Raw genomic sequence first — 68,623 nt, 5'->3', positions numbered from 1 at the left:
CACCCAGGCCATCAAGGTCTAGTGCTTGGACCTGGAGGAGCTCCTGGTACGGGGTGGATGCACCGGCAGGGGTGGGGGTGCAGAACGGCCCCTTGGGTCCTCCGTGCTCCCCGCCCAGAGCTTTGAGGCCCTCGCCGTGTTCCTTTCTGCCGGGCTTAGTCTCCAAGGACTGACTCCCTGAGCGTCGGTAAATCTATTCCTCTGTTTTCTTTAAGATTTATCTGTGTATTTGAGAGCACAAGAGTGCACAAGCGGGAGGGACAGAGGGAGAGAGAACACCAGGCAGACGCCCCGCTGAGCGTCGAGCATGGTGTGGGGCTGGGTCTACAACACGGAGATCACGACCTGAGCCAAAAGGAGTCGGGTCCCCGACCAACTGCACCCAACAAATTTATCGTTCCAGACACCCTTGGCTTTAGCGGCCCCAGATTGCACGGTTATAGGATTCCAGGGGTATTTAATCAGGACTCCTTCAGTTACAAGCGACAGAAAAGCTGTTCCACTCCACCGCATGGCTGAGAAGTCGCCAACGAGGACGTGGGCATAGCCCGACCGCGGAGCTTAAGTCGAGCCTCTCTTCGCCCGTCAGTCGGGTGAGGCCGGCACACCTCATTCTGGTGTCAGTGGGCGCCATGATGGCTGCTAGAGACACAAAGCCTGGAGCCTCTCAGATCCAAGTCCTGCAGGACAAACGGGGTCTCTTCCCGGCTTCCTCTAACTCTTCACGTCATGCCCAGAAGTTTGACAAAAGCCTGAATTCTCATTGACCTGGATTTGCCTTGTGTCTGTCCCTGATTCAACCTCTGCAGCCCAGGAGACAATGGGATGCTCTGCTTGGCTTCGGCCGGGGTCCTATGTGCAGGCCGCCCGCCGCATCACATGGCCTACGGGGGACACGGTGGTTCTCCATTGGAATCTGGTGGGCTGCTATCAAATAATGGTCAACTGATGAAGATAGATAAAGATTGCTAAAAAAGTGTCCCCACATCAAGGTTCTGAAGCCCTGGAGGTGGGAGGTCCTACGAGAACTTGACCGAGAGCTTTGAGGGGTCCCCAGAGCTCACCACTCAGAGTCGGGACAATGGGTAGTGCTGGAAGATGGGGTGAAGCTCGGCCTCTCCCACTCTCCACCCTTCCAAAATGACACGATCGTGTGCCTCCTTCCTCTTCCTCTACCTGCAACCCTTCGGCCTGAATGTTCTCTTCACATTTCTTTGCCGTCGTCACTTTGCCATCGGCATGGCTAGGTTTCAGATGGGGAAGGTGGAGAGTCAGCTGCAAGCTCTGCGGGTAAGTGGCTGCAGGGGAGGAAGCTGAAGAGACCCATGGAGCGGCTTGGGGTGTCAGCGACCAATCGGATCTGTAAGAGGGAAGGCGGAGGCATAAACGTGGCACAGAAGCCTGAATTATTGGTCTTAATTCTGCAGCCTCCCAGCACAGCCTGGCCGTGGCTGCATGTGGGCTGGGTCTCCTTCGTCACCACGCGACTTTGGCTTCGCTGGGGGGTAGCTCTCCTCAATGGGGTTGTAGCAACGCAACGAGAGAAGAGCCTTGAGATGTGTTTACGCGGCTGCCCTTGGGTTCTTGTGTTTCTGCCACAAAAGGAACCTAATGAGGGGTTCCTCATGGGACGCGTGGAGCAGACATGAGCTGGGCCACGGCCTGAAGTAGGGTTCTCCAGTCAGGTTTGGACCTGTGGGCAAAATACACGTGTTAGGGACGCCCGGGGGGCTCAGCAGCTGGGCATCTCACATACCCCGGGGTCCTGGGATCGAGTCCTGCATCGGGCTCCCTGCATGGAGCCTGCTTCTCCCTCTGCCTGTGTCTCTGCCTCTCTCCCTCTCTCTGTGTCTTATGAATAAATAAAAATCTTTAAAAAAACACACACGTTAACGTTAAATGCTGCTGAGACTCTGAAGTGCTTGTTACACAGCACTAGTAGGGCGATAGCTGACTAATAAAGGTAGCAAGGCGGATTGGAGGCTCTGGGTGACAGAGAGTGCGTGTGTGCATCAGCCCAGCTGTACAACTGGGAGTTTGGGGGGCCCCACGGGATCGGGAGTAGGGCGCCCCAGTTCTGTAGCTCTCCCATGAAGTGCCACGTGACCATGGGAGGGTAACACCTGAGCCCGACGCTCGGCCTCCGTAACCAGGGCCTCAGGAGCTCCGGGCTCTGCTCCTGCTTAGGATCCGCCCGTCTGTGCCCCCAGCCTCTGCCCGGGAAGTGCCCCCACCCCCGCAGAGACGTCGTGCACCCTCACACCTTGTGTGCCCTCACGCAACAGACTCCATATAGAAAACAAGTCAGACTGTGACGAATGCAGAAATAGATGTGTGAAATTGTTCCGGGAGCAAAGAAGAGAGAGCTGACGACTCTGGGGGAAGAGTGGGTGGAGGGTTGGGGGGAGGCTCCACCGTGGAAGGGATGCAGGGCCTCCGGGATGAGTAATACTTGAGCTGGTGGAGAAGAAACTAAAGAAGCTCCCGGGCAGATGGAGTGACGCGAGAAGGCTGGGAGGCGCGTCTGAGCGACACGGGCTCTCGGGACGGGAGCGGAGTCGGGGCTACGGGGGCGCGGAGGGGCCGCGGTGACAGGGTCGGCCGTGCTGGGTCGGGCGGTGTCCTGGGGCAGCGGGGAGGGCGGCGCCACGGAGCACCTGGGGCAGCAGAGCCCCCAGCGGGGAACAGAAGGGGTCCTGGGGGGCTCTCCTGGCTTCCCCGCCCACGGGGGGCAGACAAGGCTGGATTCAGGGCCCCGGCAGGCTCAGCGGGCTGGGGAGGACGGGCAGCCCGGGAATCCGCCCCTTAAACAGGAGCCTCTGAGATAAATGGGAACGACCAGAGGAAGCAAGAGGGCGGCAGGTCAGCTCATCGGGGTCACGGCGTCGGAGGCTGACCGAGCCTCAAGGCCCCGTCTCCTCTTCCCTCCCAGATGTGCAGCTGCAGCGAAACCCAGAAGGCTGGGAATCATCCAGAGCTGAGTTCAAATCCTGCTCTGCCGCTGACTAGTTATATGACCTCGGGCCAGGGACTGAACCTCTGCCGGTTGCTCCTTTTGTAAAACGAGGACAGCAACGTCTACCCTCCGAGGTTGCTGTGGACGTGACATATTCACGGTGAGCACCCATCGAGGCTCAGCCCGACCGCGGCGCTTCCTCCTCGCCTCTTACAGATGAGGACGGTGAAGCGCAGGGGGGTCAGCTGAGTCCCCCCCGGGGCACACAGCCAGCAAGTGCCAGAGCCGGGGTGTGAACACAGGCTCCAGGACGCCTGCTCAGAACCCACACGTTCCATACAAGATGACGCGAGCGACTCACACATCGCACGCGACACGCAGAGCAACGCCAGCTGTGACCGTCCTGCCTGAATCTTACCAACGAGATACTTGGGAGAACGATTCCGGGGCACGAGCACCGGGGGGGCCGCCCCGGACGAGAGGGAGCATGTTCTCTGATTCCCTTGACCCACCGTGAGAGGGGGAGGGCCCCGGTCCGCGGGCTGCGGGGCGCACAGCTACGTGCACTGCCTCGCTGTTGCTCTCGGCCGCGCCTCCAGAGCGCCGTCTCCGGCGTGCGGGGAGGAGGCCGAGGCTCCGAGAACTCGGGCAGCGTCCCCCCTCACCTGGCACGGCTGTGAGCGGACTCAGGACTCTGACCGCAGCCCCCACGCTCCGCACGCCCTAGGTATCCGCGGATCGAAGTGGCCGGGGTCACGGGCACCTGGGCGGCTCAGCAGGTGAAGCGTCTGACTTTCGATCTCAGCTCGGGTCATGACCCCGAGGTGGTGGGATCGAGCTCCACGCTGGGCTCACACGCTGGGCATGGGGGCTGCTTGGGGTTCTCTCTCTCTCTAAAAAAAAAAAAAAAAAAAAGCTTTGGAATGACCGTGATCACAGACCCAGCAGAACGACGGACGGGACAGGGTGAGCCTTGCATCCTGACGTCCCTGAGCCACGTTGTCCTTATCTGTAGCAGAGAGAGGGTTTTTCTCCAAGGGCCTGTGGCGAAGGTTGAAGAGGAGGGTGCAGAAGAAATGCCTGGTACGGGGCTTGTCACACAGCGAGTGCTCAGCAAACATCGACTGTGCTCATTATCAGGGGAGGAGTAAGTGTAAAGGAGGGACGATGAGGAGGTGGAGGCGGTGGGCGGTGGGGGTAGGGGGGGAGGACGGGAGGGAAGAGAGGAGGGAAGAGAGGTGGGGGAGGAGGAGCAGTGGGGGGCCGGCAGGGCGAGGGGGACAGGTGCAGCCCGGCTCCCCAGGCTCAGCCCACCAGGCTACCCGCCCAGGCTGCGCCCCCAGGGCCATCAGATGGTTCACGCCTTCCTGCTGCAGCCTGAGGCACCCCCTGCCCCAGCCCCACGGGGCCCTGGGTGCGGGCGAGAACGGCTGTCCCCGACGCGCCCAGCTGCAGAACGAGGACTCAGGGGGCCAGGAAGGACACGGACACGGAAGCCTCGGAGCCACGGCCCCAGCGACTGTGCTGTCGGGAGGCAGCCACCGCTGTGGTCGCCAGCCCCGCGCCTTAACCTCCCGGGTGAGAGCGCGGAGTCGGCTGCGTCGGGTGTCGGGGGATGGCAGTCGTGCAGCCAGTGGCCCCTGCGTCCAGGCCTGGGGCCCAGGGGTGACCCCGCCTGCCGGGGCCCGGGGACTGTCCTGCCACGTCGCAGGATGGCCCTGCTCGTCTCCGCGGGGGAATGGCACCAGACATGGCCACTCTCAGATCGGAACGGGGACCGCCTTGGCCTGCGCCCTTGGAGGGTGGGGGGCTCCGAGGGAGGCGGTGACTCCCCCAGGGGGGAGCGCGGAGCTTGGCTTGGTTGTGTTTGCGACCCGGGAAGAGACCCAGGCGGCACCGTGGAGGGCTCGGGGTGGGCGCCCCTCGGGGACCTAGCTCGTGCCGGGCAGCAGAGTGCGACACATTAATGTGCCACCTCTGACGCCAGGCACATCTCCGTCACGGACTCTTCTGTGACCTCAACCACGTCCCTCACCTCTCCAACCCTCAGTTTCTCCGTCTGAAAAATGGGAATGATTAACGTGGTAACGAATCCCACTGCCGGGAGCCGAGCCTCAATCTCCTCACCTGGGAATGAGGATGGTGCAGGCCCGTCCCCGGGCGGCTGTGAGTTAGAGGAAGTACCGCGTCCGCGGGGCCTGGCACCGACACACGCAGCCACTCCTTACTGCTGACGCCAATGCTGCCTGCAAGGTGCCCTAAGGCCCGAGCGCTGCTGGTCTCTCCGCAGCCCCTCGTTCCAGCCCAAGGCCCCGACCACGGGCCTTCTGGACGGGCCTCGGCCCCCGCCCACGCCGGGTGTGCCGGACAGGGGCTGGCGCTGGGGCCGCCCCGCAGGGCCGCGCGCTTCTCCAGCTGGGGGGAAGCCCGAGGAGCTCCTTCCTGCCGTCACGGCTGCGGCCCAGACGGAGGCTGGCGGGCAGGGTTAACGCTGGCTCGGCTCCCGGCGCCAGTGGGCCAGCCAGGCCGACCGAGGCAAAGGAGGCGCCGGCCAACTCGTGCCAGGAAGCTGAGGCCAGCGGGACATGGGGTCAGGGTGGGGCAGCGGGTGGGGGACTGGAGCTGGGATGCCACGCCGAGGCATGGACGCTGTCGCGCGGACAGGTGCAGCGGGAGCCGAACGTGCTCCCAGAAGAGGCTCGAGGCAGGCCCTCCGCGTGGCTTCCCTCCGACTCTCCCGCGGGCCCGCTGCGCACTCAGAGCCCCGCCGCCCCCACCCCCGAGGGTGACGGAGCTTTTCTTGAACGGCAGCATCGTCGCACCGTCTCTGAGGACCCAGAGGCCACGTCGGTGTCCCCCCTCCCTCTGCCCTCACCTCCGCCACAGGCCAGGAGCTCGGAGGCTGGCATCTGCCGCCGTTCGTGGTCCTGAGACGCCCCACGGGGGAGGGCCGAGCTGGGGCCTCGGACCCGGCGTTCCCCGAGTCCGTCTGCCCCAGGTGACGACCTTCATGCCCCGTCCTGATAAAAGCGAGCTGCTTTCTTTTACTGATGCGGAACCAACAGATGTGCGCGTCCAGGCTTAACTATTTACGTAACCGGCTTCACGTTGTCCTGGCAGTTCCAGTACATTCCCCGCGGCTGCCGTGCGCCCCTGAGTAATCGCGGAGTCTCCCCACGACCCCCAACCCATCCTGCACCCAGGCCCTCTGCTCACACTCTCCTAAAAGATGGGTTAGAGGGACCCTCGGGCTCAGCAGCCCCGTGCCCCTAGTAGGCGGGTCAGAGCAAGAGGCCGGAGCGCCAGGGGCACCGGGACCGCGGTGTGAGGCACAGCAAGGCTCGCTCAGCATCCAGGTCCCCAGAGTCCCCGTGTGCCTCATTCCCGTCGCCTCCCACTTCTCGCCTGCCGGGGGTCGGGCGCCTGCGGGCAGGCTCTGTCCATATAGAACAAAACAGCTGCCGTTTACTTGCAGCTCACCCCGTGCCACCACCCCCCCCCCCCCCCGCCCCGGGTTGCCTCGTGCCCCTGCACGGCCTTTCCCTGAACCTCCCTCCACGGACGCGTGCGACCACCGCGCCCCGTCTGCAGATAAGGACTTGAGCTCAGAGTCATGAAAGGGTTTTCCCAAAGCCACGGAGCTAGTCTGTGACTGAACAGATTCAAACCGGAACTTCGGGGACGTTCCCCACTTCCCCATCTCTCCCTTGCGGTACGGACAGCAGGACCCTCGGGGAGCCTATTTAAAACCTTCAGCCTGGAGGGTGAGCGCTCTCCTGTGCAGGGGGCTAGTCTTCGGCCAAGGCCACCCTGTCCAGACCTTGGGCGGGTCTTGCTCCTCCCTGGCAGTGCTTTGGCCCCTTAGGGTCCAGCCCTTGAGTGACTTCCGCTCTTGAAGACCCCAGGAAAAACCTGGTCCTCTCCAGACGCTGGAGCCAGAGCAAAGGCCCCTGGAAACACGAACGGGGAGTAGGGTGGCCCGTGCTGCTGGGGGAGGATTACGCAGCAAAGCGAATATTGATAAAACTGTAATTGGCTTTTCTTTTTCTTTCTTTCTTTTTTTTTTTCTTCTGAGCCTGGGTGTCTGCAGGCCAGGCACTGGGGCTAATTGTTGCAGGCAATTAATAACTTGGATTGTATTCACTCTGGCGCAGGCTGCTTGTTTCCTTGGAGGAGGCAGGCAAGGCTGGGCGAGGATGCTAGGGCCGGCTGCTTGCAGCATTCTGGAGGCAAGAGGAAGGTTTGCCATCTGCCAGCCTCCCCCAGGCCCTGTCTTGCAGCGCCCTTTCCCCAGTCTGGCCCTATCGCCCTTCTCCAGACCTTTTTCTCTTCTCTTGAATTACTGGCCCTTCCACCCTGTGCCCCTGACCTCCTCAGCGGAGCTCCAGGGAGAACAAGGCAAGATGGTGCCTTGGGAGAAGTTCAGGGCTGGGTCCAACCCAACTCTTCACGGACTTCCTACGTGACCTTCAGCCGGAAATCCATTCGCCATGAACCCGGGCAAGTTTCCTGAGCATCTTTGCATCCGTTATATCAAATGAAGTGCAGTCAACCCTGAGAGTCACGGAAAGAGGGATTGATCATTCGACCGATCTCTGTGATCGTCCGATTGTTGCCTATAAATCTGTGCTCCGCCTCAGCCGGAAAGATCACGGCAGGCATCTTATAGGCACAGTTCATTATACTCTCATTTTGCAGACGAGGAAACTGAGTCTCGGAGAAATAGCGACTTACCCCAGGTCACGCGGTTGGTAAAAGACGCCTGCATCTAGAGCGCCAGGGGTTTCCTGGAGACGTGGGGGCCAAGAGTCCCGAAGCCAGTGTGTTAGCAGATTGAAGACACAATCACCTTTAAATGTAGTTATTCTGTTCCCCGAGGCTGGAACAATGGCTGGAACAATGGAGCAACTGTCTTAATCTACCATGTTTTTCAGGAAAAACACCTCCAAGCCTCCCCACGTGCCCTTCCCCTGAGCTGCTCAACCATCTGGCGGGAGGACTTGGTTTGCACACAGTTCATCTCAGCAGGGGTGGGGCAAAGAAGTGAGAAGTGTCACGGTGGCCTCCAGCAACACACCTCCAGGCCACCTCTTGCTCAGCAGCTCGTCCTCATCCTCATCACCGTCATCATCATCTTCACTACCACCTGGTGTTTATTTAGAGCTTCGTTTATGCTGTCCACCGTGCTGAATGCTGTTTGTGCACTGAGATTTGCTCACTTAACAAACTCCTCGTTTATAGCCGCCCCCCCCCCCAGAGACGCACTTCTTCCATCCCCATTTTATAGACCAAATAACTGAGCTCAGCAAGGTGAAGTGACTTCCCCAAGGTCACACAGTCAGTAAGGGGTGGAACAGAAATACGGCTTTACAGCGAGTGATGGGCTCAGAGGCCCTGCCTCAGACACGGTTGAAGGGAAATCAAAACAGAAATAAAGGGATGGGAACGAAGGACAAAGCAGCCTTTATAGCGCAAACCCCTTACAAGAGAAGCTTTTCAATTAGTCGTGCAGACAGAGTATAAGGGAAGCCGCGTATCGTCGCCAAGAGGCATTTAAATCAGACCCAGGAAGAACTTCCAGCAGACAGCGCTGGAGCAGGGGCTGCGGGGAGCAGCATCCGTTCGCCGCCGCCTTCCTGTTGGCAGATCTCGGGCTAAGGAGGCTTCGGGAGGTGCCCCGAGGTTGGGCAGGGGTCTCTGAGCCCAGCGTCCCGCCCCGTAAACGCACATCCTGCAGGCGGAGTGGGGACTGGAGGGCAGGAAGCCTGAGGATGAGGCCTGCAGGAGGCTGCCGGGACTTCCGCACCCGCCGGCTCCACTTTATGGCGGGCGTATTTCAAAGGCCCGGGTCCATTTGCATTTTTAAAACTCTGCTGATGGCCTGGGAAAATTGCTTCCTTTCAGTGCTCTTGGGCTCCGCGCTGCCTACCTCCTCCCCCACTCTGCGGGCCCCTGCCTCTGCGGCCCCCCAGTACCCAGAAGGCCCCCGACAGGGGCACGGCAAGCCCATCCCCCACTAGGGATCATCTGGAGACCCCACGGCAGGGAGGCCTTGGAGAGCTGTGGCTCGCTACGCGACATGGGGCTAGGACCCCAATCCGCTAGTAATAGTTCCCGGGGGAGTGGGGGCCGTGTCCTCAGGACGGCCCAGCACCATGGCAAGTGCCAACGGCATCCCCTGCGGATCGGTCAGACTGAAAGGAACAGTGTGGGAAGCTTGTAGAACTTTGAGGAGGCTTCTGGAAGCAGCCATCGCACCAGCTGAGAAGAGGAAGCCGTTCACCCAGCAAAGGAAACCCTTTGCTCTCAGCTGGGCCTGGGAACACATTTTGTATCTTCTCCCCTATTGCTCCCTTAAAAGCAATCTTTTCCCTGTTCCCTAACCCACCCCCCCGCCCCCCCCCACACACCCCGCCCCCTGTGGCTCCCTGTTTTCTGGCTTCCCTCTGGGATGTGGCAGGAGAGACCAGAAGCATGCAGGGTGGTGCTGGGTCTGTCCCTTTGCATTCCTCTGTCAGATTCGGCCACTGCTGTTGGGGACAGCAATGCACATACCCCCCTGCCAAGGCTCAGGAGAGGCCTCTGGTCTCTGTCTGTCTCCTCTTGCAGCTCAGGGTGGCATCCTTCTAGTTAGGAGCTGCCTCCAGCCCTAAAGGTCGTCAAGGCCCCATGAAGCCACTAGGAGTCTCCTAACAGGCTTGGCCTGCCTGCCAACAGCTCTGCTGAGGGTCCTGAGCACACAGGGTGCGGGTGCCTGGGCAGGTTCTTCTGCATAGATGAGCCCTCAAGGCATCCTGGGTGACACACGGATGTGTCTGGTGGGCAGCGGGTGGGCGGCTACAGCTTCCAGGGACTGCCGGCTGCAGAGCAGGAACGGCAGGTGGGCCACCTAGTGGGAGCTCCACTTAGAGGTGCCCTCGCCTCAGTTTCCCTGTGTTAAAGAGAAGGACTGGGAAGCTGGCCTGGCTGCGTAGCCCCTGGTTCTTCATCCAAGCCCTCTGGGGCTGAGTCTTTGCGCAGGCTCGGAACCTGCTGCAGGTCACCTGTGGGCCCCTTCCCCCTTCCTTGCTCTCCCCTGCATGTGCTCCAGATGCGGGGAAGCTCTTGCCACCCAGCAGTGGCCTGGGCCCCACTGTGCGCCGTGGCCTTGCAGCTGGCGCGGCCTCTGGGGCGGCCCTTGGGTTCTCCCCCTGCTGGGGCTGCTGAGGCCAGTGTGCTGCAGCCCTGGTGGGGAGGGGTGGCCCAGGCCTGGGCTCCGTGTCCTCGTGGCCTTGGGGGTGGGGGTCTGGTGGGTGGCATGTGCGGCTGGAGGGCTGGGGGGCTGGGGGCTGGAGGGCTGGGGGGATGGAGGGCTGGAGGGCTGGGGGGATGGAGGGATGGAGGACTGGGGGGCTGGAGGGCTGGGGGGCTGGGGGGTGGGGGCCTGGGGGGATGGAGGGCTGGGGGGCTGGGGGGCTGGAGAGCTGGGGGGCTGGAGAGCTGGGGGGATGGAGGGCTGGAGGGCTGGAGGGCTGGAGGGCTGGAGGGCTGGGGGGTGGAGGGATGGAGGGCTGGGGGGATGGAGGGATGGAGGGCTGGGGGGATGGAGGGACGGAGGATTGGGGGGCTGGAGGGCTGGGGGGTGGGGGCCTGGAGGGATGGAGGGCTGGGGGGCTGGGGGGCTGGAGAGCTGGGGGGATGGAGGGCTGGGGGATGGAGGGCTGGAGGGCTGGGGGGATGGAGGGCTGGAGGGCTGGGGGGATGGAGGGATGGAGGGCTGGGGGGATGGAGGGATGGAGGGATGGAGGGATGGAGGGATGGAGGGCTGGGGGGGTGGAGGGCTGGGGGGCTGGAGAGCTGGGGGGATGGAGGGCTGGGGGGATGGAGAGCCGGGGGGATGGAGAGCTGGGGGGATGGAGGGACGGACGGAGGGCTGGGGGGTGGAGGGACGGAGGGATGGAGGGATGGAGGGCTGGGGGGCTGGAGAGCTGGGGGGATGGAGGGCTGGGGGGATGGAGGGATGGAGGGCTGGAGGGCTGGAGGGCTGGAGGGCTGGGGGGATGGAGGGACGGAGGACTGGGGGGCTGGAAGGCTGGGGGGTGGGGGCCTGGGGGGATGGAGGGCTGGGGGGCTGGGGGGCTGGGGCCTGGGGGGCTGGGGGGCTGGGGGGTGGAGGGATGGAGGGCTGAGGGATGGAGGGCTCGGGGGTGGAGGGCTGGAGGGCTGAGGGACGGAGGGATGGAGGGCTGAGGGACGGAGGGATGGAGGGCTGGGGGGATGGAGGGATGGAGGGCTGGGGGGGTGGAGGCCTGGGGCGAGGACGCGGCGGGGCAGGAGCGCGGGCGGCCGACCGGGCTCCCGGGCGCGGCGGGGCCGGCGGGTGCAGGGCGCGCGCCCGCCCGCAGGGGGCGCTGGTTCCCGCCGGCTCCGGGCCGGGCTGTACCACTGCGGCTCCGCGGGGGGGGGCGGCGGCGGCGGCGGCGCGGGGCGGCGGGGCCCGGGGGCGGCGGGGCGCGGGCGGGGCGCGGGCGTCGTCGGCCTGGGGCGGGCGGCCGGGCGGCGCGGGGGCGGGGGCGGCGGGCGCGGGGGGCGGCGGCGCGGCTCGGAGGCCTGCCCGGGCCCCCCCGGCCCCCGTGGTAGCGCCGGGACCCAAACAAAGGCGGCGGCGGATAAAAGGCGGCGGCGGCGGGCGCTCGGGCTGCGCTGGGACCCGGACCCGCTCGGGCCGCGCCGCGCTCGGGGTCGGCGGCGCCGCCTCCTGCCGCCGCGGGGCGAGGGCGCGGGCGCGGGCGAGGGCGCGGGGTCCCGCGGGGCGTTCTCCGGGCGCCGCCCCCGGCCGAGGTGAGTGCGCGGGCGCCCCGGGTCGGGCTGCGGGGCTCGGGCTGCGGGGCTGGGGGGGCGCGAGCGGGGCCGGGCTGCGGCTGCGGGCTCCGGGGCTGCGGGCTGCGGGGCTGCGGGGCTCGGGCTGCGGCTGCGGGCGAGCCCCTGGGGCCTGCGGAGCGACCCCCCGCGCCCCTGCTCGGCGCCGACTGCCCGGGGGCTCCGGGTCTGCGGGTCCGCGCGGTCCTCGCCGGGCGCTCGGGGCCGGGGAGGCTCGACCTGCGGCGCCCGCCCGTGCTCGCGGGGCACAGCGGACCCCGCGGAAGTTGAGCGTCGGTCCCGGAGGCGCGGCCACTCGGAGGGCACAGGCCGGCGGCTCCTCCGCTCGGAGCCCCGGAGAGCGGCCGCGGCGCGGCGGGGCGGGGCGGGTCCTGCGCACACGCGGGCACAGCCCGGGGCGAGGGGCCGGGGCCCGGGAGAACTTTTCCCAACTCCCCGGGGAGACCCGCGGCGGCGGGACGGGCCTGGAGACTCCTCTCGGGCTCCCGCGGCCCCGCGGACCCCACCCCGCGCCGCTCGCACCCCTCGCGCCCCGTGCACATCCTGCACCCCGTGCACACACCCGCGCACCCGCGCACACCGCACACCCCGCACACAACCGCGCACCCCGTGCACACCCCGCGCATCCCGCGCACACCCTGCACACCCGTGCACACCGACGCACCCCGTGCACATCCTGCACCCCGTGCACACCCCGCGCACCCCCTGCACACCCGTGCACACCGACGCACCCCGTGCACATCCTGCACCCCGTGCACACCCCGCGCACACCCTGCACACCCGTGCACACCCCGCGCACCCCCTGCACACCCGTGCACACCGACGCACCCCGCACACACCCGCGCACCCGTGCACACCCTGCACACCTGTGCACACCCGCGCACCCCGTGCACACCCCGCGCACCCCGTGCACACCCGCGCACCCGTGCACAGCCCCCAGGCCCCTCACCGTCCGCCGGTGCACGTGGGCCAGCTCGGGGCTCCCACGCGCACCAGCGTCTGCGGGCAGCTCCCTCCAGGTCCTGGCGCCTCCGGGCATCTCACCTGGCCAGAGGCCGGATCCCCTCCCTGGGCGCCCACGGGGCTGCCCCGGGACCCAGAGCCGCTCAGCTCCCCGCACGGCGCGCACCTCCTTGGGGACCAGAACACGGAGACGCAGCCCCCCCCCCCCCATGCAGACCTGAGCTGGCATCTGCCCAATGGAGGAGGAGGCTGTGGCCCCGTGGGAGCCGCGGCAGAAGCCGGGCCCTCGGGAGTCAGATTCTAGGCGCAGAGTCCACTCCGCTTAGCTCACCACCCCGAGCGGCTCCCCTTCCTCCGTCCTTACTCCAGACAAATCCCCTGCAACCCGGCTGCACGCCCTCCCTCTGCATCATTCTGTGCTTGCACTCTCTTTGTTCCCCGCTCTGTTCTTCTCCCCCAAGTGTATCTCCCTCCCTCCCCCCCTTTTTTGGTCTTTCCCAGTTCGTCCTTCCCAGCTACCTTCAGTCTCTCTCACCAACTTTCCCTCAGCCTGGATGTGACCCAGCACGTCTTTGCTCCAACATGGACACAGTGACCCTTAGCGGGAGCCGACCCCATCCTCCAAGCAGCTTCCTTGCCCCTCCTCCCCTCTCTCTGAGAGTCTGACCCCACCCCTCCCTGCCCAGGGCCACAGCAGCTTCCAGCCCCTCCCAGGGCACCTGTCTAGGGCCAGGTGCCCTAGAGCCCAGCAGCCTCTCCAAGAGGCCCAGATTCCTGTGTTCTGGGATCACAGCGAGCCCCCACCCCAAGGGGATTTTGAAGGACCCGGTACCCAGGTTCTTGCATCCCCTTTGAAACCTCTTCTGCTTTTGCCCTTAAAAATCCAAAACTGTGATGGAAGCAGAGGCATCCCAGTGTGATGTGGTGCAAGGAGCCCTGGAGCAGAAGTAGGGACACCTGCATTCCAGTCTCGGCTTGGCCACAGTCTCCCAGTGTGTCCTCGGTCAAGTTACCTCCCTTCCCTGAGCTTCAGGCTCCCCATCTGTGCAAGGACAGGGCTGGCTGACTGACCTTCAAGGGTGTCTGTTTGGCCCTAATGTGGAACATTAACTCATTCTAGAGTGTGGATAGGATTGAAACATCAGGGTTGTAACCTCAGAGGTTATAGCACCTTCCCCGCCTGCTCAAAGCACCCCCCACCGGTGAATTCATCCCGTCCCCCAAACGAGGGACGTTCAGGCCATTTCCTTCATAGGACCAGAGACGTCAAGTAGTTTTCTTGGGGTCACGTTGCTGAAGCGCATTGGCCAGTGAGGCAGACGCTGTTTCTACTGTGGGTACATCTGCGTGAACCACTGATTCCGCCGGTGGGTGCTCGGTGGATGAATGAATGAGTGAGTGGATCCAGTGAACCTGGATCTCCTGACCCTCAGGGCCTTGGAATGATGGGTTAAGCACATTCCTCTGGTCTCCCCAGCTCCCCTTCACTCGTCCGGTCACGTGAAGGCAGCTGGAGTTGTCTGAGGGAAGGTCCCTCCTCCTGAGTTGAGGTCACTCTGGGCTGGTTGTAAATGGCCACAGAGACGGGACTGGCTGAGAGCAGCGTGAGAGGCCTGCCCGGTGGGTAGGGTCTTGGCAAGCAGCCCCAAATCCCGAAGACTGGACCAAGTCAGCTGTCCGCGGGCAGCTGGCCAAGATCCAAGGCCAGGAGGGAAGACAGTCGCCGCTGCCATTTGACTGAGTGGCCACTTCTTACAGCCCCACGAGCTGAGTCCTGCAGAATCGCCTTTACGGATGAGCACAGTGAGATGCCGAGAGAGGAGGTGGCCTTCCTAAGGGCAGCCCTGCGGGCCACGGTCAGTCATAAAAATAGGCACCCCAAGGCGGCGGTGGTGGTTGAGGCTGACAGTATCGGGTTGCCAAGGATGCCAGCGTTATTAGGATTGGAAGCTCGGTGATTAGCTTCTTTGTTTTTTTGTTTTTTTTTTTTTTTCATTTTATTTTCCTTTTCTTTGAAATTATTGCCCCACCTGAACCTGTTGTGCTCCTCCCCCACCCAGATATAGAGAGACCGAGGGCTGGACCGGGGAGGCAAGGGTGTCTGATTGTTAGTGGGTCCCAGCTGAGAGAGAGCTTGTCATTTTAAATCCTCCTCCCCTGTCCACCCGCCCTCACCAGAGCCCGTCTTCTGCCAGAGGAGCCGGGAGCGGTGTCAAAGTCTGTCAAAACACCCTTCCAAGCTGGGTTCCAATTGCCAAGCCCAGGGAAAATAAATAAAGAGGGCAGTGTCGGCCCGAAATAGAAACATGCACCAACTCACAAATATGCATGTTTTCTCAAAGTCGCATTTCACGGGCAGACGGCGCGGCTCACACTCCAGCTGCTCCACAAAGGCCAGAGGCGTGGATGCTGCGGGACGGCCCGGGAAGGTGGCCCTGCCTGGCCACGGGGACGCCGGCGCCCACTGCTGCTCCGCGGCAGCCGGAAGGCGGGCCCAGGGCGGGAGGGCTGCCGCTGGCCTGCGTCCGTGTGGTCGCCGAAGCTCCTTGGAAACGGGCACCGTCCAAGGCTCCGGGCCTCAGGTCCCCTGCCTCCCGACGGGAGCAGCTGGCACCAGCGGTGCCGACCCTGAGGCCGCCAGGGGTTGAGTCCCACCAGGTATTTACAGACGCGATTTCGCTCAGCCCTGCGACCACCTCACGGAGCAGGGATCGTTATTCCCGTTTAATATACGGGAAACCAAGGTTCAGAGAAGCGACGAGGCTTGACCAAGGCCACACACCCAGAGGAGACCAAGTTGGGGACAGACTGTGATCAAATAAACCGGAAGCCCCTGTTCCGCCCGGTACTGTTTCGAGTGTCCACTCACTCATCCGCCCATTCGTGGAGTGAATAGTCTTAGTCAAGAAACCGTTTACACCACCGTTTGCAAAAGCGTGTGGACTCGTCTGCTGGCCCCACCCAGGGTGACGGGTGACGGGCGCTGCTGTGGCCTGGGTTCAACCCTCGCCGTCCCTCAGGGCCCGGAGCTGGGCACCTGAGGTCGCTGGGCTGGGCTGCGGCTGGGGGTTTGGCCTCCGCGTCTTGCACTGTGTCCCCGACCACGGGAGCCCACAGCTGTCGCCTGTGCACGGGCTCAGGTGGGAGCCCCCGCAGAAGCATGGATAGGAGAGGTCGGGGCTTCAAGGGGCAGATGGGGAGTTACTTGGAGGGGCCGAGCTGCCCGGCGTCGCCAGGAGCCAGGCCACTGAGTGTGCAGGCGGCGTCTGGGGGCCCCGTGGGGGAGCTGAGCCCCCTGCGTGGGGGTGCAATGCCACTGGCTCTCGGGGTGCCGCATCCCGTGCCCCCACCACGAGCCTGGCCCTGCTGACCTGCCCACGTCCCCGCCTACGCATCATCACACAAACCACAAGTGAGAAATACAGGACATGTGTCATGTGCCGGGCACCGCTAGATGCTTTACGCCCATTAATTGACGTGAACCCCACAGCATCCCAGAGGCGGGTGTTCTTATTCCACCTCGCGGCCGAAGGGACCGAGGCGGGAGAGCTTGGCTCACCTCCCCAGGGTCGCGCAGCTGGCTAGGAGGTAGGTGGAGCCCACACAGCCCCGTTAGCAGCTTTGTTCTGGGGGCAAGGGAGGAGAAAATCTGGAACCAAAGCCAGAGGGAGGAGGAGCTGCTGGGCAGCAGCAGGCTGCTTCTGTTAAACCTCCGGGCCTTGTCACGCTCGCGGGCATCGGCGCCAGCAGGAGCTGCCACTCTGCCAAAGCCTGGAAGGAAGAAGCCGGTGCGGGATCCCGGGACCGTCCCCGGGGGCCTTGACCACAGCGTCAGGTCTCCCTGGACTCGGGAGAACCCACTGGGCATGTGGAACCCTGGAGCACGCCTTTGATCCTGGCATCCTGCTTCCCTCCTTTGTTCCTCCCCCTGAGGGAACCGGACCCGGAACCTGGGAAATTCAGAAAAAGCCGTCGTCGCATGGCCGATCTAGGGTCTTGCCGTGTGCCTCGAACTTGACCCCTGGGAATGAGGAAGTAGTGGGGGCCGAGGGGGGAAGGAGGGGCTTGGGTTCAGATGCCGGCAGCCGGATCTAGGTCTCTTATAGGGGATGCTCCTTGGAACCAGGGATGGGGTCCTGGGAGACAGTGTCCAGAGGCCTAAGCCTCCTCTGCCGGAAGAAGTCTTCTCCTCAATGCCCCACCCCACAGTCGGCCCGGGCAGCCCCATTGCGTGCCAGGCCCGGCTGCAGAAGCAGAAAAGCCTGTGTGTGTCCCTGTATTGCTCACCAGAGTCTCCCATCCCCTCCCGGCATCTCCTGCCTGGAGCAGAGGTGACAGACGAAAGTGACGGCTTCTCTAGGTCCCCTGACAGAAGTAGAAGGGGGACCCGGGTGTCCTCTGGGGCTCAGAGCACATGATCAAGCAAGCAGGTGTTCTAAGGGTCAGGGGAGCACACTTGGGTGCTCTTCCCAGTTTGAGGTCTCGGCAGGGGTGGGGGGTGGTAGGGAAGGCTCATCCCCGCCCGCCCGTCTGCCCGAGGCACCCCACACACGTGCTGGCACCTGGACAACGCGTCCTTTGCCAAACCTTGCTGATGGAGGAGACGTGAATGCCAGCTGGAAGCCGCTCCTACTTGGAGGAGAGCGTGGTGATCTTGTCTCTGGGGGAGGCCGCTTCAGTGGGGCTGAGATGGGCAAAGCGTTGGGCAGACAGGTGCTCCTGGGATGTTTGGGGGGGGGCTGCGTCCCTGTCCTGCCTCCTGGCCTTGGCACCGTCCTGAAGGATCTCTCGTGTTCTTAGCTGGAGAGCTCTGCAGGGCGACCCCCCCACCCCCGCCCTGATGGTGACGATTCTACTAACAGCCGACGTATTCGGAATGTTTACTACCTGCCAGGCACTGGGCTTGGAGCCTTATGGGGCATTACGGTTTCATCCTCACACCTGCCCTACGAGGGCGTCGCTATCATTATTCCATTTTAAGGATCAGCAGTGTGAAAGGCAGAGAGGAGAAGCAGCTTGCTGGGGAGCCGTGGAACGTGGGCCAGCTGGCCTCAGGGGCCGTAATCACAGCCACCATATGACGACCGGGTTGATTCGAGTCTGAGGATTGCAGCCGGAGTCCCTTTGGATCCTTCGGTAATCTGAGTAACGTCGCATGGGGCTGTGTCCCGGTTGGCAGGGCAACACGGCTTGACCACTTGCTTCTTGACTGCCAGGCAGCCAAGTGGATCGTGTTGGGGTGTCCAGATGTGAGCAACATCTGGCAGGCTGGCAGGACTTGTCTGGCTTTCCTCCAGATGTTTCCCCTTTTCATCCCGTGTAGACACAGCTGGGACTTGGGTCCCCCTGGACATGCCTGCGTGTGTGAAATCCCTGGTTGAAAGGCGTTTGCTGGTTTTGGAGCATCGTCCTGTGACTTCCCAAAGGCAGGGTGGTGGTTTCAGTCCCCGTCCGCCCTCCGGGCCCGAGACACATTAGGCTAACCTGGAAAGAAGCCAGGCTTTGGGACAGCAGCCGGAGAAGAGCCCCCTGGCCCGTCTTCACCGGGGGAGCAGGAAGGAAGCTGCCTGGCGAGGGTTCCAGAGCCTCCTGGAGGAGAGGAGTTCCGGGTGCCGGCCACGTCACAGCACGTCTTCATGGCATCTAGCAAGCGCCGAGGAGCGAGTGCGCTAAGACGATGAATGAACGGATTCGCGGGCGAGTGAGTGAGTGGCGAATGCAGCGCTAAGTGGACGTCGATGGCCAGGGCCTTGATTGGACACAGCCTGGCCCCAAGTACTGGCAAAGGGAAGGGACCTGACCGTGCCCCCTGGGCGCCCTTGACCCTTGCCCTCCCGCTGCACACCCCACCCCCACCCCGCTCTGCAGGACCCTCTGGTCACTGAGCTCCTCTGGCCCCTGGCCATCGGGACCGGGGGCTGCAAAGCTGCTGGAGGTGGCCGCCCCAGCACCTGGGACGTGCAGCGCTCCCCACCTTCCCAGGTGCTCCCCGAGCCCTAGGCCGCCCTGCTTTCTCGCTTCTGTGTCCTGGCCCTTTGGGGATTTTCGACATCTGGGAGGTGTGTCTGAAAGCTCCCGGAGTCCAGCCCTCCCGTTTGACAAAGTGCAAACTGAGACCCAGGAAGGAGGGCTTAGCCCGAGATCGCAGGCAAATAGGAGCCAGAGCCCCGTTATCGTGGAAGGATTTGGGGGGCGCTGCCCCACTGAGCAGGGCAGGGGTGCGCAGAAAGGGGCTGAGGTTCTTGAGCCCCGGAAACTTCACTGGGGTATCTCCTGGCCTCCGGGGCTGGGAGCAACGGTGAGTTCCTGGGGCGCCGACTCTCCCAGGCCTCCTAGGGGAAAGGCAGCTGAGCGGAGGGGTGAGATCCGCTCCTCGCCGGGCCCTGGCCCTGACTGCCCGGCTCCCACCCTCAAGTCCTGCGTCTCTGGGCAGGTGCGTCATCGCGGAGCGTGGGCTGAGCCCGCGTGCCTGCCCGTGTGTGCAGGGGTGCGGCCCCCCCACAGGCCGGTGCCCCCCTGGACGCCCCAGCTGACGCGTGCTCGTCCGTCCGTAGTGCCCCTGTCCCCCTTCCCTGCACGGCTGCAAGCCCCGAGGGAGACGGGGAGGCCGCGGGTCAGGAAGGTGGAGCTTGGAGCGTTTCAAACACGGAGGACCCGGAGGAAATGTGGTGCGGTGACGAGAGTGGCAAGCTGATCAGAAATCTGGTTCAAATAATCCCTTCGCTTCTTTTAGCCTCCGTTTTCTTGTTTGCAAATTAGAAATAATCCCTAAGACTTGAAAACCCCATGGAAATGACGGACAGGCTGTAAGTTGCTGCAGAGACGCGAGATTGTTCGGTCCCCCTGGAGGGCAGGGGCAGGGGGTGGCTCTGGCCTGGGACGCGGGGGCCTGGGGACGCGAGGGCATCTCCTTGCTGGGTGCTCTCATCCGGCTCTCACCCTTGGCCCCCGGCGAGCCCCATAGCAGGGGCTGGGGCAGCCCCAAGGGCTCAGAGGGGACCGTGGCCCTGAGCTTTCTCCCTTTTTTCCAGGCAGTCAGGCTGGGGCACAGCCTTCCCAGTCGCGGTGGCCTCTCTGGCCTTGAGCCCTTTGCATTATGTGCCTTGTTTCGTTCAGCTTCCAGTTTACCTCCAAGCTTATCTCCTGTGCCGTGAGGTCAAGAAGGCTCTTACTATGTCCCTGCACCCACAGATGTGGTCTGGGTGTGCTGCGGGGAGGGTTAGGGCCTCCAAAGCCACCCCCAGACCTAAGGACCCGTGGCCACCTGCTATGTCCCAGCGAAGCTGCTGGCACCCAGCACATTGCTTAGCTGGTGTCATTGCAGGCCCCTCCCTGCATGTCCCCGAGCCCCCAGTTACACAACAGCTCCCAAATGGGGTGAAAGGGAGCCCTTTCCCCGTCCTTTGTCTCCTTGTCTCGGGCAGAGGCTGAGAATCCGAAGGGAGAGGGTTTGAGGGCGTCTCGCCCCAGAGAGGGGAGGGAGCACCGTTCAGGGGTATTAAGTGACTTGCTCTGAGTCACACAGCAGGTTGGCGGTGGCTGTGGGGGGGGCATCCCTACGCCCAGCCCCGGGGGCCGCTGCTTCTGCCCCAGATGGGGACCCCCTGCTTCCGGCTCCTTCCTCGTCCCTGAGCTCTGAGCCGCGGGGACAGCCGGCTGCAGCCAGGGATGGCAGGGGAATTGTTTTACATTTTTGTTAATCAGGCCTCAGAGGAAGAGAAGGACCCCAAGCTCATCATCCACGAAGGAATCCAATTTGGCTTTTATGGCCTTGGTTATTGGTCGTATTTTGTGGGGATCTTTTTATTTTTCATTAACCCAGTGGTCTGGGGGCTGAGGAGCCGACTGGCTGCGGGGCCCAGGGGGTCCTCCGGGCTCATGCTGAAGTCCAGACGGCGGCCAGGACTTGGGAGACGGTGGGAGGGGGACAGGTTGGCCAAGGCATGTAGTGAGGGATTTCAGGAACCTTCCGGCCCTTCAGGCAAGGGGCGCCTGGGGCCTGGCTGTATTTTATGGGCTCTGTGTTACCGGTTTTATTAAGCTTTCGTTGCCTTTTCTTTAGAGATGCCGAGGCTGCTTGGCAGGCTCGGGGAGCAGGACTCGTGGGTCTGGGCCAGGGGGCCTGAGCTCCAAGGTGGTGAATGGGGGTGGCGGAGGGCAAGAGGGGGCCACCCGGGGGGCTTTCCTCTGGCCAGTGGAGCACAGAGGCTCTGGGCTCTGACATCGGCTGCAGGGGCCCGACCCCAGCCCCACCCTCCCGGAGCTGAGGCTGGATCCCCGGTGGCCTAGTGCCCGGTGCCTGGTGCCACAAAGCACCCCCCTCCCCCGCAGCTTCTCCCGCATGGCAGGCCCTAGGCCTTTGGGCATCTTTCGCTGCTCGTTGAAGAGCAGATTGGCCGATGTGGGCAGCCCGCGTCCCTCTCTCTGACTGACGTCCCGTGCCGGGCCCGGATGCCATCACTCCTTCCCTCCCGGCGGCTGGAGGAGTGAGCCCTGGCCAGAGATCCGGGAGGCCAAGTCCATCCCGGGACCGGGGAGGGGTGCGGCAAGCCTGCAGGGGGGCAGGTGTGGGCCCCGGGGTGGGGGAGGCTGCAGCCTAGAGCCCCCGCTGGGAGAAGTCACTGGGGACTGGGGAGGGTGACCGGGCGGCAGGGTCTTTCAGGGAATGATCCTGGGCCGCTTGCAACAGAATCAGCTACGGAGCAGGTGTGACCGCAGATTCCTGGGGCTCCCCCTTGCCCCCCGCCCCCCGCCGCACCCCCCAGAGTCTGATTGACCGGATCTGGTGGTTTTAACGAGTGCACCTGCTGACGGACCCATCGTGGAGGTGAAGGCCAAGGTGGTAGAGAATACGAGTGGGCTGTGGCCAGCCTAGGGCCCTGCCCGTGTCAGGGGCAGGTTTGGGGGTCTCCGGGCCTCTGAAGTTCATCGTGATCGTACCTGCAGCCGTGACTCAGCAAGCATGGTGTCACCATTGCCATTTTACAGAGAAGGACACCGCAGCTCCAGGCCCCCCGCCGGTGGCAGAGCCGCGGTTTGAAGCCAGGTTTCTCCGACTGCAAAGTCCGTGCTTAGCCCCCCGCCCCGGGCCCGGCCCTGTGTCTCGGTACCCCACATCCTCCAGCGCGGGGCACGAGAACGCACGGGGTGGGGGGAGCCGGCCGGGCCCTGGCGCGCGCCGGTACTGGAGTCCCCGGGTGATGTATTGACCAGAGCGAAGCTTGTTTGCCGGATTTATATCGCGCCGCTGGGCTGCCGAGCCGGGGCCTAGTTTCCTCACCAGCTGTCAGCCCGGGGAGGCCAGCTGTCCTTCACGCGCTCCGTCCCCGCAGCCCCCCCGCTCTGCAAAGCCAGGACGCCCCGGGGCTGGGGCAGGGAGGATGGGAGATTTGGGGTCTTCGGGCTGACGGAGGGGCTCGGACGAGCCCCGGGAGCCACCTAACCACACCCCTCCCTCCGCGGATTTGGAGGCCATTCCTCATCTCATCTGAGATGCTGGGTAAGACTCCGGGGTTTTGGAGAGAAGACTGTAGGAAGCCCCCGCGTCCCTAATACGGCTCTTGGGCTGAGAGGGGGTGACTGGTGTCAGAGGGGCCTGGGCGCCGGCAGGGCAGGCACCTAGCCGGGGCACCTGGGGGGTGGCGGTCTCTCAGATGATGGGACATTGGGACTCAGGAGGGCCCTCCCCTCCCTTCCCCACCGCGGATGAGCTGCCTTCGCCAAAGGACCAGACCCAGGGGCAGGGAGCAGACGACACAGGTCCCCTCCTTGGCGCCGGGGGAAGCGGGAGTGGATCTCGTTTCCAACTTGCACCCAAATCTCCCAGCCTAAGGGTAGGAGAACCTGAGCCCCCGAGATGCCCCCAAGGACCGGCTGCCTGGGGGAGGCAAGACGCCCCGAGCCGGGAAGAAAAAGCTGATTGGCTCCTAATTGCCATTAAGTTGTATATACATATACGTATTTTAAGTCGAATCTGCATGTCTAATGTGATCTTTTTCATTACATTTTAATAGTCTGGCTGGGATAAGGGGATGAAGAAGGAAGGCTTCTGTCGCCCGCGATGGGGAGGAGGGACACGGTCACCGGGGCTTCAGGCGGTGCCATAGGCTGGAGGGCAGCGGGGGGCTTGGGGGATCTTGGCAGCGCTGTCACCTCCCATCAAAGCCCCACTCCGTCCGCCTGGCCTGGACTTGAGGAACGCTTCTTTCCCTAGACCTTAAAAATTGCTTCCCTGTTTGGCTTTTTCGGGGGCACCTGTGTGCTTTGTCCTGGGGACTGCCACCTGCCCCCCGAATTGGGCGATGGAGCGGATGGAGCCGCAGTCCTGGCTCTGCCCCTGAAATAAGAGCTGCGGAACGTCCCCTCCCTTGGCCAGGCCTCGGTTTCCCTAGCTGGAGGATGAAAGAGTGGGGCTGGCTGTGCCCTGGGGTCCCCCCTCTGTTCGTCTCGGGGGACCCGGGGGTTTCCACAGCCAGTCATTCACTGGGCGTTTGCCGGTCCTTCTGCTGTCTCGCCAGGGTCTGTCCTGCTGCGGCTCGGCCTCCCCCTCCTTGTGTTGTCTCCTTAGTGGACGGAACCCTCCTCCCAGGCCCGCGATAGGAACTGCTCCTCAAAGAGTTGAAGGCTGTTGGCAAAATCCCGTCCACACACATACATACACATTCTATTTTTAAACAATTCTCGTTCTAAAAGTGAGGCTGCACCTAGGTGATCGCGGAAAAATTGGAAATCACGAAGTATGAAAAAGAAAATAGAAATCACCCGTAATCCTCCCAGATGGAGATAAACCAGTGTAAATGGTTGTTTGTTTTTTAATACATATACGTGTGGATTTTTTGTTGTTGTTATAGGATTGAGATCATGCTTCAAATGTGGCTGTGGGTTGCCCGCGCGCCGTCCTTAAAGCTGAGCCAGGCTCCTCCTTCCCAGGCCCCGAGGGGCTGCTGTTCCGCGGCAGGCGGCTGCCCGCTGGCTTTTCCCAGGAGAAGGGAGAGCTTGTTTCGTGGACGGGTGTCCAGCTTGGCTCCTGGGCTCCCCGAGGCCCAGAGTTGAACTCTGGCCACGTCTGCGAGTGTGAGTGCGTGTGCGTGTGACAGAGGCAGAGCGGGGCAGGCGGACGGCGCAGTCGTTAGAAGCACCCCCGGGCCCACCCTAAGGGGAGGCCGGGGACCCCGATGGGAGTCGGCTCATGACGGGCGCCGTGGACGTGTCCGTAGCGCCTTTCCACGGAGCAGCTGGAGCTCCTTGCGAAGATAATCAGTTCCCGTGGCTTGAGAAAGGAGAATCCATGTGCAGTTTGCTGCCCCCGCTGGGGAGGGCCCGGGGAGGTGGGTGGTCGCCCACTGAGGCGTCGCTGTCAGCCCCCACCCCGGGGGCCGGCCTCCCTGGGCGCCGGAGGGCCTCAGACCTCACCCACCCTTGTCGGCCCGTGGACCAGGGCTCCTGTCTGCTCTCTGGGGGGGATGGCCCCACCGGGAGGACCTGGGTCTTCACCACCCCAATCCCGGAGGGTGGAGACAGGGCCCGGGATGGGAGGGACATGCCCAGGGCCACACAGGACATTGGGGGCTGAGCCAGGCCAAGCCCTTTGCCCACCAGTCTGGTGTCACTTCTCACGTGGCAGCTTCTCTTTTCAGGGGGGACTGAGAAGGTGGGGTGGGGCCGGGAGGGAGCATGGTAGACACGGAATGCACCCCATCCACTTCTGCATGTCCATTTCGTGCCCTTTAAGGTCCTCCCCGTCCCCACCCCGGGCACAAATAGCCCGACTCCCGGCCATGTGGTCGTATTGTTTGGCGACTCTCTGTCCAGGAGGAAGTTCTCTCCAATGTCTAGCTCAGATTTTCCCGAGATTCCTTTGCCTTCCTCCATGCGACAACATGTGCTAAGCGCCCGTCACCCTGCCCCCACCAGGTACTTTAGGCCACAGGAACCCAGCAGCAAACCTAACAGCGAAGTCCCTGCTCTCGCGGAGCCCAGGCCCACCCAGCTGGGGGGCTCTCACCGGGAGGCAGAATGGCTGTGCCCAATTTTCTGGTCGCTTAAATCCAGCAAATGTCGTCTGTGGGGCCTGGGGTCATAGGTAGGGGACAGGGCTCCATTGCAAGTGTTTCAGGGACCGTTCCTGTGTAAGCAGTCACCCCCAAACTTCGTGAGGAATGGCAACCAGTGCGTTATGCTCATGGAGCTGTGGGCCAGGACGGGGTCCAGGACGGGGTGGCTTGGCTCTCCTGGCACCTGGGTCTCAGCTGGGAAGGCCTGAGGGCTCGGGTGACTCCTCGACCGGAGGGGTCTTTGCTCACACGTCCGGTGGTTGCCACTGTCGGCAGGAGTTTCTGCCACGGTCTCTCGGCTTCCTCCCAGCACAGCAGCTGGGTTCCAAGGACAAAGTGTCCCAAGGCAGCCAGGAGGAAGCTGCTTCCTGTCCCTTGGCCTCGTCTCAGAGCACCCTTGCTGCTGCGGTCACGACGCCCCACCCTGGCCCCCAGACACAAGGGGACGGAGTGCAGACCTCACCACTGGATGAGGAAGCCCAGTCATCCCGTGAGAAGAGCACACGAGATGAGGGATGCTGCTGTGATCACGGCGGCAAGTGCAATGGGCCACGTGGGTCTCGCAGGAGGTGGCCGGGGGCTGGGGTCACCCCCTGTGGACGTCATCCAGCCCCCTCTGTGAGGGGTACCGTAAGCCCCATTCTGCAGGTGGGACAGCTGAGGCTCGTAAGCCTGCTGGAAGCCACACAGCTGGGGTCGGCAGCCAGCTCTGCCTCCACGGCCACAGACCACAGACCCGGACGCCTGGGGAAGAGTGGCTGAGAGGATCCCACGCCACTCAGAGAGTGCGGCTGTGACCCAGAATCCTGGCCTCAGACCCCCCCCACTCATACATCAACACATTGTAAACTGTACACCCCGAAAAGCTAGAGACAGGGCACATGGACCCCAGAAAAAAGGCAAAAGTGGCGTCGGCATCCTCCTCCCCAGGCTGAGAGTGGGGCCGCGGTTCCCACCTGCCCCACCTGCACGGGGCCCCCTTGTGCCGCCCTCTGGATGCGGGGTGAGGCCGAGCTCAGGAGTTTCTGCGGGTGCAGACTGGGCCCCGCGGCGGGTAGCATCCCCGTGGCAGGCGTGCTTGGGGCAGGCGAGTGCACTGTGGCTGTCCCATCACAGGCATCTTGCATATTCGGGGAGCAGTCCCCGCCCCCTCGGGGCCTCTCTCCCTTTCCCGTCTTCTGCTTTGCCCTCCTTGTTCCCCCACCCACCACCCGCCTGCCCCACTCTGTGTCTCTGTCCCTTTGCTTTCCTATTTGCATCGCTGTCTGCCCACCGCCACCCAATTCCACCCTCCCCGCTGGCTCCTCTTTCCAACCGTCTCTGTCTCTCATCTCTCCCCTTTCCTGTCTCTCTGTCTCTGCTTCCCTCCTTCCCCTCACCCTCTCTTCCTCACTTTCTTTGGGCTGTCGGCAGCCCCCTCTCTTCCTGGACAGACCGTCTAATTGAAATGGAGCACTCTAGAGAATGTTAATAGGAAAGGCAGCATTAATTAGCCAGCTCTGGCATAATTAGCTTCCTCTTCTCAATGCCTGGCGTCTAACTGGATAATGAGTCTCTCTCCGTCCAAACAGAGGACAGGAGGGACAAGGGGGACAGGCCATGCCCGGGGATGCTGGAAGGCCTCCTGCCTTCGGGCCACCCTGCTGGAGTCCTCAGGCTGCCCAGCCTGCCCTCTCCTGCCAGGCCCTCCTGCTGCTTGTGCCCAAGTCTTGGGGAGACAGATGCCCGGCCCCTGCTCATGCCCAAAGGTCTGACGTTGCTGGAGCTGCATGTTAAGTGGCCCGAGCCTGACAAACAGTGGCTGCAGCTGCGGCGTCCCAAAGAGGGGGGTGGGGAGCCATCGAGAGTTCTTGAGGAGAGCTGTGACAGGCAGCCAGCTCGGGCACAGCCCCGTGGGCCCTGGCTGAGCACGTTACAGCTCCCAGAGGGGAGCAAAGAAATCTGTGTAAGTGACAGATAATAACATGCTACACAGACTGCAGAGCGCTTCCCCCTCTGACCCCCGCCGTCGTGGGAGGCGGGAAGGGCCACCTCTATTTTATACACAAAGACTCTGAGGTTCGGAGAACATGCCGGCGTCCACACTACCGAGACCCAAACTCGGGTCCATCTGACTCCAAAGATCCTGTTCTTTCCCCCTCTACCCTGGTAACTTCCGCAAGGTACTTCGGCGTTGATTAAATAAGAGAGGTTATGGTGGAGTGACAGACGCCTCATGTCCGCCCGGAGTTCTAAAATCCGAGCGTGTGGGATCCCTGGATGGTGCAGTGGTTTGGCGCCTGCCTTTGGCCCCGGGGCGCGATCCTGGAGACCCGGGATTGAATCCCATGCCAGGCTCCTGGTGCAGGGAGCCTGCTTCTCCCTCTGCCTATGTCTCTGCCTCTCTCTCTCTCTCACTGTGTGACCATCATAAATAATAAATAAAAAAAAAAAATTAAAATCCGAGCGTGAAGCCAGAGTTGGGACGTCCTGCGTGGTCCACGATTTCCGTCATACATGACGTCCCCTTCCGTGGGGAGGACGTGTGTCTTCCGTTTGCACCTGGACTGTGATTGCTCCCTTTTCTGTGACCTTGAAAGCCAAGACCTAGCTGCGGGAGGTGATGGGCAAATAAACATTTTTTTTTCTTTGTCTCGTGCCCGAGAGATTAAGTGCAGTGGAGGTGAATGTCTGCTGGATGCAATTCCGTTGTAGTGTTTGTGGACGGTGGGTACCGGGGCGGGCACCATCCTCTCCCTCCCTGCAGCCTGCTGACCCTCTCCCTCTCCTGTAGGCTATGGACTCGGAGGATGACCCCTTGCTGCAAGACGTGTGGCTAGAGGAGGAGCAGGAGGAGGAGGAGGCGGCGGGCGAGGCCTCCGGGAGGGCCCCGCGGGCAGGGCCGCGCGCCGAGCCCGCGGGGCAGTGTTGCTGGCGGCGCTGGGCCTGGCCCTCTGGGCCGCCTGCCTCGGGCTTCTGGAGCACCCTGGGCTGGGCCTTCACCAACCCGTGCTGCGCGGGGCTGGTGCTCTTCCTGGGCTGCAGCATCCCCATGGCGCTGTCGGCCTTCATGTTCCTCTACTACCCGCCGCTGGACATCGACATCTCCTACAACGCCTTCGAGATCCGCAACCACGAGGCCTCCCAGCGCTTCGACGCCCTGGCGCTGGCGCTCAAGTCCCAGTTCGGGTCCTGGGGGCGCAACCGGCGCGACCTGGCCGACTTCACCTCCGAGACGCTGCAGCGCCTCATCTCGGAGCAGCTGCAGCTGCTGCACGTGGGCAACCGCTCCCGGCCGGTGACCCGGTCCCCGCGCACGGCCCCCGGGGGCGACCCCGGCCAGGAGCCGCCTGCCAGGCGCGGGGGGCGTGTTCGGCGCGAGGCCCCGCCCCCGCGGGACCAGGCAGCCAACCAGAGCGAAGGCCCGCTGAATGGGCGGCCCGAGGGGGGGCGGTGCCGACGCAGCGCCCCGCCCCCCGCCGCGGCCGCGGCCAATCAGAGCCGGGCCCGCCGAGGGGCCTCGCGCTGGGACTACTCGCGCTCGTACGTGAGCGCCAACACGCAGACGCATGCGCACTGGCGCATCGAGCTCATCTTCCTGGCGCGCGGCGACGCGGAGCGCAACATCTTCACGAGCGAGCGGCTGGTCACGATCCACGAGATTGAGCGCAAGATCATGGACCACCCGGGCTTCCGCGAGTTCTGCTGGAAGCCCCACGAGGTGCTCAAGGACCTGCCGCTGGGCTCCTACTCCTACTGCTCCCCGCCCAGCTCGCTCATGACCTACTTCTTCCCCACCGAGAGAGGCGGCAAGATCTACTACGACGGCATGGGCCAGGACCTGGCGGACATCCGCGGTGAGCGGGGGCGGGGCCCGGAGGGGGCGGGGCCTGGGAGGGGCGGGGCCTGGGGGCTGGGAGGAGGGCCAGGACCTGGCGGACATCCGCGGTGAGCGGGGGCGGGGCCCGGAGGGGGCGGGGCCTGGGAGGGCGGGGCCTGGGGGCTGGGAGGAGGGCCAGGACCTGGCGGACATCCGCGGTGAGCGGGGGCGGGGCCCGGGAGGGGGCGGGGCCCGGGAGGGCGGGGCCTGGGGGCTGGGAGGAGGGCCAGGACCTGGCGGACATCCGCGGTGAGCGGGGGCGGGGCCTGGAGGGGGCGGGGCCTGGGAGGGGGCGGGGCCTGGGGCTGGGAGGAGGGCCAGGACCTGGCGGACATCCGCGGTGAGCGGGGGCGGGGCCTGGAGGGGGCGGGGCCTGGAGGGGCGGGGCCTGGGGGCTGGGAGGAGGGCCAGGACCTGGCGGACATCCGCGGTGAGCGGGGGCGGGGCCTGGAGGGGGCGGGGCCTGGAGGGGCGGGGCCTGGGGGCTGGGAGGAGGGCCAGGACCTGGCGGACATCCGCGGTGAGCGGGGGCGGGGCCCGGAGGGGGCGGGGCCTGGGAGGGCGGGGCCTGGGGGCTGGGAGGAGGGCCAGGACCTGGCGGACATCCGCGGTGAGCGGGGGCGGGGCCCGGAGGGGGCGGGGCCTGGGAGGGCGGGGCCTGGGGGCTGGGAGGAGGGCCAGGACCTGGCGGACATCCGCGGTGAGCGGGGGCGGGGCCCGGGAGGGGGCGGGGCCCGGGAGGGCGGGGCCTGGGGGCTGGGAGGAGGGCCAGGACCTGGCGGACATCCGCGGTGAGCGGGGGCGGGGCCTGGAGGGGGCGGGGCCTGGGAGGGGGCGGGGCCTGGGGCTGGGAGGAGGGCCAGGACCTGGCGGACATCCGCGGTGAGCGGGGGCGGGGCCTGGAGGGGGCGGGGCCTGGAGGGGCGGGGCCTGGGGGCTGGGAGGAGGGCCAGAACCTGGCGGACATCCGCGGTGAGCGGGGGCGGGGCCTGGAGGGGGCGGGGCCTGGAGGGGCGGGGCTGGGGGGACATCCGAGGTGAGCGGGGGCGGGGCCTGGAGGGGGCGGGGCCTGGAGGGCGGGGCCTGGGGGCTGGGAGGAGGGCCAGGACCTGGCGGACATCCGTGGTGAGCGGGGGCGGGGCCTGGGGGGCGGGGCCTCCTGGAGGCTGGTAAGAGGTGAAACCTGGCCTGGATCTCACCCCTGGAGGATGCAGTGGGACTGGGCTGTGCGGGCTGAGCCAGGTGACCTGACCTGGAGGTGGTAGGTCCAAGGGCTGGGGCGAGAGGGGCTCCGGGGGTACAGGAGGGAGGTCTGGGCGCACCCCCGGGTTGGGGGCGGTGGGGGTTATAGAAAGCATGGAGTGGGGCTCCCCACTGGTTAGCAGGAAGCCCAGGTGCATTGACGGATGGGGCATCGCTCAGAGGAAGATGGGGCCGACTGGGGTGGAGGGGGACCAGCGTGGGGTTGGGTCGAGGCAGTTTGGAAGATGAGACTTGAAGGAGGCTAGAGAATGGGTGCAGGGCGGGGTGCGGGTGCTTGGGTGTGATTCCTAAGGGACCCGTGGACAGGGTTCTAGGCAGAGGGGGACCGGAACGGGAAGGTGGAGCTTTAGGACTGCAAAGACTGAGCCTTGGAATTAGGTGAAGCTCACATGCAAACAAAACGTGAATTTATCAGGAGCTGCCCGAGCAGGTCTGGGGGCTGCTGCCCCGGGCAGTGAGTTCTTTAAACCCTCACCCTGTCCCATTAGGGACAGTTGGAGGCAGCCTGAGGAGCAGTTTCCTCCGTCGTGAGAAAGGAGTCGGGCAGGGTGATGTTGATGGAGGGCTGGGGGGAGCTGCCCCCCTGAGCTCCTGGGGCCCCCACCCCTGCAGGCTCCCTGGAGCTGGCCATGACTCACCCCGAGTTCTACTGGTATGTGGACGAGGGCCTCTCCGCAGAAAACCTCAAGAGCTCCCTCCTGCGCAGTGAGATCCTGTTTGGAGCACCCCTGCCCAACTACTACTCGGTGGACGATCGCTGGGAGGAGCAGCGGGCCAAGTTTCAGAGCTTTGTGGTCACCTACGTGGCCATGCTGGCCAAGCAGTCTACTAGGTAGGAGGTCCAGCTGCACCCCGTGTGTGTTTGCCTCTGTGCATACCAGGAGGGGGTTGTGCTAGGGTAAGAGATTGTCTTCCAGGTGCTGCTTTCTCCTAAACCCCAGATCACCTGCCCTCAAACTTCTCCCTAGGAAATCTATCTGCCTGAATCAGGGGCGGAGCCAGATGCATCCTCACCGTCACCGTGACAGCTGAAAGGCCCCATTTCTTCATCAGTGCTAGTGGATAGTGAACATGGCCATTTTGGCGGAGGCAGGAAATCCCATAGTTCTTGCCCCTGCAGGTGTGGGGGTCTTGATGATTTTTCTCCTGAGACGGTGCTACAGGGTTTTCTGGAAAGAGTATTGCCCAGGGAGTATTGGCCTCTCTGCCTCTACTACCCAGGGAGATAGTTGGCAAGTCAGTCTACTTCTCTGGGCTACTTGTAAAATGGGGATGGTGAGTCCTGTTACCCTTCTGGAGGCATCAGGAGGAGCTGAGCCAAGAGATGTGAAGGTGCTCCCAGGCCATGGGCACCTCGGTTGTCCTCCAAACCTTGGGATGTGTGTCTAACAATACAACTAGCCCCTTCCTCACCCAGAAAGGGCACTAGATCATTTGTCCGTCCTGATGTACAGTAACTGGAGTGACTCTCAGTCCCCTGCCCTGAGGAGGCCAGTCCCAGACCCGGGAGGAATCATTCTGCTTGGAATGCCCTTGCCCCTTCCATCACTCATCCATTACACTGAGCAATTACCATGAAATCAGAGCCAACGTTGATGCAGGTACAAGCCCCTCGTACGCAGCGTCTCATGTAATCTTCACACCGACCCAGTGAGGTAGATGCTACTATGGTTACCTCCGTTTTACAGCTGAGGAAATTGAGGCACAGCACAATTCAGTCAGTTGTCCGAAATGATAAAGCTCGTAAATGGTGGAACGGCATTAAAATCCCGGCAATTAAAATCCTAAAAGCGGTGGCTCAGTGAGTTAAGCATCCAGCTCTTGATTTCAGCTCAGGGTATGATCTCAGGGCTGTGAGATGGAGCCCCACGTTGGGCTCCGGGCCGGATGTGGAGCCTGCTGAAGATTCTCTCCCTCTCCCCACTTACATGCCGCCATGCATGTGCTTTCTCTCTCTAGCTCTGAAAGAAAAAGAAAGAAAGAAAGAAAGAAAGAAAGAAAGAAAGAAAGAAAGAAAGAAAGAAAGAAAGAAAGAAAAAAGAAACAATCCAAGATTTCTAATCTGAAGTCCTTTGCCCTTTGGGTTTTTATGCCAGTCACGGTGCTAGGAGCCTCCTCCCAGCCACGTCTCTTTGCCAAAGAAACCCGCGTTCATCCACTAAGATGCAGCCTGGACAGTTTTTCCCTGAAGCTGGATCAAAGGGCTGCTGTACCCCCTCCCACTGTGCCCTTCCTTCTCCCTCAGGAGGCAGGAGAGAGCATATGCGGAGTTAGATGCGTCTGGGGTCACATCCCAGCGACTCCACTTAGGTGGGGGAGTTTCAGCGAGCTCTCTCACCTCTGAGCTGCAGTTCGCCATAGCCCTTGGCTGTCTGTTTTTGAGTCGTTTACTTCCTTGTCGCTCAAAGGGCTGTCCTCAGATCAGCAGCATCAGCGTCTCCTGGGGGCGTGTTATCGCTGCAGAATCTCATGGCCTTTCCTTGACCTGCAGGATTCCCCGGTGACTTGTTTGCACGTGAACGTTTGAGGACGGTCTAGTTGCATTATGTTTCAGTAGAGTGTGAGTTTGTGGGGGCCTGGGATTGTTCCTGGCTCACTTCTGTAGGCCTAGCCCCTAGTACAGTGCCAGGAAGCCCTTAGTAGGGATTTGTCTTGGGAATGAGTGGATGGATGGATGGATGGATGGATAAATGGAGGTGTTCCTGAGAGAGGTACTTGGCTGGGTTGGGAAGCTGGGAGGGGCTGGCTACAGGAGGATCTTTAGGGTTTCAGGTACCGATAATTCCCTCTGCATGATATGTTCAGCTGCTGAGTCAAAAATCTTTGCCTGGGGACACCTGGGTGGCTCAGTGGTTGTCTCCCTGCCTTTGGCTCAAAGTGTGATCCCGGGGTCCCGGGATCGAGTCCCACCTCGGGCTCCCTGCAGGGAGCCTGCTTCTCCCTCTGTCTGTGTCTCTGCCTCTTTCTGTGTCTCTCATGAGCAAATAAATAAAATCTTTTTAAAAAAAACCCTTTTCCTAAAAAACAAAAAAAAACCTCTTCCTGGGTAGAAAAGCCTCTCTTCCCCTTCCCATCCCCCTAGAGCTTCATAGGTGTGGTGACAAGCCGAGTCTCTATAGAGTTGACTTTAGTATCTTCTCGTGGAATAATCAGATCTTTTTATTACTGTATTATTGGTTACCCAAGAGACAGCAACATCACCTTGACTTATTACAGAATAATACAAATGATCACTTTTACTACTTCCCTGACAATACTAGAATCTTAGAACATGTTCACTGCATTTATATCCCTTCAGCCATTTGCATTTTGTTGCATGCATTTTAATTCTATATACATTTAAACCCCGCAAGACATTACATTATCATTTTACTGAGTCAGTACTCATTTATATTTACTCACATATTTACTTTTCCGGTTGCTCTTCATTAGTTTCTACAACTTCATGTTTCCCTCTGGAATCATTTTGCTTGTATCTGAAGAACTCTCTTTAGTATTTTTTTTTTTAGCATAGGTTTGCTGGTAATAAATTGTGTTGCTTTGCTTACAAAACATCTTTATTTTACTTTCATTTCTGAAGCATATTTCTGCTGTTATAAAATTATTAATGGGCAGTTCTTTTAATGCTTTAAAGCTGTTAATCCATTGTGTTCTGACTTCCATCATTTTTGTGGAAAAGTCATCTGTAAATATTTTCATTGCCCCTTTGAAAATTTGTCTTTTTTTCCCCTCTGGCTGCATTTAAGATTTCTTTTTGACTTTGATTTCACCAAGACTGGTGAAACGATGATTTATGTTGGTGGTGTTTTCTTTGTGTTTGTTGTGCTTTGGGTGCATCGAACTTTGTGAATCTGTAGATTGATAACTTTCATTGGTTTTAGGAGTTTCCTGGCTATTCCCTATTCAAATATTGCTTCTACCTTTTAGGATTCTTTTTTAGGATTTTAATTACACAAATGTTAGATCTTTTCACTGAGTCCCATATGTCTTCAGTGTTCTTTCCAATATTTTTTAAAATTTATTTTTATTGGAGTTCAGTTTGCCAACATATAGCATAACACCCAGTGCTCATCCCGTCGAATGTCCCCCTCAGTGCCCGTCACCCAGCCACCCCATCCCCCACCCACCTCCCCTTCCACTACCCCTTGTTCATTTCCCAGAGTGAGGAGTCTCTCATGTTCTGTCTCCCTCTCTGATATTTCCCACTCATTTTCTCTCCTTTCCCCTTTATTCCCTTTCACTATTTTTTATATTCCCCAAATGAATGAGACCATATAATGTTTGTTCTTCTCTGATTGACTTATTTAACTCAGCATCATACCCTCCAGTTCCATCCACGTCTAAGCAAATGGTGGGTATTTGTCATTTCTAATGGCTGAGGAATATTCCATCGTATACATAGACCACAGCTTCTTTATCCATTCATCTTTCGATGGACACTGAGTCTCTTTCTACAGTTTGGCTATTAAGATTTTTTTCTATGTTCTGGTATATGTTACTTTCCATACTTCATTGCTTTCTGTTTTAGATATTCCAGTTCACTGTTCTAGTTCAATCTTCTATTATATCTAAGCTGCCAATTAATATCTATTGAGACTTTAATGTTGATGTTATGCTTTTCTGTGGAAAATTTCCATTTGATTCTTTGTTACTGATCTAAATTCATCATTTTATTTATTTTATCCATATTATCCTTTCTGTCTTTAAACATATTATCATTATTTTAAAGTTCTTATCAGCTGACTTTCAATATAGGGATAACCTGTGGATTTGTTTCTGTAGTCTGTTCTTTCCCTTGGTTTTTGGTCATGGGGTCCTGCCTATGAGTATGCCTGGTAACTTTTATTGAGTGATGAACATTGTGTATAAAAAACAAAGAGGTCCAGATGATGTTATTTCCTGCACAGAAAGTTTATCCTTCCCTCCATTAGGCAGACAGAGTCGTGACTGATCACCTTAGATAGCCAACCATTTCACTGAGTCAAGGCTGTCTTGCAATCCTGCAAAGTCTCAATCTACCTTGTGTTTGCCCTTGGTTCTCTAGAATTTTCAACTGGGATCCCGGTGTATTCTGTAGAACTCCTTCTCCTGACAGGTTACAAGCTCTAATATTTGTTTCTCAAAACTACAAAAACAAAAACTCCATGCCACTTTTTCAGAGGCTTTCTGCCTAGGATTTTAGCCTAATGCTTCATGTATTTCCAGTACTCAGTACAAGTGCTCAAGGGGAAACTGATTACACACTCTGCTGGTCTACAAGTTTCTGCCCAAAACTGCTAATTCCTCTGACTCCTAGTCTTGAGTTGCAGCCTTCTGTCTGTGTGCAGAATCAGCAGATGCCTCCAGGAGAAAAACAGCTATAGAAGGGCAACTTACCTTTCCTGGGTTCTCTTTCTGGAGTTCCTCTACTTCTCATTACTTTAGGAACTCTCTACTGTCATCAAATAGGTAATTTCTGGATTTTATCTGACTTTTTATAGTTCTTGGCAGAAATACTTGTCTTCCATGAGCTATTCCTTTATATCAGAGAGTAAAAATGTGGGCCTGTGTGTTTTTATAGCCAGCAACTAAGATAGGACCTAGAATTTTTAAGGCACTCTATAAATACAGTACTAATTAATTAATCAATTAACAGTTGCTTGAACTTTCAGTGTTATATAATGAATGATCAATTAACATATTTAGTTAAATAAAGTAGATAATCCAAAGATATTTTCTACTTGACTTTTAAATGTTCCATTTGGTTTTTAAAACAGCTTTATTGAGACATAATTGACATAAACTAACTGCACATATGTAAAGTTTACAGTGTCGTTAATTTTGATGCATGTATACAGCATGAAACCTTAACCATAATCAAGATAGTGAACATATCCATCACCCCCAAAAGTTTCCTGTGTACCCATCTTGCCTCTTTTTGTCTCTCCACCCCCACCCTAGGCACCATTTTCTGTTTTCTATCACCATATACTGGTTTTTGTTTTCTAGAATTTTATATCCTTGGCATCATATGGTATGCACCCATTTAGATGACCTCTTTCAGCCTAATTACTTTGAGTTATATCCACATTGTTTGATGTATCAATAGTTCATTATTTTTAGATGTTGAGAGTAATCCAGGGTATGGAGATGCCACATATTTTTTTAAAGCCATCTAATTGTTCCAGCATCATCTCTTGAAAAGATTATCCCTTCAACAAAGATTGCCTTTGCACCTAGGACAAAAATCTATTGTCTATATATATGTGAGTTTATTTCTGGATTCTCTGTTCTGTTCCACCAATATATTTATTTGCACACTTGAAAAAATATACACACGCACAGAGCTATTTCAATTTTTTAAAAATCCAATTAAAAACTATACATAGGGTTATTGAAGTTATCTATTTGCTCTCACATGAGCTTTGGTATTTTTGAGTCTTTCATGAAATTTGTCCACTTCATTTAAATTGTCAGATTTCTTAGCATAAGGTAGTTCATAATATTTCCCTTACTATCTTTTTTTAAAGATTTTATTTATTTATTTGACACAGAGAAAGCACAAGCAGGGGGAGTGGCAGGCAGAGAGAGAGGGAGAAGCAGTCTCCCCTCTCCTGGCAAGGAGCCAGAGGTGGACTTGATCCTAGAACTCTGGGATCATGACCTGAGCCAAAGGCAGACACCTAACCAACTGAGCCACCCAGCCACCCCTCAAAATACTTTCTATTTTCTCTTCTGATATCTTTTTTTGACCCATGTGTTATTGAAAAGTATGTTATTTAGTTTCCAAATACTTGGTAATTTTCCAGATACCGTTTTGTGGCTGATTTTTAAGTTAATTCTTTTGTGGTCACAAAACATACTTTGTATGGCTTCAGTCATTTTAAATGTATTGAGTCTTCTTTTGTGGTCCAGATTTTGGTCTGTCTTGCTAAATGTTCCCTTGTACCCTTTAGAAGAATACATATTCTGCTATTGTTGGGTGGGGTGTTCAATAAATATCAATTAGGTCAAATTGGTTGATTGTGTTGTCTGGATGACTTGAACCCTTTATCATTTTGAAATTGTCTTCTTTATCCCTAGGAATATTCTTTGCTCTGAAATTTAGTTCATTTGTTATTAGCATAACCATTCCCACTTTCTTTTGATTTGAGTTAGCAGGGAACATCTTTTTCTATCCTTTTGGTTTTAACCTATTTATGTCTATATTTAAGGTGGGTTTCAGAGGAGCATGTGACTCTTGATCTCAAGGTCGTGAGTTTGAGCCCCACATTGGGTGTAGAGATTCCTTAAATAAATATTTTCATAAATAATAAAATATGCTTATTGTAGGCAGCTAGGTCTTGGGTGTTTTTTTTTTAAAGCTAGCCTGGTTGTCTCTGTTTTTTACTTGGGGTGTTTAAACCATTTTAGGTAATGCAATTATTAATACGGTTAGACTTCATAAGTCTTATTTTATTCTACTTGTCATACATGCTTTGTTCCTCTTTTCCTCTCTTTTGCCTTCTTTTGGACTAATTCAATATTTTTCATTATTTTATTTCCTTTCTTAGCCTTTTAGCCATGATTTTTTTATTTATTTTAGTGCTTGCTTTAGGGCTCACAGTATGCAACCTTAGATTATCACAGCAAACCTTCAGATGATTTTATACCACTTCATATATATTGTGATACCCTTACAGTGGTATACTACCTTTTTTTTCCTCCTGGCCTTTATGTTATTGTTGTCATGTGTTTTATTTTCATACATATTGTAAATACCAGACTATGTTATTATTAATTTTTGCTTAAATGGTCAATTTTCTGATAAAAAAAAGACTTAAATAAGTCTTTTTATAAGACTTAATAAGGAAGTTTTATATATTTGTTCATGCCTTACTATTTCTAGTCCTTTTTCTTCCTTTGTATAGATTTATGTTTCCATCTGTTATCCTTCTCTTTGTACCCAAAGGACTTCCTTTAACATCTCTCTCTTTTTTTAAGATTTTAAAAATTTATTCATGAGAGACACAGGGAGAGGCAGAGACACAGACAGAGGAAGAAGCTGACTCCATGTGGAAGAAGCCCAATGTGAGATTTGATTCCTGGATCTGGGATCACACCCTGAGCCAAAGGCAGATAGATGCTCAACTGCTGAGCCACCCAGGCATCCCTTATTTTTTTTTTTTATGATTTTATTTATTTATTCATGAGAGAGAGACAGAGGGAGAGAATCCTTTAACATCTCTTGTAGTGGAGAGGTACGGGAGATGAGTTCCGTCTGTTTTCATGAAGTTGAAAAAGTCTTCATTTTGCCTTTGCTTTTAAAATATAGTTTTGCTGGGTATAGAATTCTGGGTCAACTGTTGTCCCAGTAGGTGAATATAGCTCCATTGTCTGCTCACTTACACTGTTGCTGATGAGAAGTCATCCTTATTTTGTTCTTCTGTGTGTGATGCATCTTTTTCCTCAGGCTGCTTTTAAGACTGTCTTTTGGGGGCACCTGGGTGGCTCAGTCAGCTAAGTGTCTGCTTTTGTCTCAGGTCATGATCCTGGAGTCATTGGGCTCCCTGCTCAGGGGGGAGCCTGCTTCTCCCTCTGCCCCTCACCTTGTTTGTGTTCTGTCTCTCAAATAAATAAAATATTTTTTTAAAAAAACCTTTCTTTTGGTCACTGGTTTTGAGCAATTTGATTATGTACAGTATTATCCTTTCATTCATGGGTTATTTTTGTGCTTGGAGTTAGTTGTTCAGGCTTCTTGAATCAGCAGGTTTATAGTTTTCGTCAACTTTGGGGAAGTTGGGGAGCCCAATAACCCATATATTAGGCTGCACTGGGGTCCAGCAACTCTCAAGGGGGTAAGTCAGGATAACCATAGGACCCATTTTGCTTCTCATCTCTTGGGGATTATCATCCTATGTTGTCTCATGTCTTATTTTATGTATTTTCTCTTTTTTTGTTCTTAGTTTCATGAGGAGGCCAAATCTAGATTTCACCCCATCATTTTATCTTGGCCAGAAGCAGGTGTCACTCCTGTTTGTATTTTAAAACTCAACGTGACCAGCCAGTAATGTTTTTGTTATTATTAAGAATAGTTAGGGATCCCTGGGTGGCGCAGCGGTTTGGCGCCTGCCTTTGGCCCAGGGCGCGATCCTGGAGACCCGGGATCGAATCCCACGTCGGGCTCCCGGCACATGGAGCCTACTTCTCCCTCTGCCTGTGTCTCTGCCTCTCTCTCTTTCTCTCTGTATGACTATCATAAATAAATAAAAATAATTAAAAAAAAAAAAAAGAATAGTTGATGTGACCTGCATACTGAATATCCGTGTAAAACTGCATGTTTGGAAGCTGGCTTGAATTCAGGATTTTGTAGAGAATACTGAGAATTGAGAGATGATGTAGGATTTGACTATAATTGATTATTATCTGTGTCAAGCAGGGTCTCAACCTTGGCCATACATTTGACTCACCTGGGAGATTTTTAAACACTGATGACTCGGCCCCACCACAGAAATTCTGGTTTAATTTGTCTAGAGTACAGCCTGGACATCAGGATTTTTGGAAGCCCCCAGGTGACTCAATGTAGAACCAAGGTAAAGAGCCACTGTGGAGGTGGATTGTGGTCCTCCAGGTGTCAACAGCTGTCTGCAACACACTTACATCTTTCCTCTCCACCCCCCAGCAAAGTCCAGGTTCTGTATGGGGGGACGGACCTCTTTGATTACGAGGTACGCAGAACCTTCAACAATGACATGCTCCTGGCCTTCATCAGCAGCAGCTGCATCGCAGCCCTCGTCTACATCCTCACCTCCTGCTCAGGTAGGCCTCCTCAGAAGGCCCAGCAGGAGCCTGCCCCCTTTTTTCCTCCCCACGCTCTTCTGTCCCACCAAAGCCTGCCTTCTCCAGAATGCCAGAAATCATCTCGAATCTGCTGTGTCAGCGCCGGTGGGTTGGGGTGCTCAGAAGTCACCTTCCAACCCCAGGCAGGTGGACTGAGGTCCAGACACAGCTCGGCTCATACCCAAGGGCCCTGCTCCCGGGACCTCATGTAGTTAACCTTTTTCTCTTTGACCATCTTTTCCTTGCCAAAAATTTTGTTTTGGGGAGTCTGGAGTATCGGAGCCTCTTTTATGGATTATTCTGTAGCCTGTTTCACAGTCCCAGGTCAGCTGCCCATTTGTCCCTCAGTTCACTTTAACATCTCACCTTCCCATGTACCCTGGTTACTTCTTACTGTGTATACAGTAGGCACTCTCTGTTGCCCAAGTGAATGACAGATTAGTAATACCTCCAAAAATGGAAAAGACATTCATTCATCCCTGTAACAAATTGGGCACCAACTGTGTGTCAGATGCTCCGAGGCACCAGAGATCCAGTGGTGCACATCACAGACACACTTACTACCCCCAGGGAGCCTCTAGTGTACGGGGTGACGGATGTTAAATATATAATAAGTCCCTGTTGGCAACCAAGCCAAGTTGTTCTACGAAGCTGAGGGCCCGCGAACCACCCACTCAGACGGCTTCCTCTGGCACGCTGGCCTCCTGCCTGGCCCCTGCTCCCCGGGCATGAGAACTGTTCAGGGCATACCAGGGTGGTGAAGGGCACTCTGTGGGGTCAGAGGGCGTGAGGCAGGACCCCGCTCTGGGTCCTCCCACTCTACCCCGTGTGCCTCTCGCCCTGCCCAGTGTTCCTGTCCTTCTTCGGGATCGCCAGCATTGGCCTCAGCTGTCTGGTGGCGCTCTTTCTGTACCACGTGGTCTTTGGTATCCAGTACCTGGGCATCCTCAATGGGGTGGCTGCCTTTGTGATAGTGGGCATCGGTGAGTTGCCTCTGTGGCAGGGTGCGAAGGGTGGGAAGGAGGCGAAGATTGGGAATAAGGGGCCTCGTCCTGGGGATGGGGTGGGGACGGGGTAGGGCCGGGGAGCATGGATGGTGGGGTGTGGACTCTTGGTGGGTAGAGCCCAGAGTCGGATGGGTCTTTCCAAACTCCAGCCTGACCTGTCGGGCGGCCGCTCAGGGTTGGTGTGGGCCCATTGTGGAGGCAGCAAAATGGTCCTGAGCCTGCCCCTGCTGGCCTGGGGCTCCCACCCTTAGGTGTGGACGACGTCTTTGTGTTCATCAACACCTACCGCCAGGCCACCCACCTGGAAGACCCACAGCTGCGGATGATCCACACCATCCAGACGGCGGGCAAGGCCACCTTCTTCACCTCCCTGACCACAGCTGCCGCCTATGCAGCTAATGTTTTCTCCCAGGTGAGAGACTGCCTTTGTCCGCGGCCCGGCCTCCCCCTCCTCCCGTGGGCCCCGGCCTCCGCTCCTCCCACGCACCCCTTCTCTTGCAGCCAGTACAGCCGTTGCCTCAAGGCACTTGCCATGTCCCGAGACTCCGTTCTTGCTACTGGTTGCCATTCCCAGAGCTTGACAAATGTGAAAATCACAAGGATACAAATAGTGTTTATTACTGATGCTCATTAATAGCATCCAACCTCCGCCCGGAAGGGTGTGTGGCAGTTTCCAAAGCTCGTCCACGTTTAGTTTTCAAGACATAGGACAAAGGTACAACCACATCCCTGTTTTCCTAACACAGAAACTGAGACCCAGAGAGGCAAAGTGACACAGCCGGTAAGTGGTGAGCCTGACCTAGGCCCCTGACCCCCGCTGGGGCTCTTTCCACCCGCCAGCTTCACCCCATGTCGTCATCCCTGTCACCGGCCCCATGCTCCATCAGGCCCCTGAGTGGGCTCGGGAGAAGGATCTGAGTTGGGGCCAGGTCCTTGGTGCCAGGAGAACCCGAGAGGCAGTGACCCCGGCCCCGCATCCCTGAGTCTTTGAAACATTTAGTGACTTGGGTCGAGTATCCCGTCTAGAAACCCCTAGATGCTTTGGGATTATCCAGGCCTTGCTAGAGAACTGCGTGCAGAAAACAGGCCGGGCTGGGTGCTAGGTCCACTTTGTGACTGGCCGGGTGTGGCCCAGGACCTCAGCCTCACTCGCCTCACGTGTGGATTATTCAGGGACTGAAATGAGCTGATTGTCAATGTTTTCCACCAACGGTGAAGGCCTGTGTGCCGGGGGTACAGCTTCCTTCTGGCCACCACATCCCTGCGCGGGTCCCTGGGACACCCTGGAGCACGCCTGCTGCTCCCCGGCCCTGGGCCACGTGTGGGCCTTCTCTCCCTCCCCTCCCTGACGCACGGCCTCACGGGCTGCCTCCCTCGGACACCCTCACTGTGTGAGGGCCGTTAGCGCGCGTGCCCCGTGCCAGGCACCGCCGTGGGTATGGACCAGAGCCTCCGCCCCAGAGCTGGGGCTCCCCATGTCCTCCTGGGCCTCCTCACCCCCTCATCCTGCGAGTGGTCTGGGGTCCTGAGTGCCTGTGGCTGCAGAGTCCCAGGCTCCCGGCCCTGGGCCTGACCGCGCCACACCCCACCCACACCCCCTCCACCTCTCCGTTGCCAGATCCCGGCCGTCCATGACTTTGGCCTGTTCATGTCTCTCATCGTGTCCTGCTGCTGGCTGGCCGTGCTCTTCACCATGCCGGCCGCCCTGGGCATCTGGAGCCTCTACGTGGCACCGCTGGAGACTGCCTGCCAGACCAGGTGCTCAGTGGCCGCGCCCTCCGCTCACGGAGCCTGCATAATGGGCCCTCCGGGGCCACCCAGGTCACCACCCGCATGTCGAAAAGCTCAGTGACCCTTTACTGAGCACCTTCTGTGTGCCCAGCTCTGTGCGGGCCCCTACTGCGGGGACGAGGGCGGGAAGAGCGCCCGGCCCGGTGGTCACCAGCCGGGAGGTCCTGCCCCGTGCCTGGCAGTGGGCAGCGCGGTCTGCGGCCTTAGTCCCTGGGGCCCTCGGAGTGGGGTTCCCTTGCTTTGCCCATTTCACCGATGATGACACAAGGGCCGGGGCGGGCGGCATTCTCAGGGTCACCCATTCAGTAGGCAGCAAAGAGGACATTTGAACCCCGTGCTGTGACCGGGCCCGGGCAGCCGCCACGTCAGGTGCGTCTCGTATTCTTGCCCTGGTGGAGAAATCCTCTTCAGACACAGCGAGCTGTGTGCGGAGCTGAATGGGTCGCCCACGGTTGCTGCCGGAGGCCCAGGCGTTGGGGTCTTGGGGTCTTGGGGGCCGGGGAAGGAGGGTGGCCACACGGAGTCAGGCCTGGGCGGCTGGCTGGGGTTGGGTGCCGGGAGGACCGGGGCTCTGGCTGGGGGCAGGGCACACCACGCAGGGGACCCTCTTCCTGGGTCATGGCTGCCGTCACCCTTGTCTCCCGGAGGAGTGGCACCCACGGTCGGGGGGAGATGGCACGTGCAGGAAACGAGGCAGCAGGCTCCTGGGGTCTGTGGCGAAGGCCCCCGGGAGGTGTCTCAGCCGGTGGTGGCCGGCCTTGCCCTACCGTCCCTGCACGCCCGGGCCCTCGGGGCTCACCCCTCCGCCCCACTCTCTCCACAGCTGCCACCACAAGTGTGGGCGCAAGAGCTCCCTGCACTTCCCCGGGGACGTGTTCGCCGCTGCCGAGCGGGCCGGGGGCAGCCCCGCCCAGGGCCCCCTGCCCTACCTGGACGATGACATCCCCTTGCTGAACGTCGAGGAGGAGCCTGGTGAGTCCTGGTGCAGGCCTGCCCTGTGGGCCCTGGCGACACCCGGCCCGCGTCTGCCGGGGCGTCACTTTGGACGAGGTGGTGTGAGGACAGGTGGGTCCTGAGGGCCTCGGGGATCCCCACCGAGTGCTTGGGCTGCCCTGGAGAGGGCGGGGCCTGGGGTGCACCTTGCCCTGGCTCTGGGCCAGCCTCTGATGGGCCGCGGCTCTACCCTGGCAGTGTCGCTGGAGCTGGGGGACGTGTCCCTGGTGTCTGTGCCCCCTGAGAGCCTCCAGCCAGCCCCCGACCGGGGCAGCCGGGGCCAGCTCATTGCCCAGCTGCAGGAGCTGCTGCACCACTGGGCCCTGTGGTCCGCCGTCAAGAGCCGCTGGGTGATCGTGGGTAAGTGGGTTCTCCACTCTCCTTCCTCTCTGACCTGGGCTTTTCCCCAGCGCCCAAGGTTGGGGGACAGACCCCCCAAGGGACACAGAGGCACTGGGAGCCCAGCCCCCTCCTGCAAATGACCCTTGGTTGGCGCCTGGCTCCCTGGGCCTCACCCCCCCACGCGGAATGGAGCTGGGCCCGCAGAACTGCTGTTTCTGGAGTCTCCTGTGCCCCCCCCCCGGGCGGTGGAGCAGAGCACTTAATGCCTGCGCCCTGAGTCAGAGCCGCTCAGTCGGGTTGGAATCCTGATTCTCCCGTGTACCGGCCGGGCGACCGTGGCCGCGTCAGCCGGAGCCTCGCCTCCTTCCCGCAGCTGGGGATAAGAGCAGCGTCTGCACTAAGGCAGTGGCAGGGCAGGCCCGTGCAGGGGCGGAGCTCGGGGCAGTGCGTGGCATGCAGGGGGGCTCAGCAAACACGGGGTGCTGTTCCCGTAATCGCCGGCGGTGTCTGAGGCCGTGGATCAGCTGCACGTGCCGGCTCCTGGTAAACTGCTCAGCGTCCAAGACTGTGCGCTCGTAGCTTATAGTCTGACCCCCACGTGACGCAGGTAGCGGCCAGCCCTGACCCCCACCCGGATGGCCAGTCCCTGACAGGCTTCACCGCGGGCCGGCTCCCTGGGGACTCCGCCCCGCCGTGGAGGGAGCATCTCTGACCCAGGGCCGTGAATGCCCCCGGGCCCGGCCCCGCCTGGTGTGCATGTGCATCCTCTCCTGGCAGGGCTCTTCGTCTCCGTCCTCATCCTGTCCCTGGTGTTTGCCAGCCGGCTCCGCCCCGCCAGCCGGGCCCCCTTGCTCTTCCGGCCTGATACCAACATCCAGGTGCTGCTGGATCTCAAGTACAACCTGAGCGCGGAGGGCATATCCTGCATCACCTGTTCAGGTGAGAGTTCAGTCGGGGGGGTCCCCTGGGGCTCCTGCTCCCTTTGGAGTTCAGGCCTCAAAAACCGTGGACCTGTGAGAGATGCGAGGTCCAGGCTCCCCGTCACTGTGCAACCTCAGCACATCCCTGTGCCTCTGAGCCTCAGTGTTTTCCCATTTCCTGAGACGGGTATTTACCGGGTGCTTGGGAAACCATAGTGGGCAGGACAGGCTTCCCGAGCTCGGGGAGTGCATTTGCCTGCCAGGGGCGGGCCAGGGTTGTAAGAGAAGAACTTATGCTGGGGAGCTCAGCATCACCGAAGGCTTCCTGGAGGAGGCTGCATCTAAGCTGAGACTCAAGGAAAGGGAAGGAGCTAGCCAGGCTGAGAGAGAAGAGAAGAGGGCCAGGCAGAGGGAAGCACCCAGGAGGACAAGGCTGGGGCCAAGTTTGAGAGTTGGTCGCAGGCGCTGAGGCCAGCCGGGTGGACCCGGCCGGAACGGAGCGTGGAGTGAGCGCTCTGCGTGTTACTCTGTTTGCCGGGGGAGCCACTGGGGGTGCTGAGCGGAGAAGGGCCGTGACCGAGTCTCCAGGCGCTGTGTGGGGCAGGCGGGAGACCAGGTGGGAGGCAGTGGAGTTGGGAGGTGCCAGGAGGTGGAATCCGGAGGATCCGATGATGGAGTGGGCGTCGGGGACGAGCGAGGAGGTGAGTGGTCTGGTGCAGGCCCTCAGGACACGGGCGCCGAGGCCCGGGCAGGTTGGCCCCAGGTCACTCCGCGTGGCCAGGTCAGTGGGAACCCGTAGGAGCTGCCGGGCCAGCGCTCAGGCTCTTAGGAGAAGGTCCGCTGGCGCTGTAATTGCCTCCACTTAATTAGGGCGGCGTTCACGTTATCCCGGCCTCCCCTCGGTAAGGGCCTTAGCCCACGCGTGATAATCGGCCGCAGCTCAGAGAGGAGCCCGAAGGCCCCTCCTGAACCGGAGCCAGCCCCGGCCGCAGCCCCGGGTCCCCTCCCACCCCCTGGGCACACGCACCAGACTCCATCATCACCCCTGCCGTGAGGCCACCTGCCACCCCTCAGGGCCCACTGTCGAAAAGCCACTCCCCCGACTCACAGCTGGGGCCGAAGCTCCTGGAGGCGTCTGGAGGAGACCCAGGGCGCCCCCAAGTTCGGCCCCCGGCCCTCGGGGCTCTTGCCCTCGGGGACCTGATGGTGTTGTAGTGAAAAGGGCTTTCAGGGCCAAGGCTGGACCCAGATGAGGCTGTGCCTCTCGCTCCCTGGGTAGGGCACAGGACCTCCCCGACCTCTGCTTTCTCCTGTCACTGGGGTCATACCTCTAGGAGTATTGTGACGATTGCATCTTCGAAGGGTAAAACTTCTCTCATTAAATGACAACAAAAGAAAACAGAAGATTCATCCCCAGTGATTGAGGCAAAAGAGGACGGTGTCCTGTGGTCTCCACTGGTTGCTGAGGTTCCGTCTCTGATCGTTCCACTCCCCGAGCATCTATCAGGAGCTCAGTGCATGAGATGCAGCCTCCCGTTCGGCCTTCCTGCCGCCCTGTTGGTTTGGTGTCGCCCCGCTGCCGGAGGAGGTCTTGGGGCATGGCAGGGACGAGGAGGGAAGGCGTCAGAGTGTCCCTGGATGGAGCTGACAGGTGCCTTCCTTCTGCCTTAAGATTCCTGCAAATTCAGCATTTGGCATTGTTTTCTGTGGCATCCAGTGTCTCAGACCCCTGTCACCCTCCCCAAGCCGAGGGACCCATGTCCCGTGTCGCTAGGGTTGCCGTCTCTCTCAAGCTCTGCCCTCCCCTGCCGCTGTCCCTAACGGGATGTGGGGGCAGGTCTGTTCCAGGAGAAGCCCCACAGCCTGCAGAACAACATCCGCACGTCCCTGGAGAAGAAGAAGCGAGGCTCAGGGGTCCCCTGGGCCAGCCGGACTGAGGCCACCCCACAGGGTTAGTGGGGAGTGTGGTCTGGCTGGGGTGGGGGCTTCGGGAGATCTCACCCCCTGCCGGGGTGTCGGGGCCCGTGGGGAGAGCACGTTCCGTTCATGCTCTGGTTCCCCTGTGAGAATGAGAGTCTGTTCTTAGGGGTCACTGAGAAGGGGTTGGGTTGGGGGGTGAACTCGGGGCGCTGCCCACTATCCCCCAGCTCCGAACGCTGGCATCCCCTCCTGCCGCCGTCCCAGCCAGGCCTCCGGCACCCAGGATCCCGCCGTGTGTGCCAGACCCATCCCGAGCCCCCGGGGCCGGCTCCTCCCTGCCCAGGGCCCCCTCAGAGGTGGGATGCTGGGGCACATGCAGGAATTAGCCCCCGTGGGGAGTCGTGCGTGTCCCGGTCACCCCACCAGCCCTCTGTGCCTGCCATCGTCCTTCGCAGCTCCAGCCCCCCCTTCACCTTCTCCCCTCTCAGGCGGCAGCACCACTGCCCTAGCCCTGTGGCAGCTCTTCACCCCCACGCGGCCCGTCCCTGCCAAGCCCCCCAGCTCGCTGCATCCCCACGTCCACCCCACACCCCCGATCAGCGCCGCAGGCTCTGTCTGCAAGAGGAACCGACGGGGGGCCGCGCTGGGTCGGGGGAGGCCAGCACAGTGACCGTGCAGCCCCCCCACCCCTGCTTGTCTCCCAGACTCCCCAGGCACCGTGTATGTCTCCAAGATGAAGAGTAGAGGCCACCCGGCCGTGTACAGGTTCTCCCTCAACGCCAGCCTGCCCGCCCCGTGGCAGATCGTGTCCCCCGGGGACGGGGAGGTGCCCTCCTTCCAGGTGAGCGGGGCTGCCATGCCGGGCACCACCGGGTCGGGCAGGGGGCTGACCACGTGGAGGGGGGAGGCAGGGTCTGTGAGGACGGAGCAGCTGGAGGCACGTGACCACCCCCCAGCCGGGTCTGTGGCCCCTGCAGAGGGGCCAGCAGGGGCTTCCAGGCAGCCAGACCTGGGTTCGAGTCCTGCTGCCATTTGTAATCTGTGTCTGGGCAGATCCTTCACCTCTCTGAGCCTCCCTGTCGTCCTCTGTGAAGTGGGGTGCAGCCAGGGGGGGCCTGTGGGGGACGAAGCACACGGGACACGGGAAGTGCTCCAGCCCGCAGAGGACAGCCTCCCAGGGCCGGCCTCCCGTGTCGCCCTCAGGAATCGTCCATTTCTTTGACAAGTTGTGCCGTCCAGGGGCACAGTCAGCTTGTTGAGGGGTCACATTTCCCTTTGAGTGATGACACAGCTGAGGCCGCCCCACGGTTCGGGCCTAGAAAGCTGCCCCTGCAACGTGCACAAAGCCGGCCCCTCACGAAGCCCCAGCGGACGTCTACCCCCCCCCCACCCCCACCGATCCTCTCGCCCCAGCCCTTCATGGTGGCCCAGGCCGCGGCCCCCGGCTGCTGGGGGCTCAGGGCCCCGCTCCGCCCCGGCCCAGGACGTGCTCAGCGGAGGCTCAGACAGGAGGAGCATCTGCCCGGTGTGCGGACTCGAACCCAGGCCCCCGGAGCCTCTGCCCCGGCCGCTGGGAGGGGCGGGGCCTGCGGGGCGGCCGAGCCCCGGAGTCACGAGTCTTGTCTCTGTTGATCCACTGCGTAGGTGTATAGAGCGCCTTTGGGTAACTTCACCAAGAAGCTGACCGCTTGTATGTCTACAGTAGGGCTGCTCCAGCCGGCGAGCCCCTCCCGCAGGTGGATGGTGACGACCCTGGCCTGCGACGCCAAGCGGGGCTGGAAGTTCGACTTCAGCTTCTACGCGGCCGCCAAGGAGCAGCAGCACACCAGGTAGCGGCCTGCGCCGGCCCGCGGGACCTGGGGCACCTCGGGCACCTCGGGCACCTCGGGCCGGGCACGTCCTCGCCCGCCCGCCTTCAGCCGGTTCTCGGCCGGGCCCGCCTCCCGCGGCTCTGCTGCTCGTCCGTGCCCGGCAGCTCCCGTCCCTGGCCTGCGCCCCCCCGCGCCCTGCCTGCCAGGCTCTTCCCTGGCTCCGGGGGCACGACGTCCCCCTGGGAGGGCCGGTCCCTGCCCGAGCCCCGTCCCGGGGAGAAGCACGCGGCCCCCCGCGGCGTTCCCCCTTCCCAGCCCCCACGGCCCTGGAATCGCTCTGCCGCGGGGTTGAGGCGTCTCAGGCGCAGCAGGGACCTGCCCGTCTCCCCCACTGTGTCCCCAGCACCTGGTGCAGGGTCGGCCCCAGGTCTCAGCGAGCACTCGCCGGACGAGGGGGTGCGGCCGCGCTGCACCTCCTCTCCGGGCGCCGTCCTCACGCTCTGTACATGGTTAATTCAGTATTTGACCAACGTGCCCTCACCCCTGACGCAGGACCGAGGACTCCGGAGCGGCCGCGTCTGTGTTTACCTGCATGCGCGGCTCCTGGTGCTCCTCCCGGGAAGACGGGCTCCGAGCAGCCGGGCGCCCCGTGTTCTGCCAGGGCCCCGCGTTTGTGTGTCCCTTGAGGCCGATCCCGTGGTTCCTGGAACAAACCTGGGGCACCGACGTGTGCGGGCGCCGTGCTGGTGCGGGGGGTACGGGGTGACCAGGACAGATGTGGCTCCGGCCTCAGGCGGCAGGCGGGGGACAGCGGGTAGCCGGTCATCCACAGCATCCTTGCAAACGATGGTGCGGGCCCCGCTCCGCAAGGAGGGACGCTGTGGCCGCGGGCCCTGCGCTGCTGACACACGGGGCTCTGGTCCCCGACAGAGCGCGGCCTCCGGGTGCTGGGCACCCACACAGCCCCGAAGCCACATGGGGAGAGGTGGCCGTGATGGCTCGCTGGGCCCTCCCAGCCCAGGTACCTCGGCTCAGGGGCTGCGGGTCCCCCTGCCTGTGCTTCCGGAGCCCAGGGCTCGGCTCACCCTGTGCACACACAGCAGCGGGATCAGGCTGCCCACACGAGCTTAGAACCTTCTAGAAAGAACCTGGGGCCACATCAGGTCCAGGGGCGAACAAGCCAACCACAGAGCCTCTGCTTCCCACGGAACCTTGAGGCTCAGCCCCGGCTGAGGTTCAGGCCGGCGTGCTCCCGAGTGGGGACGCGAGGCGGCCAGGGCCCTCTGGGGACGCTCGCACCCCCTGGGGGTGGCCTGGAGGCTCCTGGTCTCCACCCTTCATGCGACGGGGAGGCCGTTGAGCAGGCGCATGGTGTATCCCGGCTGTGGTGAGACCACGGGGACCCGCCAACCCCCACCCGGTGCAGCCCCCCCACCTTCCCGCCCTCCCGCCCTCGCACGTGGGGGCCGTGCGTGCCTTCCCGCCTCAGCCGGGCCCCGTTGCCTCCGCAGGAAGGTGTACTTCGCTCAGTCCCACAAGCCTCCCTTCCACGGGCGCGTGTGCGCGGCCCCTCCCGGCTGCCTGCTCAGCTCCAGCCCCGACGGCCCCACCAAAGGCTTCTTCTACGTGCCCAGCGAGAAAGGTACGTGCAGGGAGGCTGCCGCGGGGCCTGGGAGGCCGGGCCCGGCCCCACACGGATGTGACTCCCCCCGCAGCGCCCAAGGCCCGCCTCTCGGCCACCTTCGGCTTCAACCCCTGCGTGAACACGGGCTGCGGGAAGCCAGCCGTGCGGCCGCTGGTGGACACAGGGGCCATGGTCTTCGTGGTCTTCGGCATCATCGGCATCAACCGCACGCGGCAGGTGGACAACCATGTCATCGGAGACCCGGTACGTGGGCCCAGGTCGGGCAGCTCCAAGGGCCTGGGGCCCGGGAGGCCACCAGCCCAGCGCCCCACATGCTCTCTGGCTCCTTGCACAGCTCACGAGGCCCAGACGTGGCCACCGCGGGTCCTGGGGACAGCCTTCGGGGTTGAGCTCAGGATCACCCAGGACTCTGGGTACATTTTGGGCCCGAGCTGGTTGCCCCTTGTGTTGAGGGGCTGGAACGGAGCCGAGGGAGATGCAAGTGTGTAAACTGCCCCCCTGCACCCTCCCTGCAGGAGGTCCCCCCCCCCCACCGCGCCCACAGCCCCCACTGCATTGGGTTGCTGCGTGGTGCCCTGGGCTGGCCTCTTGAGTGTCTGGAGGCGGAGAAACTGAGGAGCTGCTGGGTCCCTGCGGCTCGGGGTGGGGCCGAGCCCGTGCGGTCAGAGCTCCTGCCCCGAGCGGTCGGTCTGGGTGTACGGGGTGTACGGGGTGTACGGGGTTCACACCCAAGGTAACTTGGGAGCCGGGTGGTTGGAGATCCGTGTGCTCAGTCCTGACCGGGAGCCCCCAGGTGTTCAGAGGAGGGTGGGAAGGGGGGAGCGGACGCGGCAGGTGAGGGACCTTGGGGGTTTGCCGGGCAGAGCCAGGAGACGGCAGGAAGCCCTGGTGAGAGCATGAGTCAGTCTGTTGAGCCTCTGACTCCTCATTTCAGCTCAGGTCATGGTCCCAGGGTCCTGGGATCGAGCCCCAAGTCGGGCTTCGTGCTCAGCGGGGCCTGCTTGTCCCCCTCCCTCCCCCCTCCCCCCTGCTCGCTCACTCTCTCTCTCAAATAAATCTTTACAAATAGAAAAAGGAGTGTGTGACTCAAAGCAGGGGTGAGCCCAGGGGCCCCGTGGCGGGTGGGCGGCGATGGGAGCAGAAGGTGCTGGTGGAGCAGGACAGAGCAGGCCCGGGCAGGGACGTCAGGCCACCTGCCGGGGCTCCAACCTGGCGTGTGTGTGTGTGTGTGTGTGTGTGTGTGTGTGTGTGTGTGTGTGTGTGTGTGTGGCTGCGGCGGGGAGCTCTGGGGTTCTTCCCAGGACCACATTCCCGACTCACTGAGCCGCCCGCGCCCGCTTGTGTCTCCTCGGGAAAGGGCAGCGTCGTCTATGACAGCGGCTTTGATCTCTTCAAAGAACTCGGGCACCTGTGTCGCCTGTGCAAGGCCATCGCGGGGAACTCGGAGCTGGTGAAGCCGGGCGGGGCCCAGTGCCTGCCCTCAGGTGCGTCCGAGGGAGGACAGCCTGGGGAGGCCGTGCTGCTCCAAGGGCACACAGCGCGACGGCACGGGCGCCTGGCCTGGGTCCTGCGGGCGCGTCTGCCGGTCTGTCCACACTGGGTGAGGGCGTGTGAGGCCTCTGGAGCCGTGTTGTGCATCAGCACGAATTGGTGCCGAGGTGCACGTGTGCGGGGACGAGCGCCGGGTGTGGGCACAGCTGCAGGAGCCAGGGCAGGGGTTGGCACAGGTGACCTGGCGCGGTCACGCCCGGTGCCCTTGTCCACCCGATGGCGACCGACTGTGGAGGTTTTCTTGCAGCGCCGCCGCAGGCCACAGTCCAGGCTGGGAGTTTGGGCAGGGCCGTGCTCTGCGGGGTCCCCGGCCCGACCTGTCTGCCCCTCTCCCTGCAGGCTACAGCACCTCCTCCTTCCTGCAGATGCTGCACCCCGAGTGCAGGGAGCTGCCCGAGCCCAACCTGCTCCCGGGGCAGCTGTCCCACGGCGCGGTGGGCGTCAAGGAGGGCCGGGTGCAGTGGATCTCCATGGCCTTTGAGTCGGTGAGCTCGCGGTGGCCCCCGGGCCCAGTGCTCGCCTCGCGTGTGTCCCGAGGCCCAGCCCCTGGCCCAGATCACGGGGGTTGCTCTTGGGGGGCAGATACTGCAGCCAAGAGGTGAGGGGACTCCCCGCAGGTCACAGCTTGTGTGTGTCGGCGTCAAGCGTCACACCAGGCAGCTGAGCACAGCGCTGCCCTTTCTTCCACGGAGGCTGTTCCCACCAGCCTGGGGTCTGTTCTGTGGCCTCCGGGCTGGGACGCTGCTGCGTGGTGGGAGTCCCGGATGCTCCCCTCTGCCCCTCGGGGGGGCCGGGTGCTGGGCCTCCCCCGGGAGAGCTCGGGAGCCAGGACCAGCCATGCACGGTGCACGCACCTCACTACTTCCTCTGTCATGCCGAGGCTCCCTGGACCCTGCCCAAGGGGGGAGGCCCCCGTGCGCACCCGCACACGTGCACACCCGCACGCACACATGAGGGCCAGCGCACCTGACCTGGGCTTCTGCGGCCCAATGGTCCCGAGCCTGCACCTGCCGCTGCGTGCGGAGACCCGGGCCCAGTCCGGCTCTGATCCTGGTGTGCTCCGCGTCTCCCTGGCAAATCCCTCTTCCCGGCCAGCCTCAGGCTCCTCCCTGAGGAGGGGGCTCCGCCATCCCCGGGAAGCAGCTGTGCCGTCCCGTACGGACGCGGGAGTGACAACCAGCTCAGTCTCTGGCCTCCAGCCCTGCTCTCCTTCCCACCACAGACGCACCAGGCCAGAGTCCGGAGGCCCCCAGAGCCCCTCCAGGTCCCCCTCCAGGGAGCCCCAGGCCACGGAGACCCCACTTCAAAGCCCCGGGTGGGTTTTTTAATTGGGCAAAATCTGCGTGACAGAATGGACCGTCTTCTGAAGCGCAGCTCAGTGGTACCGAGTGTACTTACGTCGCCCGCTGGCCCCGCGCCGCCCGCCCCAGGCCTGCGCCACGCGGATACTGGTGCTCCTGAACGGGGCCGCCCCCGGTCCCTGCCGGCTCGTTTCCCCCAGCGTGGCCGCCTCCCGTGTCACAATCCCCGTCCTCTCGAGGGCTGAAGCCCTGGGCGGTTCAGGGAGGACGGAGCCCTTCAGGCGCATCCACACAGCGGGATGTCCCTTCCACGCCGACCCCACGGACGCTCACACACACCCGTGCCCACGGACACCCTGGAGCCTGGGCCGCACTCAGGGAGCCCAGAAGTGGGTGTGTGAGCGCCCGGGGCAGGTCCTAGAAGGGTGGGGGTCCCGGTCTCCCCCGTGCCCCCGAAGGCCCCCACGGGGCTGGAGACCGGGAGGCCGCTGGGCGGGGGCCGCAGCTCCCAGGGAGGCCCCGAGCCCGGCGGAGCCCAGCACATCTGGGGCTTCAGGAAGCTTTCCTGGGCGAGCTGGAACCCGGGAGTGGCCGTGCGGGTGGGGCGCCGTGTGGGCCCGGGCGGGAGCCGAGCGCTTGGGGGCTCCGGGAGCGGCCACTGGGCCTGTTGGAAAGGGATGGGTGCTGTGGTTGCACCAGGACCTGCTGCCCGCACGTGGCTGCTGGGAGGTGGCCAGGGGCCCAGCCGTCACCTGGCAGGGGGAGTGGGCACTGCCCCCATCTCACCGGCTCGTGTGCCCCCCAGACCACGTACAAGGGCAAGTCCTCCTTCCAGACGTACTCGGACTACCTGCGCTGGGAGAGCTTCCTCCAGCAGCAGCTGCAGACGTTCCCCGAGGGCTCGGCCCTGCGCCGAGGCTTCCAGACGTGTGAGCACTGGAAGCAGATCTTCATGGAGATCATAGGCAAGCAGCAGCCCAGCCCCCCGCTCCCCCGCGTCCCCAGGCCTGGAGGTGGGGAGGTGGCCCGCGTCGTGCCTGCCATCCTGGCGAGGGCCTGCCCTGGAGGCCCGCGGGTGGGTCCTCGTACGGCCCAGGGAGTGGGCCAGCTGGCTGTGACCGCCCACCCGTGGAAGCCCGGCTGAGGCCCCTCTGCCCTTGCCTTCCAGGGGTGCAGAGCGCCCTGTACGGCCTGGCCCTGTCCTTGCTCATCTGTGTGGCCGCGGTGGCCGTGTTCACCACCCACGTGCTGCTCCTGCTGCCCGTGCTCCTGAGTATCCTGGGTATGTGGGGGGGCGGGGGCAGGCATCAGGCCGTGGGGCCAGGAGGGGCGGGGGCGCAGGCCAGCAGGCTCCTCCCCACCCTTGGCTGTCCATGTCCTCAGTGAAGGTTTCCCAGCCCCCCCCCCCCCCCAGGCAGAAGGACCCTCTGTAACAGATGCTCACAGGACCTGCCCCCCAGTCTGTGCTCCTGGAAGGGACCCGGGTGTCGCTGGGTGGTCGCTCCTGGCCCAGTGACCTGCTGCTGCACCTGCCCTCCCCCGGAGCCTGGCCCTCCTGATCCCTCCTGTCACCAGAGGCGGGGGCCCCACCGTAGGCGTCGCCCGTTCCCGGGGCCCTCTGGGCTTGCCCGCCGCCCTCCAGGACTGTGTGGGTGAGGCCGGGTGCAAGCCGCCTGCCCGTCCCTGCCCTGCCCCTGCAGGCATCGTCTGCCTCGTGGTGACCATCATGTACTGGAGCGGCTGGGAGATGGGCGCCGTCGAGGCCATCTCCCTGTCCATCCTCGTCGGCTCCTCCGTGGACTACTGCGTCCATCTGGTTGAGGGCTACCTGCTGGCCGGAGAGAACCTGCCCCCCCACCAGGCCGAGGTGAGCGCCCTGCCGGCCGTGCCCAGCACGCGCCCTGTCCCTGGTGCCGCGAAGGGGCCCCTGAGCCGGCGGGATGGCCCCGGGCTGAGGTCTTCACGCCTCATCTCCGTGCCCAGGGGACTCAGGTTCAAAGGCCGCTGGGCCAGGGCAGCGCAGTGGGCCCTGGGCGCCTCCCTCCCCACCTGTGTCTAGCGAGCAGGCAGGTGCGGGTGGACGGCGGCCACGGCCTCCCTGCTTCCCTGCGTCCGAGTGTCCCCGGCCCTGCCCGGGGCCCCGCCGCCCCTCCGGACCTCGTGCGCTCAGTGCCAGCACCAGCGCTGGGTCTCGTATGTTTTTTACCTAATTGGCGCGAAACATTCATGAACGTACCTCAAACCAGCTATGTTTTTAGCTGCTTTTGGTCAAGAGAAGGAAACCCGCGCCAGCCAGGGCCGTTTACGAGGACCTGCTGCGCACGCCGGCCGCAGCCTGGGGTCCCGCGGCCTTCACGCGGTCTGTGCGCCCTCGTCAGGCGCGTCTTCCCGCCGAGCCGGGGCGGAGGTGCCGTCGCGGCCCCGTCTATGGCAGCAAACCTGGGGCGTCGGGGAGCGCGCCGGCCCCAGGCAGGGAGGGGCCCCGCCGGCGCGTCAGGGCCCCGGCCCCAGCCTTGTCTTCACCTCGCTCGCAGGACGCCCACTCGCAGCGCCAGTGGCGGACGCTGGAGGCCGTGCGGCACGTGGGGGTGGCCATCGTGTCCAGCGCCCTCACCACGGTCATCGCCACGGTGCCGCTCTTCTTCTGCATCATCGCCCCGTTTGCCAAGTTCGGCAAGATCGTGGCGCTCAACACAGGCGTGTCCATCCTCTACACGCTCACGGTCAGCACGGCCCTGCTCGGCGTCATGGCCCCCGGCTCCTTCACCCGGACCAGGACTTCCTTCCTCAAGGCCCTGGGCGCCGTGCTCCTGGCGGGGGCCCTGGGGCTGGCCGCCTGCCTCGCGCTGCTCCGGAGCGGCTACAAGATCCCGCTGCCCGCCGGGGCCTCCCTATAGCCCCGGCGCCGGGCCCCGACTGGCGCTCCTTGGGTCCGGCGGGTGTGGGACGAGGCAGCTGGCCCGGGCCCGGGCTGGACAGGCCGCGTCGCTCGGAGCGGGGCCCGTGGGAAACCAGCCACCAGCCCATGTGACGGCGGGAGAGCCAGCACCCTCCGTGCCGGGTGCCCCGGGGGTGACCCTCTCGTAGTGCCTCAGCGCTGCCCGCAGCTCTCCCCTGGGGGCGTCACGGGGCCCCCGTCCTACAGACGTGAACACTGAGGCACCGGGCGGCGGGTGGACTGACGCGTGGCTGGGCTGCCTCCGCGCCTCCCTCGGGGAACTTGCAGGAAGAGCACAGCGGTCCGAGGGCGGGGGTCTCGCAGCCCCCCCGCCTCCCCGCCCCCCGCTCCCTGGCGCCAGCGCTGGCTGGTCCTGTGTCCCTCCCAGGCCTCCTGGTCCTGGTTGCGAGTGCAGGGCCCGGCCTGGGGCTCTGCATGTCCTGCCCCAGCCCCAGCCGCCAGGGGCTGCTCCTCCCGGGGGCTGCAGGGCCCGGCGCAGCTTCCTACTGACCCGAGCCCCCGTCTCCCCCCCTCGACTCCGGGGGTGGACTTGGGGGAGGCGGCCCCGGGGGTTGCTGGCTGTGCCGCAGGGGTTCCTGTGGCAGTGACACTGCCGGCCGCCGCCACTAACACGAGCACTGCAAGCACCGCTGGCTCCACCGCGTTCTTCACGTTGTAGTAGCTACGGGGTCGCCTGTGCTCGGCCAGGACCTGGCACGAGGGGTGGGGCTGGGCCTGGACGGAGATGGAGGTGGGTACAGGGTGCCCCCAGGGACCCCGGTCCCGGAGCCCCTGCCTGCCCAGGCAAGGTTGGGGGCCTCGGGGAGGGGGTGGGGGTGCGGCTCAGTAGATGCACCTTCTTAAGGGCCTCGTCTGGCTCATTACCTCGGGCATTTTTTTAAAAAGATTGTATTTATTAGAGAGGGGCGGGGCGGGGGGACGCAGGCTCCCTGGAGCAGGGACTCGACCCCAGGACCCTGGGATCATGGCCTGAGCGAAAGGCGGACACCTGTGAGCACCTCTGGTGTGCCAGGTACTGTGTCCCCATGGGGTGGACGTTGCCCCCTGGGCATGAGGAGGCCGGACACAGGCTGGGCTGGAACCTCGGAGCCCTGAGGGTGGGACGGATGTCATGGGTGGCCCCCAGGCCAGCTCGCCTGGTCGTCTGTAAATACTAACTGGGGGGCTGGGTCTGCAAGGAGAGGTGCCGCCTGGACCAGGTGGGGTCTCCGTACGTGTAGGGGGAGCAGCACACCTTTGGACTCAGCGGCTCCGAAGCCAGACCCCGAGCAATTCATGGCACCGGTTACCGTACCCCACGTCCCCCTCGGGATCTGGAGCCGCCTGGCGGGGCTTAAACAACAGACCGACGCTCAGCTGTGGAGGCTGGAGGCCCAGAATCAGGGTGTGGGCAGGGTGGCTCCTCCTGGAGCTTCTGCGGGAGTCGGTTCCAGGCCTTTCTCCCAGCCGCCCGGGTCGGGGAGGCCTCGGTGTTTCCTGGCTCGCAGACACGTCAGTCCCGTCTCTGCCTCCGTCGTCACACGCCCACCGTCCCTTCCCAAGGACACAGTGGTGTCGCGTCAGGGCCCACCCCCGAGATGCCACGTGGTCACCTGCAGAGACCCTATCTCCAAGTAGGCGCCAGTCCCAGGTACCAGGGTTAGGACTTCGGTGCATCTTGGGGGGACACATTTCACCCCAGGACAGGCAGGGCCCGGCACGCCTCTGCTCCCCCGTCCGCCATCCGGAGTGCGTGCTGGCGCTCCCGCCGTTCGGATGGGGAAGCCGAGGCCCTGAGACGGACGGGCTGGGTCACAGCCGGTCGCAGTGGGGCCAGACGGGACCGCACCCAGTCTGCCCCAGGGCTGCGCTCAAGCACTAAGGGTCACAGCCTCCGGGAGGACAGGAGCAAGGCCTGGTGGCGGGGACACTCAGGTTGGTGGTCAAGTCCAGAGGCCCCGGGATGGACGCTCGTCACCCTGAACGCTTGCCTGGTGGCCTTCAGTGAAGGCCGAGCCCCCAGAGGCCCAGCAGGGAGCACAGAGGCCCGGGGGCAGGTCACACGTGGGGTGCACAGCCCCCAGGGGGCTGCTCGGGGGCACGGGCCGGCGTCCCTTCTGGTGGTTGCCGCCGTGGGAGGAACAGGCCGGCTTCTGGGGGGGTTCAGGTGGGAGCGGGGCCGGGAGGCGGCTGGCAAGGTGACCAGACCCCCCAGGACGTGCTCGAGCAACCCCGTCGTCACCTGGCCGCTCACCTGGCCTAGCGCGGAGGCGGAGGCGGTGCAGATGGTTTGCCCGCAGCCCGGTGATGCCCGTCGGTAGAGACCCTCACGTAGATGTTGCCTCTGAAGAAACCATCCTCTTCCTCCCTCTCGGCCTCTGCTTTTTTCAGAGTGTTGTGGGCGCCTCGGTGTCCCCGTTGCTCCGGGCACGGGCTGCCCACTAGGTAACCCTGGTGACCCTCAGGCTGCCCCGGGAGCCGGTCCACAGCCTACAGATGAGCACCTGGGCCCGGGTGGGGGGGGGGGGGGCGGGAAGGGGGAGGCAGATGCGGGCAGCACCCTGCCCCCCCCCCCACTCGCCCTCTGCGGGGACGTCTCAACTCCAGGCCTTTGTTTCCTCACGGGAACTGACCTGTCCCGGTCCCTCGGGCCCTGCACCTGTCCAGCCCCCGGCCAGTCACGCTCTGCCCCCTCCGTCCTGGGGCGGGGGGAGGGTGTGGGCAACTCCCCGGGGCCACACACTGGGCCATCCAGTTGCCGATAAACAAGTGCCCCTTTCTCGTGTCCGGGAGCGGCTCGCAGGGCCCCGGGGGCGCCAGCCCCTTGCAAGAACCTTGACCTCCCTTTGCTGCTGACGCACAGCTCAGGGGTCTGTGCACTTTGGCTGAGCGTCCACGAGACGCCCTTGCTCAGCTCGGGGTGCCGGGGAGCACCCGTCACCTGCAGAAGTTCCCTGAGCCGCTGCTTCTCCCCCTCCTCCCCTGGAGGCCGGGACATCCCGATGAAGGCTGCTTGTTTGGGGGCGCCTGCCGCGTCCTGGTCCTTTCCCTGCGTTCCTGGGCACTCCCGCAGCATTCCTGGGCAGGCCCCGCGTCTGACTCCAGGGCCCCCGACCCACTGCCCTCAGTGGCCGTCCCCCACCTGCGTGCTGCCCCGAGGGAAGGGAGCTCCGGGCCCAGAGCTGACAGTCCAGCGCCCGAGGGCGAGCCCCAGCCCTGCCCGGGGGCCGTGAGCAAGCCCTGGACGATGATTCAGCCTGGGGACGGGGCAGGGCACAGAGTGATGCCCAGAGCCCTGACCCCCCACTGCTACGCCGGTGGGACGGGAGTCTCCTGAAGTCAAGGAGGCCCCTGCGTCCCTGCCCTCCCGCGGCGGCCGTGCCCTGCCAGTCTTGTTCTCGTCACTGTTCACGTACCGGATGCCCACTGGAGCTCCACGGCGCGGGGACTTCCTGCGCACCCGCCGTGGGCCGGGCACGGGGATGCAGGAGGGCAGACACCCACCCCGACCTCGTGGACCTTCCCTCGTGCCGGGAAAGGAGCTTTGGTAAAAGAACCAGAGGGCGGTGAGGGATACGGCCCGAAGCTATGGGGCGGGGCTGGCGGAGGGGTCCCTGCGGAGCCTGAGGACCACTGTCCTCGCCTCTGGGGAGCTGGTCCACCAGACACAGGCCGCCTGGGGCCGAAGGACTGCCTCCCAGGCCGCTGTTAGGGCGCAAAACAAGGGGTTTGTTGGACTTTAGAGGGGATGAAGCCAGAGCCTCCCTGGGGCAGCAGACTCAGAAAGGGGCAACCTGCTGGCCCAGGACCGGGCACCCGGCTCAGAGTGACACGCAACCCGCCAGGTGAACCAAAGGAGCAGCACCCGTGGGGCGGCCCCGGCCACTGCCGAGAAAGACGCACCGAAGAACAGTGTCCTCTGCCTCCTGGGGCGCCCAGCGGAGTTCAGGTGCCGGTCACACCCACTCAGTGGGCTAAACACCATTGCCGTTGGCATTCAAGGCCCCACGGAGGCCTGTGAAATGCTAGCCGCTCCGGACGGATGTGCAATATGAGGCCAGCCTCTGGGGGCCGAGGGTCCACCCTCCACCGCGTCTTGGGGGGCTCAGGCCTAGTCTTTGCGCCGCCCCGCCCTTCAAGGCTCCGCAGAGGGGTGCCTGGGGAGCCTCCTCCGGTTCCCCCATCCTCTACAGACTTGACCGTCTCCTCCGTGGCTCGCCCACCTTTGATCTGTCCTTCATACACGCTCATCCTTCCCTCTTCTGGTCTCCGTGCTTCGATTTTTATTTTGAGGATCTTCCCCCATCCCAGACCTGTGGGCAGAAGCTGGCCACCGTCCCCCGCGCACACTGCCCCGATTACCCCCTTACGTTACCCCCCCTTGTAACCCAGGGTCGCCCAATCAGCACATTCCGCCCGCGGGCCGCAGTGCTCTGTTGAGGGCTGGACACCCCGCCCAAGTCAGTCCAATGAGTGTCTTCCTGGGGACTTGCTGGGATTCTGGCAAAGATAGACTCTCTTTTGACCATTATTTCCACATCGTGGGAGGAAAGCCGAGAGCCTACCTAGGAGTGAGGCCAAAACAGAGGAGAGCAGACCTCAGGATAGAAGTCAAATTTCTGATAACATCACTTAAGCCCCTGGATCCAGCGGTGCCTGAAGCTGAACACACCTAGATCTCTTTCTTATGCCAATCAATCTCCTTTCCCGTAAGCCACTGAGGGAGGCTCTCACTTTGAATCAAGAGTCCTAACTAGACAGTCTCCCCCAAGGCTTCAGGCGTTTATCATTCACGAGTTTAAGCCCAGCTCTTACGGGTGACATTCAAGGCCTGCCGGGACCAGCCTCAAGGCCCCTCAGGTCACCTCCCGGGTCCTCCGGCCTCCCAGACTGCTCACCTGCCCCAGGCTTTGTCCACTGGACGGGCGCTCGGGCCCCGCTCTTCTCCCCACTAACACCCGTCAAACTACGACCTGTGGCCCAAGGTTAGCTCAGACGCTGCCTTCTCCGTGAAGCCTCCCTCTTCTCTCGCGGCTGTGGGAGCACCGAGTCCGTGCGACCCTGACTTGCGCCTGCATCTGCCTTCCTGGCAGGCAGGAGGCCCCTGAGGCAGGACAATGCCGTGCCCGCCCCCACCCCCCCCCCCCCACCCTGACGGCCCAAGGAAGCTGGACTCTATCCCAGCCCAATGGGAATGTGATGAAGGGTTTTCTCTTTTAAAGCAAGAGAACATTTAAAGTTTATCCAATTGGTAAAAATCGAAGCATCTGATGACACCCTCCGTCGGCAGAGCTATGGGGGAACCCAACTAACTGTCAAAATCACGCCGCGTGGTCCTTTGGACTCAGCAGGCCCACTTCTGAGAATTTATCCCGCAGATAAGCTTGCGCTGGTCAAGTGTAGACATTACGGAAGCCGAGCCGGTGTCGCCAAGGCCTGGGACCCCTAACTGTCCCTCAGCACGGGGCCGGTGGGATGCGCTGGCCCCTCCCGACACCAGGACACGCCAGCTATAGGAGAGCAAGGGAGCTGCGTGCCCGTGAAACCTTCGCACAGGGCACCCACCGCTGCAAAGTGTAAGACCTGCTGGCTCGTGTGTCTAAAAAAAAAAAAAAAAAAAAAAAAGAAGTGGGGGTGAGAGGACAGATACTCACTTCTGCTTGTTCAGCATTAGGAAGCCCTGAGGGAAGCATGGGACGAGCCCGAACACCGGGGCTACCTGCGGGTATGGGCCGACCCCGCAGATGGCCGGCAACAGCTGAAGGAAGACTTTTTTTTAATAAATCTTTTCACATTCTTGGATTTTTTGACCGCAGGAATGCAGTACCTGGATTTTTCTTTCTTTTTTTTTTTTTAAGCAGAGGAGAGCTGTAGGTTTCATTTGCTCCTTAGCTCACTCGGGCTGCAGGGCAGAGGGGGGCCTGGAGGAGGGGGAGCGAGTCAGGGAGAGCAGTGAGCAAGAAGGGGAGGGAGCACCCCCCTCCCAGAAGAGGCGCCGCCAAATCCGGGCACCGCTGGGAGCTGGCCTGGTGGCAGCTGCTCCCTGCCCCTTCGCTGAGCAGGAACAAGGGACAATCACCCGCTGTGGAGCCAGTTGCATCAGAGCCTTTGGAGTGATGGGGAGTGAGGCGCTGCCTGGCGCCCGTCCCTCCCCCTCCCCCGGAGTCCGGCAGGCAGGGGCTGCTTGGGACAGGCAGCCCGGGGTGATGGGGTGATGGAACCCGGGGTTTTGTGTCCTCCTTCCGCCTCCATTAACCGTGTGAATTTGAGCAAGTCATTTGCTCTACCTCCGCCTGTTTGCTCCTCCATTAAACAGAATAACCCACGTGCATGGTTGTCGCATTTTGAACGAGGTAAGATAATGCCGAGGGCTTGGCCGCAGCGAGACCCGCTGAACCATCGTCACGACCGTCATTGTTACAAAGCAGGTTTCAACCAACTCAGGGCAGCATTTATGTGCTTGGAGTTGCAAAGCACCTCAATAAACAGGAGCCATTTGCTCCCCAATTAGCTTTTCTTCAGCTGTGGGGGGACTGTGTTTTCTTGGGCCACCGATGCTGGGTCTAGCTTTGTGACTCTAAGTTGTCTGTTGGGATGCTGGCAGGAGTAGAGCAAGCCAAGACCTGAAATATGGGAGCCTGCGGGGACTTGACGGCTCCTCCAAGGGAAAGCCATGCCCAGGGAGCCCGCTGGTTCCCAGAGGCCGAGAGCTGTGGCACAGACTTGACCCCAGCTGGAGCCCGGAGCCAAGAGAAGCTGGTCCTTGCACAGATCTCATGACGCCCAGCGGACCCTAGTGATCGAAGCCACCAAGTTTAGGTAGTTTTTGGTTGGCTGGTTGGATTTTTTTTTTTTTTTTTTTTTTGCTGCTTTATTGCGATAATAGCTGATGGAAGCACCGACCATGACTTGCACAATAAAGTTGAAGGTCCTTCAAGGTCTTTTAGCATCTCATTGACAATTTCCCCATTTTTATCTCACGCCACTGCCTCCATTTTGTACCTCAGGTGGTGCCGTGGCTCACCCCCAGCTCTGCAGACCGTCCCCCCGCCTCGAGCGCTCCTCCCCTACTGCACCTTCACCGCAACTCTCTGCCCCTCAGGACTCAGCTCCCGCCAGGTCGCCGTCAGGGGTGCCCCAAGTCTGGGCTGGTTGTCCTGCGATGTGACCCCATAGCCCTGTGGATTGCTTCTGCCCTGTATTTTCAGTGACCTTCTACTTGTCTCTCTCTCCCCACGAGGTCATAGTCCATGAAGGCAGAGACTGAACATCCCCAGCTCCTGGCATAGATACACTCACGGTACATATGTGTTGACCGAATGAATTCCCTGCGCCTTGAAGCCTCCGTCTGCCCACCTGTAGAATGGGGACTGCCTCGTCAGACCCGGGCCAGAGCGCTGCCCTTGCGTTGCTTCGCTGCAGGAGGAGGGATGAACAGGTGCCTGTTGCTCTCCAGCCACGCCATCCCTCGTTGCCGTCACCTCCTCCCCGGCTCTTGTCAGAAGGACCCGAGGTGAAGGACGCGGCTTCTCAGCAGACCGGGGAGCCTTTGTTCTGCACAGGCCACCTGACGGAGGTGCTGCTTGTACCTACCTGGCTTGCGTGGGGAGGAAAGGGCCCAGGCTGCCCCCGGGCGCCCCGCTCCACCCGCCGCAGTGCCCTCTGGGCGCATCTGCCTTGGCTTGACGGAAACAACTCTGCAGGGCGGGTGGAGAGGGAGGACTGGGGGCAGCTGACGTGTAACTGGGTCCCTCCCACATGCCTTGAAGTCGCTTCATCCCTACCACCCTCCCCGAAAGGAGGATTGTATCCCCCATTTTTCAAAGAAGAAAGTGAATCACCCACCTTCTCCAGGGGTGGGATTCTAACCCAGGCTGGCTGACCCCAAGGTCAGTTCCTCCTGCATGCAATGGCCTCTGCACCCAGCGACGATCTGCTGTGCCTCGGTGGTGCCGGCAGCGTCGACGGGGACAGAGAGCATCGATGACACTATCACAATAAAAAGAGAGATGCGCTAAAGTGTGTACAGCACTCTGCGGTTCCCGGGCTGCCGTCTCATCAGTTTCTCACGACTTTGCCAAGCAGGCCCCCCAGCGCCCCACTTTACGGAGGAGAAGCAAGAGGCTCAGGAGGTGAAGTGATTTCTTCCAAGATCCCACAGTAAATGGCGAAGCTGAGGCGAGACTCCCCCCGCCTTGTCCCCTGGATCCCTGAATTCCAAGGGTCCCACTCGGGGACTCTGGGCCGCAGGGGGGCTTTGAGGCATCTGATACCTTGGGACACATCCTTTCCCCGTGGTCAGACCATCAGGCTGCCTGGGTTCCAACCCGTGGAAGCCACATGAGCTGAGTCCCAACATACCAGTCTCCACTGCTGCCTGCCAAACCACTTCAAACACCAGTGGCTTAAGACAACGGCCATTTATTTAGCTCATGAGTCTGTAAGCTAATTAAATTAAGCTGGGCTCATCTGGGTGGTTGTTCTGATCCTAGATGCTCCCTCCTGCGTCTGCAGTCAGCTGTGGGTTAGCTGAGTGGTTTTGCTTTGGGGGCTCGGCTGACCGTCAGGCTGGAGGAACAGGGGTCACGGGGCGATGTGTCACTCACCGGGCTTATTCACAAGGCGGTGTCGTGGTTCCCGGGGAAGGAGTGGGAGTGCACGAGGCCTCTTACTATGACTCGAATTGTGTTCAACCCTCCTGTTACAGGTTGAATCCCAGAAGATGGATTATCAAGGTTTGTTTTAGGAAAAGAGAGGAAGCACGGGTGGAGGGGAGAGAAAGGACACATACATTTGCCAACACCAAAATGCAATTTATAAAATGAAAATCTGGTGTGACATTCAACTAAATTAACAATTTATAGATAATTCACTAGGCTTATGCCATTAAGCAAATGCATTTTAAATTGATTTCAAATTAGTGGGCTAATGATTTCCCCCAGGTCCAGTCTCTGCCAGCCCCCCAGTGTAGTGTTTTTAATAAGAGGTAGGTGTGCAATAACAGCCTCTTTATTCCATAATTGAAGCTATAATTGAACTCGAGGTCATATCCAAGGGCCCTATTGATCTACAAAGAGAGGGAAAGTGCTGACAGTGACCATCTTCAGGCCAGGGGGGCAGGGTGGGCCAGGAGAGAATCCTGCAGCTGTGAGATCACTTTTTGTATGACCTGCAGGTAGCCCTGATGGCTGATGAAGAAGTTAAATAACCTCGAGACAGGCAGAGCTCTTAATCCCAGTCCTGCAGGGACTCCCTACAGACATGTCGAGGACCTATGCGACCCTCCAAGATTCCCAGGGCCCCACGGTAAACACCGCACCCTCTTTTGTCCCACCATTGCCTGCCTGACCCCCAACTCCCTAGGCCAGAGGGATCCAAGTCAAGGTACACCACAAATGGGTTCTACTATCATTCCTCATCCTAAGTTGCAAGTCCTTTAACTCTCAGGCCAAGAGCTTCTCCAACCTCAACGCAGAAAGGCAGGGTGGAAGGTCTTTGGTTTTTGTTGGCATAGCCCTGATTGCTTCCATTTCATAAAGTACAAACCATTATCCATCTCTATTGTTACCTCTAAAGGGGCTATAAGAACCCTTAGCTCCATCTCAGGAGAACACTGGAGTCTCGTTTTATTTTTTACCAGCCATTTGGGCTGTTCAGAACCCAAACATCTTTTCTCCAAAGGGTATGCCAGACAAAAGGAAGTGAGAGGGGAAGCAGAGAGGGAAAACAAGAGGTCCAGAGGAAAGGAGTGAGGGAGAAGGACAGGGAACCAGTGTTTTTAAGAGGGGAGCATAGAACAACTGAGAGAGATTTTACAAGGAAGTAGACGTGTAATGGAAAACCTCATGACCCCAAGGCCAGGGAGTATAGCTAGGGAGGTGAGGCAGACTGTGAGCACTGGGTCTTCCAATGAATGGATCAATGTTTAAGACGATCTGTAAAATACTCCACGTGTGCCCTTGAGATTGTTGAGCTGTCAATAACACAGTCCAAATTTGAATCCTAAAATTATTTAAACATTGTAAACTAGCAGTAGACACAATGCTCCCAAATCTCATAAAATCTGGAGAAAAGACAAGAATGGGAAAGAACAAAGGAGAAGGAGCTTGACATTTTCCCTGCTACCTAACCCCATCTCATTCTTGGAGCGTAAGATTCCTTGCAGATTTTTAACTGAGCTCCCAAGAGTCCTCCATTGCACTGGGAGATAAATTCCACGTTCTCAGCTCTTCTTGAACAGATTCTTCTCTCAGACATGTAACTGGGGCGTGGAGGAGGAAGGAGAAGGTTATTCAATTGAGGCTCTGCATCGTCTCGTTCACATTCCATCACAGGAGTCAGTCATGGCGATGACCAAAGACAGGAAAGGTTCTGAGAGAAGAACGTCTCTGGTTTCTAGGAAGAGACTAGTGGGGAACAGTCATTGAATCAATATTGATCCATAAAATGTCCCAGGAAAATCTAAAGCCACGTTATTGAAACAGAGTTTTCCCCTAGAACATCTTCTCTGTTGATCAAAAGAATGAAGAAAGGCAAAACCAGAAGGGAGAAATTCATTTTTAAAAAATGACTGTGAATTGATGCAACCCCCTTTAGAAACATATTTGTATACTATGATCCGCAATTTCACTCCTGGGTATAAACCCAACATAAATGAGTGCTTTGTCCATCAAAAGGCACGCACAGGAATGTTCACAGCTTTATTCATAACAGCCTCAAACTGGGAACGACTCAAATGTCCATCAACAGTAGAATGGATCAATAGACTGTGGTTTATTTACACAAAAGAGTATTATACAGAAATCAAAAAAAAGAATGAACTACTTCTATGCAGTGACATAGATGAATCTCAAGACACAATGTTGAACGGAAGAAGCCAGACACAGAAGAGCAAATACATTTATGTGAAGTCCAAGAACAAGAACGACTCATCTATGATGACATGTCAGAAAAGGGGTGGGAGGGATCCCTGGGTGGCGCAGTGGTTTGGCGCCTGCCTTTGGCCCAGGGCGCGATCCTGGAGACCCGGGATCGAATCCCACATCAGGCTCCCGGTGCATGGAGCCTGCTTCTCCCTCTGCCTGTGTCTCTGCCTCTCTCTCTCTCTCTGTGACTATCATAAATAAATAAATTAATTAAAAAAAAAAAAGAAAGAAAAGGGGTGGGAAGCAACACAAAGAGGTGGTGCTAAAAGTGTTTCGTATTTTTAACTGGATGGTGGTTATACACACACACACACACACACTTTTAAGCTGTATACTTAAGATGTGTGTATTTTATACAAGTTACTCCTCAAAATGACTAGCAGATATTTTTAAATGGTCACTCCACTCCATCAGTCCAAAACTTGAACCATCATCTGTCAATCACTTCTTGAGGGCCATGAAATTCACAGAGCTTGTGCATTATCTTCCATCTTGAGGGAAACGGGAAACACACCTGCCCATTGCGCAAATGAGGATAATGAGGCTTGGGGATCTTCAGGCAGAGGCACCACTGCAGGCCATGCAGTGTAAGGCTCGACTGACAGGTGTCATGGTGAACGCAGACTGTGAACCATGACCTGTGGCACCTCTGTCCTTCCTCGTGGCATTATTGATGTGGCTCACAACGCCTGAGGCTGGACATGCCCCGTGGAGCTGCCAAAAGTTCTCATCATCCCATAGCCCTGCCACTCTCCCTAGAGCAGAATAGGATGGCTGTCGCAGCAGCTCCTGGATTAACTTCAAGAGATGCCAAATTAGAATTGAATTACAGACCAGCCTGGTGGTCTCCAACAGCTGTCATTACGGTGACCCAACCCTGGCAGGCCTTGGTGACCGCGTGCCCCGGGGGGCTCGCAGAGGCTGTTTCAGCACCTCCGACAGAGGTGGCCCGCCCGGGAGGCCCCGGTGCCCAGCGGAGCCTATTATTTCAGCACCAGGGACAGCGACCCATGCATCAAATGGCTTCAGACGTCGTCGCCTGGTCTGCGGAAACGTTTGCAGTCTTCCCACAGCTGCCTATTTACACACACCGCCACTGCCTCCAGTTCCTATAACAAATTAAATTCTGACAGCGTTAAAAATGTATGTGTGATGGGAAGATTGGCTTGGAAAACACTCAACGCTTACTTACCTCCCTTCCACCTCCACCTCCTTCCTCCAATCCAGGTGCTTCCCGAGGGACCCGCACTACAGGGAATGCCCAGGTAAATAGGGTTTCTCATATATAGAATTGTCAGTGGAGCACACGGGTAGAAGAACAGAACCCCTGGGACCCAACTTATTTTCCCTTTGAAACCTAGATGCAAAAGAACACCTTCCTCTCTGAGAGAGTGAAAAGCAAGGTCATTTAGAAATCTTTCCTTTAGGGACACCTGGGTGGCTCGGTGGTTGAGCATCTGCCTTCAGCCCACCACATTGGGCTCCCTGCATGGAGCCTCCTCCCTCTGCCTGTGTCTCTTCCTCTCTCTCTCTCTCTCTCTCTGTCTCTCATGAATAAATAAATAAAATCTTTTTTAAAAAAGATATCTTTCCTTTAATATATGTACACTATCAATTAATTAATCCACTCATTTAATATTTATTGAGAGCCTAGCGTGTGCCAGGCCTTGTGCTAAGCCCTGGAGATAGAGTGGTGAGCCAAATAAATTCTCTGCTCTCATGAGCGTA

General features: G+C 60.5%; 1 protein-coding gene across 4 annotated transcripts; it reads left to right on the top strand.

Annotated features, from left to right (window-relative positions):
• Positions 1 to 11,651: 11,651 nt before the first annotated feature.
• Positions 11,652 to 56,617, top strand: DISP3 (dispatched RND transporter family member 3). Of its 4 annotated transcripts, XM_072751202.1 has the most exons (21): positions 11,652 to 11,776; positions 27,605 to 28,667; positions 30,566 to 30,785; positions 39,594 to 39,730; positions 40,600 to 40,734; positions 41,010 to 41,170; positions 42,377 to 42,516; positions 43,373 to 43,521; positions 43,741 to 43,902; positions 44,662 to 44,823; positions 46,642 to 46,755; positions 47,429 to 47,565; positions 48,369 to 48,553; positions 50,047 to 50,177; positions 50,251 to 50,423; positions 51,538 to 51,664; positions 52,071 to 52,216; positions 53,838 to 53,997; positions 54,201 to 54,314; positions 54,733 to 54,899; positions 55,567 to 56,617. In XM_072751202.1, the coding sequence occupies exons 2-21, from the start codon at positions 27,608 to 27,610 to the stop codon at positions 55,927 to 55,929; spliced, it is 4,143 nt and encodes a 1,380-aa protein (XP_072607303.1). In that variant the 5' UTR covers positions 11,652 to 11,776; positions 27,605 to 27,607; the 3' UTR covers positions 55,930 to 56,617. The 4 variants fall into 4 exon arrangements, with proteins under 4 accessions (XP_072607303.1, XP_072607304.1, XP_072607305.1 ...); XM_072751203.1 differs by lacking the exon at positions 47,429 to 47,565 and having other exon boundaries at positions 48,427 to 48,553; XM_072751204.1 differs by lacking the exons at positions 53,838 to 53,997; positions 54,201 to 54,314; positions 54,733 to 54,899; positions 55,567 to 56,617 and adding an exon at positions 52,954 to 53,387.
• Positions 56,618 to 68,623: the final 12,006 nt, after the last annotated feature.

Source organism: Vulpes vulpes, chromosome 2, assembly GCF_048418805.1.
Source record: "Vulpes vulpes isolate BD-2025 chromosome 2, VulVul3, whole genome shotgun sequence".
Lineage (NCBI taxonomy): Eukaryota > Metazoa > Chordata > Mammalia > Carnivora > Canidae > Vulpes > Vulpes vulpes.
The sequence above is the reverse complement of the archived record's forward strand: the minus strand, read 5'-3'. Positions and strand labels throughout refer to the sequence as shown.

Excerpts from the sequence above, each read along its gene's own strand:
- DISP3 (XM_072751202.1), top strand. The coding sequence starts at position 27,608 with ATGGACTCGGAGGATGACCCCTTGCTGCAAGACGTGTGGCTAGAGGAG. Across the intron at positions 47,566-48,368 it reads GGGAGGTGCCCTCCTTCCAG|GTGTATAGAGCGCCTTTGGG; the intron begins GTGAGCGGGGCT and ends TCCACTGCGTAG. Across the intron at positions 50,178-50,250 it reads CTACGTGCCCAGCGAGAAAG|CGCCCAAGGCCCGCCTCTCG; the intron begins GTACGTGCAGGG and ends CTCCCCCCGCAG.